This window comes from Lissotriton vulgaris, chromosome 7 (assembly GCF_964263255.1).
Source record: "Lissotriton vulgaris chromosome 7, aLisVul1.2, whole genome shotgun sequence".
Lineage (NCBI taxonomy): Eukaryota > Metazoa > Chordata > Amphibia > Caudata > Salamandridae > Lissotriton > Lissotriton vulgaris.
Genome location: NC_141695.1, coordinates 947,699,617 through 947,771,705, shown reverse-complemented (window position 1 = coordinate 947,771,705; position 72,089 = coordinate 947,699,617). Strand labels below are relative to the sequence as shown.

The 72,089-nt window shown below is 45.7% G+C and overlaps 1 protein-coding gene across 1 annotated transcript; it reads right to left on the bottom strand.

Annotated features, from left to right (window-relative positions):
* Window positions 1-25,829: 25,829 nt before the first annotated feature.
* Window positions 25,830-68,279, bottom strand: LOC147702797 (uncharacterized). Its single transcript, XM_086929449.1, has 6 exons — window positions 67,775-68,279; window positions 62,955-63,163; window positions 59,643-59,720; window positions 44,424-44,561; window positions 26,343-26,513; window positions 25,830-26,018 (listed from the first exon to the last, which is right to left on the bottom strand). Exons 1-6 carry the CDS (start codon window positions 68,277-68,279, stop codon window positions 25,830-25,832), a joined length of 1,290 nt encoding a protein of 429 aa, XP_086785575.1.
* Between the last annotated feature and the right edge of the window lie 3,810 nt (window positions 68,280-72,089).

Genomic DNA, 72,089 nt, shown 5'->3' with positions numbered 1-72,089 from the left:
TCGGACAGGGTGGCCATACAGCAACCCAAAGGGACTGAACCCTAAGGATTTCTGAGGCACCTCCCTGTAGGCAAACAACAGGCATGGCAACAAGACGTCCCATTTCCACCTCATGGGCTCTTCCAGGCCCATGATCATGCCCTTCAAGGTGCGGTTGAATCTCTCAACCAAACCATTTCCTTGAGGGTGGTAAGGAGTGGTGAATTTGTATGTCACCCCACACTCCGCCCACAGGGACTTCATATACCTAGAAATGAAGTTTGTCCCCCTGTCCGAGACCACCTCCCTGGGAAATCCCACCCGGGAAAAGATTCCCATCAGGGCACGGCCCACCACGGGGGCTGTGACCGTCCTGAGCGGGATGGCTTCCGGGTACCGAGTGGCATGGTCCACCAAGACCAGGATAAACCTGTTGCCTAAGGCTGTCTTGGGATCCAGGGGCCCCACAATGTCAATGCCCACCCGCTCAAAAGGGGTGCTCACCACGGGAAAGGGTTGGAGGGGTGCCACGCACTTCCCTCCACTCTTGCCACTGGCCTGACAAGTCTGACAAGACTTACAAAAGGCAGCGACGTGCTTCTTCATCTGGGGCCAGTAGAAATGGGTGACAAGCCTGTGATAGGTCTTGTCTTGCCCCAGATGTCCTGCGAGAGGCACGTCATGAGCCAGACCCAGTAGGAAGTTCCTGAAGCGCTCGGGCACTACCAGCACTCGGGCTGCACCGGGCTCAGCGAACTTAGGCTCACTATAAAGTAAGTCATCCTCCCAGTAGATCAAATGCTCCTTGGACCCCAGGCCTGCGGCCTGGTCGGCAGCCTGCTGCCGCACACCAACGAGAGAAGGGCACTCCTTCTGAGCCTGGCAGAATTCCTCCCTGGAGGGACCACCTTCTTGCTGCCACTGGGACAGCTCAGGCAATTCCCCTAGTTCGGCCACCTGCTCCCCTGTAGGTTCCAGGGCATCCCCCTCTGGGTCTGCCTCCTCCTGGACCGTGGGAACAGTGGGGGCCGGTTTCCCGCGCCTTCTACCCCTTCTTCTCTTGGTAGGTTCCTGGGCCTTTGTTCCAGGCTCCAGCTCTGCTAGACCGCCCTCTCTGGCTGTCATGGCCCGGGTGGACACACAGATCCACGCAGGCAAACCCAACATCTCCAAGTGAGTCCTGTGCTCTACATCTTTCCGTGGAGAGCTCTCCAGGTCATTACCTAATAGACAATCTACAGGCAAGGCATCACTTACAACAACTTCCAATGTACCGGAGACTCCTCCCCACTCAAATGGAACACATGCCAACTTGCAGTAGCGCACTGAACTGTCAGCTGCCACCACAGGACGGAGTACATTGGGAATGATCTGCTCTTCAGACACCCATTGACATCTGACAGATGTCACACTGGCCCCTGTGTCTCTCAGAGCTTCTATCTCCCTTCCATTGATGGTCACCTTCTGCCCATATTTCTTAGTGTTTAAGGGCAGCAAGGCTTCCTGGGCCATCTCTTGGTCTCCTAAAGAGACAAGGGTCATCACTGCTAACCCCTCCTCCCCACTAGAAATCAAATCCCCTCCCAAAGCTACACTGGCCAACGCCGGTGCTGGAGCACCAGAGGGTGCTGGAGGTTTCTTTGGACATTTGGGGGCAATGTGCCCCACCTCCCCACATGTAAAGCAGGTAGGCGGGGCCTGTTGTCCTGCTTGCCCTTACGGGGCCAGGACTTCTTAGACTTGGGGGGTTGAGACACCTTCTCCTGGGAACCAGTTTGGGGCCCTTTAGAAGACTCCTTTTGATTACCCGTGTCCCCCCCACTCTTCTGCTGGGGACCCTGTCCACCCTTGGCTGGGGTACTTACCACCCCCTTGTGGACCCTGGTGCTAGTCCACCGGTCCGCCTCTTTAGCAAGCTCACTGGGATCAGTTAACTTGCTATCCAAAAGATGCTGGCGCAGCTCTGGGACACATAAACTACTTAAGTGCTCCCTACTAATCAAGTGACACAACCCCACATAATCAGTAACTTTGCTGCCCTTCATCCAACCTTCCAGTGCACGCGTGTACATACTCACACACTCTACCCAAGTACTTGAATCAAGCTTCTTGAAGTTCCTAAACCGCTGGCGGTACTGTTCAGCAGTGAGCCCATACCTGAGGCATAAAGCCTCCTTCATGGCGGAGTAGGATAAAGCATCCTCTGCATCTAAGGGTGCCAAAACATCCCTCCCAGAGGCCTCAAAATGCTTCCACAATCCTGCTCCCCAATTCTTCTCAGGCACTTCATTCATCTTTAGGGCTAGTTCATACGCTCTAAACCACGCATAAATATCCTCACCCCGCTGATAATTCTGTACCAGATCCTTTGGTATGTATACCTTACCCGCCTGTACTGGTTGTGCGCTGCCACCATTAGAACTGGACACCCTCTCTTTATATTTGATGTCCAACTCCTTCATGCTCCTCTCATGAGCCAATTGGAGCTTTTTCTCCTCCAAAGCGAGAGCATGCCTTCTCTCCTGCGCCGCTCTCTCCTGCGCCTCTCTCTCAACTTCCAGGCGCAGTTTCTTCTCATCGGCGTCTGCTCTGAGTTTCAAAAGCTCAATCTCATGAGCCCTAGCTCTCTGATTATCCTCCAGCTCCTCTGGAGAAATAACCCTACTGGAATGGTTGCTGCCAGCCTTAGATGCTGACCGCGCTGGCAAATCACTGAGCAAAACAACATTCTCCTGTGTGCCGTTGTAGGAAGGTGGCTACCTGACTATGGTTACCCCAGATTTTTTGCCTTGTGTTTAGCTGGTTTTCAACTTAGTTGGCCTGGTTCCCTGCTAATCAGGGCCCCAGGCTATCTGCTCTCTCTGTAAAATGGATTCCATGTACCCTAGGTGCATAACTAGATTGGCTTGGGTCACCTTATCAGCCCCTGTACAGAGCACTATAGGTGCCCAGGGCATAGGTGCATCCAAGGCCTACCAGGGGCTACAGCATATCTTTTGCCACCCCTGGCTGGCTATCTAAATTGACACAACTGGCTGATCACTCAGCTGGGGCAAGTGGGTGTAATCACCCCTTGCTTAGATATAGTATACCTATATCTAAACCTATATCTGGACACATATAAACCTGTGAGCCTCTCCTATGGCAGGCCTTAACAATCCTGAAGGCAGAGTGCGTGGTTTAATGTGAGATGGTGCTCTAGCATGAGCTGAGCCTGTCTGCAGCTGTCGGGACCAATTCCCTTATCTGTTCCGGGATAATGCCAAACAAACCATATACTATTAAGTGCATTATAATCCTCGCGGTTATATGTCAACTTTGGTTTGGCTTTATCAAAACATGTCGTGTAAGGTGTCATACGATTTGGAATACTACCCCCTCGCCAGTCCTGGCGACGGGGGTAGCATTCCACCCCTCTAGAGGGGACGACATGTCACTTTTGCTAAAACGCGGTTGATTTTTAAAAGAGCCTCAGATCCACAAAATGGATGCTTCTGCCACAGACACATGTCTGACCTCCTGCTGCTGACCGAAACTCAGCAGAGGAGACCTGGACAAAGGATTTCCTGTCACAGGGAGGTGTGACACCACCCCAGACAGGAGATAGTGGATTGTAGCAGGGAGGTTTGAATGAAACCAGACAGTGCCTGGGGAGCACAAGGCTTCCCCTTGCATAATCCGGTCAAACCGGTTCTGGGGCAGCCCAGCCCCAGCTCCAGTGAGACCTGGACAAAGGAAAGGGGGTGTAACCACCCCCCTTCCTGGTCCCACCCATAGGGGAGGGACCTAGCAGGAGATCCACCCCTCAGATTTGAATAAGAGGGGGAGCAGTGCCAATGCAACTCAGATCATCCTGAAATCAACTTTAAACTAAGAAGACGACTGGACTTCGATCATCCTGAAGAAACATAAGAAACGAAATCTGGACCCTTCGACTTTCTACACGACGTTAGAAGACTGAAGAATCTCCCTTGTGGTCAAGGAGTGACCACCCTGTGCAAACAGGTACCATCCAGCCCTCGACCCTTGCTTTGTTGCAGTTCCCGCCGGAACTCGAGCGACAGAGATCGACGAGATCAAGCTTGCCTGCCTTCTACCTGCCCGATCCACAGTCCCTGCAGAGCTGAGACCAGTGGAGGCGACCGGAAGCGTGGGGCACGCCATCTTGAAAAGGCCACGAGACGCTGACCGTGCAGCCCACGAGTGATCCTCGAAGCTGTGCACCGGGGTTTGAGAAGCCCCAGCCCCGAGCTCCACTTGCACCAAAGCTCACCCCTCCACACTCGACGAGTGCTGCGTGGGGCCCTGTCATATGGATACTTCGTTACATATATTGCGTTAAGTTAGCATGAGTGCATTACATGTTTAAACAGCCTTTTTTCCTTCGGCTTCAGTTTTGCACACGACACATACTTGTTGTTGTCGCCTTCACCCTAGAAGCGGTGAGGTGGTTTATTTGAGAATAATATGTTATTTCTATGCTATCAGCTTTGCCTAGTACACTTGGTACAACTGTCTGCACACTGAGAGCTGCACACTCTGAAATTAACCTAACACAAGGTTGCTGGAAGGCTTGATCCTCGCACCACATTAGACATAACACAAATAATGTTGATGCCAACATTTTGGGCTCTACGCGGGTTTAAGATAGAGTTACACGGAATGAACGCACACACTTGGTGCTGCGCATGAAGAGAGCTGGTAGCTGTTGATGTGAACTGCTCCTACTGACATTGAGAGGTATGGGGCCGCCCTGCTAAAGCCCAAATGAGACCTTCTTAGATATAATATAATATGCTAGATAGGGTGCGCGAAATATAGGTGATATAGATTTCTATAGAAATTGCATTATAACATGCTAGCACCTTTTGCTTACTATGGATTAGTGACTATGCTGTTGACTCTGATTTTTATAATCTGCATTTTGGTATTATACAAGATACTGCGTTTGAGAACTTTGCATTGAATAATAAATATTTCAAACTTGCACTTGTGTTCTTTGACTCTCAGTTTTGGTTTGAAATGATTATATAACGAAAGAGTGTTCATGTGTTCCACGACTCCTGAGGTATTCTAAAGATCATGTTCTGGTTTGTCTAAGACATGGATCATTCCATAATGATCCATGAGACACTGTAGCTAGCTAGGTAAGGAGATTTCTGACACTGAGATGAGTTTTTGGATCATCCTAACTCACTGAGGTTCTAGATCTCTATGCACAGTTCTGTGGGAGAACGGAAACCCTGCTACATGGCGCCCAACGGATTGGTTGGCCGTATTTCATGACACTCGAGTAGTATATCATTCATACCTTGACACCTTCATTCCCGTTTCCGGTAAACGGTGGTGTCGGAAAACCTACCTGTTTTTGAAATAGGTCTTTTCAAGCTTGAATTCTTCTAAAAAAGGTTTCTTTGAATTACTACCCAGTTGTGCTACAAAGTGTTCTTTGTCTTTTTTCTCTTCCTGTGCTGACATGGCAGTGGAAATAGCGCAGCATAGCCGCGTCGCGGTTCGCGACCACTTGCGGGGTTATAATGTACCCGCGGAAGGCTTGGCTGTGGTTCTAGTGGTGAGTGCGGAACATGCGTACCCGTACGAATTGTTTTATTCCTGGGTAACATTTCCGGCTTTGGACGCTAATTCGGGTGTCTACCATTCATACACTGCCACGGATGTACCGGCGGCTTATGCTCCGTACAGGGCACTGGAAGTACCTATAGACGCTTGGCAGCACGGAGTTTGGTTTGGTGGCGCCCTACCCCATTCTTTAACGGCTCCGAGGTTAGGTCCTTTGTCCATTCCGGGCACAAATTGGCCCGCTTTGGGTGGATTTACTCCTCATCCTAATCGCGCCACTTGTAACGTGGGTGACCTGCGGCCTCTTCATGAGGTCGCGGTTGGAGTGATTAGAGCGCTTGTTCATTACATTGGTCGTAATATTCATGGCGCAGCCCCCGCAGGTGCGCAGCTTCGGGCAGAACAGGCTGGTTTGAAAATCAGTCCTGTCTTGGTGAATTCCGTTATGGGCAGAAAGCCAGACAATAAGGATGATTTTCCTTACTGGCTTGCCGAGAAATTCGACCAGCTGGAGGCTGTGTTTCCTAATACGACTCCGGGTGAAAAATACCGGATTCTTACGCTTAGTTTACCGAAAGATTTAGCCCCGGAACTTGCTGACTGTGAGACATGGGGTAAGACTTTTGCAGCGGTTTACTCGAGGTGCTTTGGCACACCGTCAGTATCGAACCTGTCTGCGATCCTCAAACGTGTTCAGGATGATCACGGACCTGAGTCGGCGGTTGAGTTGGGTATGCGCCTGAACGGTTCATTTGAGACAGTTTGCGGTATTATCCTTGCCAATGTAAAAGGGGATGCAGTGAACTTTCAGGTGGCCAATGGTCTGGCGTTAATTCCCGATGCCGAGAAACCCCGTCAGCTGGCAAGAATTATTGTGGCGGCTTATAAAACGGTTGGCCGCAATTCTAAGGGTGCAAAGGTTTTTCTTGAAAAAGAAAAGACGCAGCCCCAGGGACAGTCTTCGGAAACAGGTGGACAGCCCAAGTCCAAAAAACAAAATTGGCCTAAAAAGCAGAATCAGGGAAAGCAACAACAACAACAGACACAGGTTTCGAGTCCGGCGCCTTCACAACCTGCGCAGTCAGAGCGAGTTTATGAATTGCGCGATCGCGCTACGATTAAATCGCCTGACAGATATCAGGCATCTGACCAACGCTCTCCTCGTTCCTTTCAGGACTCATCGGCTCCGTCAACCGGTGGTGGAGGGGGCGGCAGGGGCAGGGGTGGTCAGCAAGGACGTGGCCAGCCCCGCACGCGAAGTGAAGGGGATCAGCGGGACGACTCTACGCCAAAGAGACCGCAGTTTGCCAAGAAGAAAGTCGCAGCCTTGACGGCGCATCGATATGCCCCAGATAGTGAGAACGCGGCTTCGGAATCTGACGTGGGCTCTGACCTTGCTGGACAGCGCGGCAGAGATTACCATAGTGAGAGAGGCCCTCCGTCCACTGTTGAAGGTGACAGAGACTGACACTTAAGTTGTAATCAAAACGGCTGATACACATGTTGCTCCCCCTGAAAGACTTTTTGAAATTGTCCTGTTAATTGAAGGTGACATGCAGCGAACTGTAAAAGGGGTATTTTGGGAGAATCTTTCGGATACGTATGACATTTTGCTTTCGGAGGCTGACTGGCCCCCACCTTTTGTTCTCGCAGCTCCGCGAGGGGAGGAGGTAATCCTCCCCAGTTTCGCGCACACTGTGCCGAGAGTGGAAGCGCTGCATTTTGCAGAAGAGTGGGCTCTGGCGCTTGCGCCGGCTGTGTACCGAAATCAGTGTGGCTGGGATAAATTGTCCCCTAGCCATGAGATTCCTTTACGGTCACAGCCGCAGCCACAACCCCAGTATCCCATACGACGTGAAGCTAAAGCTTCAGTCGCGGCTATCCTTGAACAATTGGAATATCAAGGTGTAATTGAAACGTGTGTGTCACCAATGAATAATCCCCTTTTTACTGTTAACAAGCCGGACGGCTCATATTGTCTAGTTTTGGATTACCGGCATTTGAACTCGCATTGCCGTAACTGTGCAGTACAGAATACTCACGGCTCTGCCCTAGTGAATAGTCTTGAGCGTAAAAGGTTCAAAACCACGCTTGACATTTCCAATGGTTTTTATGCACATAGATTAGATGGTCTTAGTTCCCAATGGACCAGTTTTACGTGCGGCGGCGTACAAAAAATGTTTAAACGACTCCCAATGGGATATAAGAATAGTCCTGGAGTGTTTTCCGCCCGCATAGTCTCTCTTTTGGAGCGTTTCGATCCAGTTGCATGTTCGTATGTGGATGACATTTATCTCACAGACGACGAACTTTGGGTGCATCTGTGTCGTGTAAACAGCATAATTTGTAACTTTGCAGACATGGGTTACAAGTTTAACTTTGCTAAATCACACATTGCGGAGTACACAGTGTTGTTTCTTGGTTATGAACTTAACCATGAAGGAAAGGGATTGGCTCCTCACTTCCTGGAGAAGTGTGCGCAGTTGCGCTCTCCAACAACGCTGAAAAAATTACAGTCTTTACTGGGTTTTTTAAATTTCGGAAGGACATACATTCCGGAATATGCCCAGCGTATCAAGCCTTTATATGCCTTGGTACAACCATCTTTTTCCAAATCATGCTGGCTGCCAGAGCATTCAGCCATTCTGCAGTCTTTGCAGGCTGATTTGCTCACTTCTGACTACTTACAGACCCGTGATAACCAGACCAACCTGGTGATAAAAATTATCCCTGGGACGGTGGGTTTCACGTACCTGACTTTTAATGAGGGGGATACTGTACCTATTGCTTACAAGTCACACTTGTACACTTCGGCTGAACTGCGTTTTTCCACTGTGGAGAAAGTTTTAACGGCTGTGCAGATGGCAATTCTTAAAGAACGTGCCCTGTCGCAGGGAAAGCGCATGTTGGTTGTTACCCCGTGTCCTGCCTTGGAGGCGGTCACGAAAGCCAGTGTACCAAATTCTAAAGCTTTGCACCCTCGGTGGATTCAGTGGGCTACATCCTTGACATCTCAGGATGTCACGTTTATTTTTGACGCCGCTTTACGGTCGCAGGAGTATTTACAGTATGAATTTGTTCATCCTGCTCCTTTAGCAATGCGGCCGTTGGAGGATTTCCATTGTATCATTTACACGGATGGTTCGGCGCAGGTTGCGCATGGCTCTAAACATGCCTACGTTTCCGCATGCGCCATTGTAGTCGGTGCCATGGTGAACGATGAGTTCAAGTCCAGTGTTGTGCACACGCAAACACTAGGGGACTGCACCGCACAATTAGCAGAGCTTCGTGCTCTTATGCTCGCATTGGAGTACGCTGATCCTTGTGTGACGACTTTAATCGTAAGTGATTCTTACTACTGTGTCCAGTCTTACAATGAGAACTTGTTCTTTTGGATTCAGAATGATTTTCGTGATTCCAAGGGTAGCACAATAAAACATAAAATGATCTGGGTCCGAGTGGCGGAACTTAAAGAAAAACTGCAGCTCGTGTTTGTGATTCATACTCTCGGCCACCAGCGCGTGGGAGTCCACGCTGTTGGCAACTCGCTTGCTGATGAAGCAGCGAAGTCAGCGGTATCAAAATACTTAGTTGCAGCAGTCACGAGGTCCAAAAGCAAAATAGATGATGACATCTTGGCGGCTGTTGCTGCCACGGAGAAGGGAGGTAAATATCCTGCGGGGTTCCCTTCGAAGTACACATACCACTTAAGTCCCGATAAGGTTCCTTATGTGAAAATTCCTGAAGTTGGAGAGCGTCTAGTTCCCAACTCGGATCGCAGAGCTTCTCTGATTACAGCGGCACATGAAGGTGTGGCGTCTGCGCATGCGGGCGTCTCAGCCACTGTATCTCAGCTACAACAGAGGTTCTGGTGGCGGGGACTGTACAAACAGACGCGCGATTATGTCCTTATGTGTGACATTTGTCAGCAGATCAAGCCTTCTACTGCTGCGCGTCCGCCTCAGACACAGTTGTACATCTCTAATAAACCACTTGGTTGTGTTTATTTGGATCACTGCGGTCCTTTTTCTTCTGATACTGCGTATAAATACATCTTAGTAGCAGTTGACTCATGCACACGCTTTGTATGGGTATGGCCGCATCGAAGCGCTGATTCGCGAACTGTCATTAAGGATTTGCGTGTCTTTGTGGGAATCTTTGCTTGTGGTACTTTCCATTCGGACCAGGGTCCGGCTTTCGCCTCTAAGGCGTATAAGGATGCTATGGTTTCGTTGGGAGTACAGGTGAAGTTTTCAAGTCCCTACAGGCCTGAGGGCAATTCTGTAGTAGAGAGAATGAACCGCGACTTAAAGCAATCTTTGACAGCCCGTGTTATAGGCACTGGTAGAAACTGGCTGACCCACCTCTATGGCGTGCAGCGTGCGCTTAATAATCTCCCTAGAAGGTCTCTGGGTGGGCGGACCCCATACGAAATGCTCTTTGGTATCAAGATGTACGTCCCTGACCTTGATGGTGCAGACTGCCAGGCCCAGGCCGCGGCCTTTGACGTAGATGAACATTGCAATGTTTTACAGGATCTACAAAAGACCAGAGACAGTCTTGCAAAGGAACACTTGCCCTCCACGTCGGATGATGCGTTGCAGATCCCGGTAGTTGGCTGGCTACCCCAAGTTGGAGAACTGGTTCGAGAGAAGATCGATAACAAGAAAGAGTTTGGTCCCTCATATCGAGCGCCGGTTCGAGTCCTTGGAGTGAAGGGCACAAGAACAGTCATTTTACCACCACTTCCAGGTCGTAAAGAAAACAGATTTATTTCTATTGACAATGTCAAGACACACAGGGTGGCCGATTCTTCATAGCATGACACCGGCTGTATCCTGTCCTTCCATGGTGAGGCACTCTGTGCTGGCTATAACATCTGGTGCAGATCAGGAGGTGTCCCTCGAGATGCCTGCCATATCCAGTCCTTTATTAAATACTATTCCTGTTACTAACATTGATGAAGTGACATATGCAGATCCTGCTGATTTATCTATGTCCGATTTACATGCTCGTTTGGCTAACCAGTCCAGATTCTCTTTTGACTCTGATTCGGAACTTTCAAAGAAACCATCGACTATTGCAAAATATGCCACGTTGTTTAAAAAACATTTTTTAATTCCACCTTGGACATACATTTGGCTGATACTATTTTCATTTTATCTTTTTATGTCAATTGGTTTTGTGTTTTATTTTTTCCGCCTGATCGATGGCCATTATGTAAAAGAAAGAACAGGAATTCGGTACCTTAATGGAACATTGGCCCCTCTCTCCTCCTCACATTCCGCACATAGACTAAAGAGAGACTTGAAAACTGTAAAAATTACTGCTTGGCCTGTCCTTGATGGGATTGTGTGGGATGCGGTTAGGTTTCAGATACATGGCCCCACAGAAGTTATTAATGTTCCTAATGTGCTTAGAGTAAACATGGGAGATGTGATTAAGCAAGATATTCGTTCTGATGATTGGGATCTTCAGGCTGTAGAAGCATTGTTCTCTGATTTGAAATATTATTCGGCCTTTGATGATGAGGATTTGTATTTAGATTCTGTCAATTATGGTGATTTGTTTTGTTACCAACATTATGGAAATCATTTCTTGCACAAGACAAGTTCCAGGCGGGTTCCTGTGAATTACACTCAGTGGGAACATTGCCCTACTCCTTTACAGGGGAGCTCAAGTACGTTACTGGGAAAATACTCTTACTTTACAGATTTTAATCAATCAAATCCTGAGTCGTTTTATTTTAAAGTGAACCAGAAATTCATGCCCAAAGTTAGGCTTACTGACACAAAATTGCTGTATTCAAAGTGCTTTCTAGAAAGGTTGTCTGTGGATGGCTATGAGTTATGGAAGGATGCTATTGACCTTAAATCGGTTTGGGGTACCAAAGATTGGCAGGTACGAGGCACTGAGGCTTTGCATCGTGCATGTCTCATCCCGAATCACATGTTGTTTTTAAATTCGACTGTATCCCAAACAACATGTTTTGGATTGGCTACATCTAAAAAATTAAATACCCCTACTATCCCTGATTTGGAAGAATATTCAGGTTGGAGTAATTTCACTACATTGTCCATAAGTGAGATACAAGCACTTTTGCAGAATTCCTCCTTTAATATTTCAAGTTTTGATCCAGATGGGTGGCTTTTATGGCAAAGAAGCTCTGATTCTTGCCAACGTCGTTTTTTGGGTTTGTCTGAAGGTTTTACACACATCAGGCCAGATCCCAGGTTTGACACAGATCACACTGTTACAACTTATTCAGTAGGCAAATTGTGTCAGAACTGGTTACAACATTCCACTTTAGCTGCAGTTAAACTGCATCTGTCCCAGTTGAATGAGAATATAGAGCTAAATGATTTTATAAAGGGCCCGACTATGGGTAGGTCTAAACGCTTTATTTATGCTGTTTACAATGAAATTTGGAAATTTTCACAAGTCGAAGCAGCTAAACGCCTGAGGGCTATTGATCAAGCCAATTTGGAAAAAGTGCTTGCAGTAGTCGATAACAGTATTAACATGCTTTCTTCCAGAATTTACACATTGGATAATATTGTTTCTTCTGTTGTTGATATTGTACATGATGAAGTGTCCACGTTATACCATGGTCAAAATCAATTGTGTTCTGTAATGCAGTTTGCCTGGACTCTACAGACAATTAAGGCTGGTCGAGTTCCCTGGACCTCATTGAACGTTTCATCCCTTTTCGCCCCTTTTAATCTCACTGAAAAACAGCGCATGCTTTCAATGCGTGATGCATCATTTTCTATGTTACATATTGAGAAGCTAGAATCCTTGCCTTTTTCTGTAGCTGAAACCACTACTGCCACGTGGCTTATTCATGGTTTAATTACATTACCATTTCCTTTATATAAATTTACTAACTGTATGCGGTATATTGCTATAGGACGATATGAACCACTAGGCAATGCATTCCTACATGAGGCATGGTCATTACCATACACATACAGATGTCTGAAGGATGGGAAAGAAGTGAATCTTAATGGTGAGGAATGCACACAGTCACCTGACCATTCATTAATATGCAGGCACATTCAGTTACACGGTTCTTGTAATCAGGACCGCCCAAATTTAGCATGTGTTTTAAAAGGCACGCCAGTTCCAGCAGTGGTTCCCACATTTACATTATTAGCTAATGGTAGTTATTTGCTTTTAAACAACGAATTATGTTGTGGTTTATTAATTGGTGTGGCTTATGTGGTAACTGTATCAGAGCGTGTAGTGTGCTGCAAGAATGTTCTATACCCACCCACGCATGGTTCTTCAGATGTCTCCATCTGGCCACGAATTCCAACCTTGGAAGCAAAATTCAATGGTTTAAGCAGAATAAGGGCCCTTTTGTCTCAAAAACAAGTGACCCTGAGTTCGGCCCGGGAAACTTATGTCCTTCACATAGCCAACACCCGCACAGAGGTGCAGGCGCTTTTAAATACTGATTTGCCGTTTCATTTCTGCGAGCTGGTACACCAGATATTTAATGCTTCTTCAACGACTGGACTGGCACATTTTTTCAAGTTAGTCAGCAGTGGCCTCGTGACTACATTTGAAAAGGTTTTTGGTATCATTCCCACGTTTTTCCACACTATTTTTTCGAGTTTGTTTGGTGGACTACCTGTGTTACTGGCTGTAGCCGCAGGCATTCTGTTGGTGTTTTTCTTCATAAAACATGGATGCCCATCCTGCGCAAGACGCCGTTCAACGCCTCCTGACACTGTGCCGTAATCGGATGCTCAATTACTATGGAACATTGCCGCTTGCAGCATTAAGCACGGCCTATAGATTGTCATTTCGGTTCACCGACTTCACGTGTGTCCAACCTGTGTTTCACTGCCTGAGCTGCGAGTTCGATTGGGCCATTGATTTGTGCCTATGCTTGAAGACTGCTCCTGACGTCGATTTTGATCAACTAATGCGTCCCGTGGTGGCTCATGAGCTGATCTGTTCTGGCGAAAGAGTTATGGCCTTGGCAGCGATAAATGGAGTTCTGGGCCAATGGGAGATCTCTGCAGCGGCGGACGCCTTTCTGACACACAGCGATCTGGTGAACCCACCGAGTTGTCCTCTGACGTTACAGGAGGATCCGATGCTGGAGGAGCACGTATGTTCTTTCCCATTGCTGAATTGGATTGCTGAACTATTTTCGGATGATGGCAGTGATTTCATACTGGAGGCTGTTGCAACTTTCTTTGCATATACTTTCCAATCATGACATGCCTGAAGGAGTGCTTTGTTGTGAAATATGACTTTCCCCTCGCTGAATTGGAGGGATGGACTGTGTTCAGCTGATGGAGAGTTCAATCACGTGATGTCGCTGAAGATTAAGTCAATGTGGCACATGACTTTGGAGATCGGATAAGTGCCTTATTTTTTCTATTTGCAAACATTTGACTTGATGCGACCTGGTCATACATATTCATACTTTTGAGACCTGGCGGATGACTTTTGGTTCAAAAGTTTTGTTTTTATTTTTAGACTTGAGGCCACTGTAGGCATTCATACATATTCATTCATACATATTTTTAGCTTATTTTAGCTCAAGATTATTGAACTTTGCTTTCAATTTTTGTATCTGATTTAGTATTGCCTTTTCCCTTATGTTTGACGGTGCTCGGACCAATGGGGGGGTGTCATATGGATACTTCGTTACATATATTGCGTTAAGTTAGCATGAGTGCATTACATGTTTAAACAGCCTTTTTTCCTTCGGCTTCAGTTTTGCACACGACACATACTTGTTGTTGTCGCCTTCACCCTAGAAGCGGTGAGGTGGTTTATTTGAGAATAATATGTTATTTCTATGCTATCAGCTTTGCCTAGTACACTTGGTACAACTGTCTGCACACTGAGAGCTGCACACTCTGAAATTAACCTAACACAAGGTTGCTGGAAGGCTTGATCCTCGCACCACATTAGACATAACACAAATAATGTTGATGCCAACATTTTGGGCTCTACGCGGGTTTAAGATAGAGTTACACGGAATGAACGCACACACTTGGTGCTGCGCATGAAGAGAGCTGGTAGCTGTTGATGTGAACTGCTCCTACTGACATTGAGAGGTATGGGGCCGCCCTGCTAAAGCCCAAATGAGACCTTCTTAGATATAATATAATATGCTAGATAGGGTGCGCGAAATATAGGTGATATAGATTTCTATAGAAATTGCATTATAACATGCTAGCACCTTTTGCTTACTATGGATTAGTGACTATGCTGTTGACTCTGATTTTTATAATCTGCATTTTGGTATTATACAAGATACTGCGTTTGAGAACTTTGCATTGAATAATAAATATTTCAAACTTGCACTTGTGTTCTTTGACTCTCAGTTTTGGTTTGAAATGATTATATAACGAAAGAGTGTTCATGTGTTCCACGACTCCTGAGGTATTCTAAAGATCATGTTCTGGTTTGTCTAAGACATGGATCATTCCATAATGATCCATGAGACACTGTAGCTAGCTAGGTAAGGAGATTTCTGACACTGAGATGAGTTTTTGGATCATCCTAACTCACTGAGGTTCTAGATCTCTATGCACAGTTCTGTGGGAGAACGGAAACCCTGCTACAGCCCTTCTGCTTGTGTGGGCTCGACGCGTTGGCCCGGTCACTTGCCAGCTGGCTTGTGGCCCCTGTGCCAACGAAACTTGAAATACGACTCGCTTTTCTGGTTGCTCCAGATCTGCACCAGCTCCTGTGAAAAGGAGCCCCCACTCTGACCCTCCTGGTTCGAGTGATAAGCAATCTCCCGGTTCCGCGTGGATTGCTTTTGCCAAGTGCTGTTTGCTGCAATCTTGAAGCCGACGGTGCTGACGGCGAGAGCCTACGTGGGACAGATCGTGACCTGCTCCTGGACGTCGCAGATGCCCCAGAGCCCACGTGACAGCGGAGAGAAGCCTATCGACAACCACCTGATTGCGCCCGACATTGCCTGGTTCCGTCCTGGTTCCACCCTGGTCACTGCTGAGTGACCCAGACTCTGTCCCCTCTGCTTTCAGGTACTTTTCTACTTCGATCCACCCTTGGATCGCACCGGACACTTCTGCTTCACATCGCCTGCAGCTGCAACAGCTTCAAGCACCAAGAACCTGCGTGTCAGAACCCGACGCCACTTCGACCCTGTGCACCCACGGCCTGTGGGTGAGGTAACCTTGCAACGCCGGTGTTCCCACACTGGTACACACCTCTAGGGTCTGTGTCTAAAGTTTTGTGTTCCTAGGTTCAGCGGAAGTATCTTTTAATTCACTTTAACTAACTTTTACGCACCATTGACATTGCATTGGTGCGCGCCGCACTTTCCGTGCTGCACCCGTCTCCTGTGGGCTACTCCCGACTTCATCATTGCTAGTCCTGACTGCTCCCAGCGAATCTCTAGGCCCTAGGCCTAACCATTGTTCGATAAGTGTTACTTATACCACTTTTTTAGTATATGGTCTGAGTGGCCACCCGCCCTCATCCATAATTGTGCAACTTTATATGTTTAACAGTGCTTTTGATTTAACGCTTGTGCCCCTTTCCTCATAAAGAGTACTGGGGAGTAATTTAGAAATAAATACATATATTTTTATAATATATACTTGTGTGGTGTCCTTTCATTTGATTACAGGATTGTATGTGGTAAAACAGCTCGCTTAACACGACCTCTTAAGTTAAGCCTTTAAGGCTGCTTAGTCCATGCTACCACTAGGATAGCTTGTCTAACAAGGTTGACTTACAACCTGACATCTTTGGGGTTTGTTTGGACTGATACCCAGTGGTTCCAGAATTGGAAACACTACATATCAGGCCAACTTCTCACATTGGTGTGCAGCGGTGCGGATTTGAGCTTGCTGTTTGTTTTACCATTGCAATCTTTATCAAATTGAAAGATCACATCAAGTACCTCTAGGTACATATAAATCAAAAGCTTAGCATATTAAGTTCTACTGAACTTAGTAGTTGTAGATTAAAGGGAGTAGCACACCCTGACTACAACTCACTAGCAAGGTACAGTAGGAAAACACTTAGTGTAGGTAAGTGCATCACTTACACCTCACTAGCAGTCATGTCTGATACAGGTAGAGCCTCGGGCTCTGCTCCTGTAATAGTTGATCCTATAGGGACAACATCCAGATATGACAACCTTAGCCACAAAGACCTGAGTGCCTTGTGCACAGCCAGGGGGCTAAAAAGGGGCAGAGGCCCTACCATTCCTTCCCTAATAGCTATCCTAGAAAAGGATGACTTAGATAAGGTGAGTCAGGCTCCCTTAGATTCAGGTGAAGGGATACACTCCCCTGAGAATGAGAATCTTCCAGAAGAAGAAGAGGAGGAGGAAGAGGAAGAGGAAGGCTCTGACTTAGAAGAGCCTGAAGATCAGGATCAGAGGGGAAACCAGGTACAGGTTGCCAGGCTTAACCAGGCCAACCTGGACCTACATGAGAATGGAGAGGGCCAGCACCACTCCAGATCTCATAACCAAATTCTCCCAGGTAACAGGAGGGTGAGATCTCAATCAAGGGACTCTCATCTTTCTAGTGCCTCAAGAGAATCTCAAAGAGGGATGACTCCCTCCCAGAGAAAAGAGCATAGGGCCAGGATGAGGGCTGTCCAACTCCAAATAGAAAGGGAAGAGGTAGCCTTGGCTCAAGCTAAACTTGCTTTAGCAAGAGAAAGAAAATTGTGTGGCTTAGATGCCACTGGTGGCAGCAAAATTCCTAAAGAGAAACCCAGGTCCTATGATAGTAGAAACCTGACAAAGATTGTGCCCCCCTACCAGGAAGGGGATGACATCCACAAATGGATGACTGCTCTGGAGAGAGCCTGCATGGTACAGCAGGTTCCTGAGGAACAGTGGGCAGCAATCTTATGGTACTCCTTTTCAGAGAAAGGGAGAGATAGGCTCCTCACTGTCAGACATGAGGATGCCAGCAATTACAAAGTCCTGAAGAGTGTTCTAATAGATGGGTTTGGCTTAACCACTGAACAGTACAGGTTAAAGTTCAGAGATACCCAGAAGACACAGACTCAGGACTGGACTGATTTTGTTGATTTTGCAACTAAGGCTCTGGAGGGTTGGCTAAATGGCAGCAAAGTACATGACTTCACAGGATTGTATAATTTGATTATGAGGGAGCAGATCCTAAGTAATTGTCAGAACCAGCTCTTACACCAGCACCTGGTGGACTCAGATTTGACCTCTCCCCAAGAATTGGGAAAGAGGGCAGATAAGTGGGTCAGAACCAGGATTAGGCCTAAGAATCAGGACAATAACCAGAAGAAGGAGTCTACCAAGCCTCAAGATAAGGGTGGGGATAAAAGTAAAGAAAACACTTCCCCAGGGCCCCAAAACTCCAAGAAGGGGGGTGGGTCCCAAGACACTTCATCAACTGACAAAAAGCCTTATTGTCATGCCTGTAAACAGGTTGGGCATTACAAAACAGACAGCTGTTGTCCCAAGAATGGCAATAAAGAAAACATACCTCCAAAGCCAGCTCCAACACCTCCTGTTACTGTCAGCAGTAATCCCCCAGGAAGTGGGAGCACACCCAGGAATCTGGGTGGGTTTACTTTTGGAGCCCAAGGGGACCCTGGCCTATCCAGGTCCCCATCCCCAAATGATCTTGTTTATGAGACTGGCATGGGGTTTGCCAACTTCTCAGTTTGCCCAAATACCTTGAGCAAATATAGACAAGAACCCATCATCAATGGTTTGAAAGTTGAAGCTTTTAGAGACACAGGGGCTAGCATCACCATGGTGGCTGACTGTATAGTCCCCTCTAAGCAACTTTTACCTGGTGCCACATACCAGGTAACAAACATTGATGGCATCCAAACAAATCATCCCATGGCAGTAGTAAGTCTCAGCTGGGGAGGTGTCATTGGCCCAAAGAGAGTGGCAGTGTCACCAAACTTGCCTGTAGACTGTCTACTGGGTAATGATTTGGAAATCTCAGCCTGAGCTGAGGTTGAACAGGAAATCCATTCTAGAATGGTAAATTCCAATGGAAAGGTTAGTGGGGCTGTACTGGCTATAGCCCCAATTCAAGATGTCCTTCCTGAAAGGGTTGGTAGGGCTGAGCAACTCTCTGCCCCATCTTTACCAGAAGCTCTTCCAAAACAGAATAGCAAAGCTGTTATGATAACAGCAGAAACCCAAACTGAGTCTCCTCCTGAAAAGGTTGGTGGGGCTGTGATGGCCACAGCCCAAACTCAAACAGATATGTGTGTTGTGAAGCCTGAAATGATGGATCACTCCACCCAAACTGAGAGCATGGAGGAGGAAGAGAAATCTCCCCCTCACCAGACAGTAGGACAGGATCAGCCTCCTCAGGGAACTGATCTTACCCCTGATGAAGGAACTGCCCCAGAGGTTGTTAGGCCTGGCCTGACAGAGCCTCTGATGGCAGTGGACCCTTCTCAGTTGGGATCCAGTCTGGAGCAGGTAACCTGCCCCTCTCTACCTTGCCTCAGTCAGCCCAGGGCTGCAGAGGACAAGAAGGACAGTGAGACCCAGAGGGCCCCCTGTCAAATAAAGCACCCCCATCAACAGATTTGGGGCACCAAAACTAGTAGGCCTAGTAAGGTGAAAACTTTAAAAACTCCTGAGGGAGCCCCCTTAAAAGTAATTAGGGACCTCCCACAGATGGATTCTGTTGGGCACAGCCAAACCTGGGACCCAAAGGGCCCAAACCTGAACTGTCCCTCCAGCAAGCCACACAGAGGGACCCAGCCTCCAGCTTTAGGTAGCCAGAGGTTGACCCTGAGAGCTCAGTGCAACTCAGTTGAAGAAAGAAAGGCACACATGGTGGAAGATAATTGGAGGAAGCTGAGCCCAAAATTAGTGGAGTCTCACCTCAATACTCCATATCCAAACCAGCCTTTAACTTTGCATAAACACACCCAAGGTAGTGATTCCCTATGGTGGAGACCCTCTAATACCCCTAGGGTGAGGGACTGCTTAGTGGACCATGAGACAGGGGGTACCCATGCTAGTGCAGGTACTTCCTTATATGGCCACTCAGGCAATAAAGGCTTACCTGGACAAGGATAGCCTTATCTCCTTTCGTTTGGGGGGGGGGGTTATGTAGGAAGGTGGCTACCTGACTATGGTTACCCCAGATTTTTTGCCTTGGTTTTAGCTGGTTTTCGACTTAGTTGGCCTGGTTCCCTGCTAATCAGGGCCCCAGGCTATCTGCTCTCTCTGTAAAATGGATTCCATGTACCCTAGGTGCATAACTAGATTGGCTTGGGTCACCTTATCAGCCCCTGTACAGAGCACTATAGGTGCCCAGGGCATAGGTGCATCCAAGGCCTACCAGGGGCTGCAGCATATCTTTTGCCACCCCTGGCTGGCTATCTAAATTGACACAACTGGCTGATCACTCAGCTGGGGCAAGTGGGTGTAATCACCCCTTGCTTAGATATAGTATACCTATATCTAAACCTATATCTGGACACATATAAACCTGTGAGCCACTCCTATGGCAGGCCTTAACAATCCTGAAGGCAGAGTGCGTGGTTTAATGTGAGATGGTGCTCTAGCATGAGCTGAGCCTGTCTGCAGCTGTCGGGACCAATTCCCTTAGCTGTTCCGGGATAATGCCAAACCATATACTATTAAGTGCATTATAATCCTCGCGGTTATATGTCAACTTTGGTTTGGCTTTATCAAAACATGTCGTGTAAGGTGTCATACGATTTGGAATACTACCCCCTCGCCAGTCCTGGCGACGGGGGTAGCATTCCACCCCTCTAGAGGGGACGACATGTCACTTTTGCTAAAACGCGGTTGATTTTTAAAGGAGCCTCAGATCCACAAAATGGATGCTTCTGCCACAGACACATGTCTGACCTCCTGCTGCTGACCGAAACTCAGCAGAGGAGACCTGGACAAAGGATTTCCTGTCACAGGGAGGTGTGACACCACCCCAGACAGGAGATAGTGGATTGTAGCAGGGAGGTTTGAATGAAACCAGACAGTGCCTGGGGAGCACAAGGCTTCCCCTTGCATAATCCGGTCAAACCGGTTCTGGGGCAGCCCAGCCCCAGCTCCAGTGAGACCTGGACAAAGGAAAGGGGGTGTAACCACCCCCCTTCCTGGTCCCACCCATAGGGGAGGGACCTAGCAGGAGATCCACCCCTCAGATTCGAATAAGAGGGGGAGCAGTGCCAATGCAACTCAGATCATCCTGAAATCAACTTTAAACTAAGAAGACGACTGGACTTCGATCATCCTGAAGAAACATAAGAAACAAAATCTGGACCCTTCGACTTTCTACACGACGTTAGAAGACTGAAGAATCTCCCTTGTGGTCAAGGAGTGACCACCCTGTGCAAACAGGTACCATCCAGCCCTCGACCCTTGCTTTGTTGCAGTTCCCGCCGGAACTCGAGCGACAGAGATCGACGAGATCAAGCTTGCCTGCCTTCTACCTGCCCGATCCACAGTCCCTGCAGAGCTGAGACCAGTGGAGGCGACCGGAAGCGTGGGGCACGCCATCTTGAAAAGGCCACGAGACGCTGACCGTGCAGCCCACGAGTGATCCTCGAAGCTGTACACCGGGGTTTGAGAAGCCCCAGCCCCGAGCTCCACTTGCACCAAAGCTCACCCCTCCACACTCGACGAGTGCTGCGTGGGGCCCTTCTGCTTGTGTGGGCTCGACGCGTTGGCCCGGTCACTTGCCAGCTGGCTTGTGGCCCCTGTGCCAACGAAACTTGAAATACGACTCGCTTTTCTGGTTGCTCCAGATTTGCACCAGCTCCTGTGAAAAGGAGCCCCCACTCTGACCCTCCTGGTTCGAGTGATAAGCAATCTCCCGGTTCCGCGTGGATTGCTTTTGCCAAGTGCTGTTTGCTGCAATCTTGAAGCCGACGGTGCTGACAGCGAGAGCCTACGTGGGACAGATCGTGACCTGCTCCTGGACGTCGCAGATGCCCCAGAGCCCACGTGACAGCGGAGAGAAGCCTATCGACAACCACCTGATTGCGCCCGACATTGCCTGGTTCCGTCCTGGTTCCACCCTGGTCACTGCTGAGTGACCCAGACTCTGTCCCCTCTGCTTTCAGGTACTTTTCTACTTCGATCCACCCTTGGATCGCACCGGACACTTCTGCTTCACATCGCCTGCAGCTGCAACAGCTTCAAGCACCAAGAACCTGCGTGTCAGAACCCGACGCCACTTCGACCCTGTGCACCCACGGCCTGTGGGTGAGGTAACCTTGCAACGCCGGTGTTCCCACACTGGTACACACCTCTAGGGTCTGTGTCTAAAGTTTTGTGTTCCTAGGTTCAGCGGAAGTATCTTTTAATTCACTTTAACTAACTTTTACGCACCATTGACATTGCATTGGTGCGCGCCGCACTTTCCGTGCTGCACCCGTCTCCTGTGGGCTACTCCCGACTTCATCATTGCTAGTCCTGACTGCTCCCAGCGAATCTCTAGGCCGTAGGCCTAACCATTGTTCGATAAGTGTTACTTATACCACTTTTTTAGTATATGGTCTGAGTGGCCACCCGCCCTCATCCATAATTGTGCAACTTTATATGTTTAACAGTGCTTTTGATTTAACGCTTGTGCCCCTTTCCTCATAAAGAGTACTGGGGAGTAATTTAGAAATAAATACATATATTTTTATAATATATACTTGTGTGGTGTCCTTTCATTTGATTACAGGATTGTATGTTGTAAAACAGCTCGCTTAACACGACCTCTTAAGTTAAGCCTTTAAGGCTGCTTAGTCCATGCTACCACTAGGATAGCTTGTCTAACAAGGTTGACTTACAACCTGACATCTTTGGGGTTTGTTTGGACTGATACCCAGTGGTTCCAGAATTGGAAACACTACATATCAGGCCAACTTCTCACAGCCGTCCACTTCAGTAGCTTCTTCTGAGACAACATGTTTGGCCTCCCACCAGGCCCTCAGAGCTTTCTGTAGCTCGTCCTTGTTTGCGCTGCCCTTCACTGGGCATCCAAGCTGTTTGCAGAATTGCTTCAGGAGATCCTTTCTGTAGTTGTACAACTCCTGAATTGCGAATTCCACTTCCAATTCTACTCTCACGCTTGCCGCGTTCAAAGACATGATGCTTCCTAACCTTTTCACCAAAAAGGTTTCACCAAAAAGAAAAAATCTTGCGCAACCTGTGCTGCTAAACTAGACTAGTGATGTACAAGGAATCACTGCAGGTCAAGTGCAATTATTAGTTCAAAATCCGCACCGCTGTCCAACAAATGTTAGAACCGGGGGTCTCTAGTTGGCAGAGGTAAGTACCTTAGACCAAGTAGGGACCCTTGCTTCTAGTCAGGGTGAAGGAAGAACCCTCTGAGATAACCCCCGCTCACCCTCAAGGTAGCATGGCGCGAGCAGTCTAGGCTAAACAGAGGCAACGTGGATAATATTTGCACTTAACACAACAATAATCCCCAATCCACCACAAACTGAGACCACACAGGTAAGTATATTTTATAAAAATATATAACTTTATCTAGTTTCAGCAAGGTAAATCAAGCAGTTGCACGATAATCACTTCATTATTAAAATGATGCACTTAATCTTAATGGTGGTACGTAGTTTCAGGAAGTTGTCATATAAAAACAAATGTCTCAAGTCTCTTCAAATCAGCACAAAGTTATGCCAATGATTGTGTGATCAAAACGCTCTCCAAATGAGCCCAGAAACAATGCCAGCATTTTGTAATGTAGGCGCTCTTAAAATGAGCAAAGAAACAATGCCAGCGTAAAAAAACTATGCCCCAATGGTCCCCTGGCTTCAGGGACCACAAGCGCTTCAAGCGCGTCTCACCCGGTATCCTGAGGGAGGGGGGACTTCTTTCCCCGTGCTCGCGGTGACGCGGGTCCCCCAGGGGCACCTCGCGGGGGAAGGCTCAGTGTTGCTCCCGCCCGGCCGGTCTCAGGACGCTCTCCGCCCGCTCTGGATCCTTCAAAGAGCAGCGGGGAGTAGAGACGGCAGGCCAGGGGCTGGAGCACCTGCGGAGATCCCTCGGCGAGGTCAGGTCACTTCTTCCCGGGCCCGGCGGTGAGCGCGGTGATTCTTCTCCTCTTCCAGCCGCCTCCGCCCAAGCCGCCAATCCCGTCGCGGCTCTCCAGGCGAGCCTCCACCAGCACCCGGGAGTCAGCCAATGGCAAGGCGGCTCCCGGGCAGTAAACAATGACGCTCCGCGACTCCGGCCAATCACGGCCAACCAATGCTGATGACGCTGCGCCGCACGGGCCAATCCCGTCGCGGCGTTAGTGAGGGGGCTCGGCTCCCTCCACCAATGGGAGCGCGGCGGCTTCGTTCTTCGCCGGTTCAGCGCCGATCAGGATGGCGCTTCCCTCAGAGGTTTTCTGGCCCCGGGCAGCGGCGGTGATACGGCCAGCAATTGTTTTTCAGCGCTCCTTGCGCTGCAGAGGCTCACAGGTCTCCGGTCTGCCCCACACACGTGTCGATGAACACGTCGACTTTGGCAATGCAGCAGGCTGGGTCAGCGCGGCGCTCTCAAGCAGTAGAGAGCAGCCAATGCGCTAAACAGGCAAACCACACGGTTTCACGATCTCCTCGCCACACAGCAGCTTCAGGGGGGGCACAGCAGATTCCTGTAGCCTTGGGCAACCTTTATGTTCCTGGGTTGCAGACAGGGAGCCAGCTCTTCTCAGGCCCTTGGAGATTCAAGCTGTAGACACAGCATACAGCAAAGTCTTTTTAGTTCAAGCAGGCAGGGTCACAGCACACTGCAAAGTCCCTTTTCTTCTCCTCTCCTTCAGTTGGACAGCAGGATAGGTCAGCCCTTAAAGCATACAGCAAGGCAATCTTCCATCAGCTCCTTCAGCAGTCCTTCTTCTGGCAGAGGTTCCTCTTGATTGTAGAATTTTCTAATCTAATCTTCTGTAGTAAGGGGTCCTTCCCTTATACCCCTGAACGCCTTTGAAGTCCTTTGTGCAAGGGGATCCTTGGCTCTGGAATGTTTCTGGTGTTCTTCTTCCTGACAGCCTCAGGGCCAGAGGTGACAGTGGGCCGGCAGGGGAGTTAGCCAGCACTGTGGTCAGGCAGGCACAGCCCAGCACTATCAGGCGCTTCTCTCTCCCCTTCCCCGGGCAACAGATGTCGCCTTTCACCCCTGGGCTGACTCCAACCCCCTCCGGGGCCCTGCAGCTCCTGTCACGCAGGCATTCCACACACACAGGCCCAAGCACACAGAAAGGTTTATACAAAAGAACAGCCACTTTCTAAAAGTGCTATTCTCAACCCCAGGATCCAAAAACAACCTTCACTAAAAGATGTGTCATTTAATTCTGAGTTCAGGGATATCTTTCATTGATGTTCCATCTTGTTCCTATAGGGAGATAGGCTGGGGTCCAATGGGACCAGCCTCCCCATGTTACCCTAGGGAGCCTTACAGCCCTACAGCAGTGAGCACACAAAGTGGCTGCTGCTCTCCACCAGAGCATGTTACCTGAACTAGTACATGTTCTATCCTATCCATACACTGCACCCTGCCCAGGGGGGTACCTGGAGCCTTCCATAGGGATGGCTGATGTGCACAGACAGGGGAGGGTTAAGCCCAGCCAGTGGGGACACTGGCCAGGCGGACATGGCAGTCCACTGACTGCACACAGGCCCTGCGCTGGCAGGCCTGAGACACCATTTTAGAGCTACTCATGTGGGTGGCGCAATCTGCGCTGCAGGCCCACTAGTAGCATCTGTCATCACCAGCCCTGGCACACACAGTGCACTTTACTAGGGACTTCATGGTGATACAGATATGCCAATCAGGTATACCCAATTAATATGACAATTTACAGAGGGAGCACTTACCCTCTGACACTGTTCAGCAGTGGCAGAGTGTCCAAAGCATCTAAATCAGCAAAAACGAAATCCAGCACAGCATCAAAAATACATGAGTCAGAGGCAAAAAGATGGGGAAAAACCACGCCAAGGATGTCAGGTCTAACAATGATGTTTCCTAAAGACAAAGGAATTGTTGAAAGTTAGGTGCACTGGAAGTGGAGTGATCAGACATCCCTTGCTTTAGCCCAATCAGACTATTCGAATTTTGTGTTTTGATACATCGGGGGCTGGACCTTTAGTGAAAAAGGATATAATTACTAGTGTTAGAATAATTAAGGGTCGTCGTGTTGCTGCTTCTTATGTGAGAGAAGAGGGCCGTGTTGCTGCTTTCCATACCTAACTGGCTGGCTGTTGTTCTGCTGATCCTAACTCTTTAACCTTGCTCCTCATACCCATGGAAAACTTAGCATAGTGAGCTAGCCTCTTCCTTGTGAACTCCTGTTTGTGGTCTCACCATCATTGAGCTGGCAGTTCTCGGCCTGCAGCTGCTGGTTGCGAGTTGACAGGTAGACGGCATCCTGGATGGAGTCTTTAAGAAGTTTTCTGTATCGTCTTTCTAACGCATCCATCTGTTCTTCCAACAACCCTCGATAAGCCTGGAAAACCTACCAAGAGAAAGCCTTTACAATGTAATCACAAAGCACACACTTTGCCTTGAAGAATAGCTATTTTCAACAGTTTTCGTTACTCGGTTATTGATTTATGATGGAACAGGCAGTTGGCTATTGGCCTGAAGCTGTTCTCCACAGAAGTAGGAATGGGGGAATGGGAGGGTCTTGTTTGAAATGAAGTTCATGATACATAATAGGACTTTCCTGTAGTATTCTCTTTGTTAGACTACATTTTTGATTGTGAAGTGTTCGCTTTTGACACATAAGAGATTGTGTAAAGTGGTTTACTCATTTGTAAGCTTTGCTTGCACGCTATACCTGCAAAACATGGCGCTTTTGAGATCCTGCCTCCTGTTTGTGGTGTTGGTATAGCGTCTCCACATCTCTTTCTGCCTCGGTGCGTTCCCTCCTCAAAGCTTCCAACTGGAGGACCATGACTGACCTTTCTCTCTGCAAGCGTATTACAGCCTCCTGCTCAGTGATCGGGATCTGCAAGGGATTGCACAGTGCATGGAGGGTTAGTCTTATCCACAGCGCGCTTTCAGCAATGACACAGTTGAAATTGCCAAAATGTCTTGGGCTTCATGAAGCTATTGACTACAAAACAGACATGGCCAATAGAGTTACCGCAGAATGTTTCTTAATGTTAAGGAAATATGTCTATACAGCATGCACATTTTTAGATAAACCAAGCTTATCATGTCTAATAATGAGGTCTGCATATTTAAGATAATCATGCAGGGTCATAACCAGCGCATAACACAGCTATGTTATTGAGCCTTACACATTGGGGGACTGACAGCTTACTTTGTTGTAGAGTCTCCAACAATCTGAATGCAAGGTCACTGCATGCCAACACAGCAGCTGAGCAGCCAACTTAGAAGGAGCTCTGGCCCATCAAGAGTATTTGATAACGAAGGCAGGGGAAAGGCGGGGGAGAGATCTCACCATATGGGCTGTCCTGGAAGTTGATCAGGATCAGTGCATACACGTGCCTCAGGAAAATGGCACTACATATGTGTGATATTGAGTGCAATTTAAAGTAACATGGCATAGACAGATCCTACTATCGGTAGCACAACTTTCCATACTTATCACTATTTCTAAATAAGCAAAACTTACCAGTTTTATCTATGAGTGTATTTCCTGATTCATAACCTAAAGTAAAGAGCATAGATATTTACACTGGGGTGGGGATGGTTGTAGTGTTGTATTTTTGTCTGTGAATGCGGGAACAAGGTTTTACATTTTTATTTTTTAATTGTTATGCTGTAATCTGAAAATGCTAAAAGAAGAAGTATGCTCAGGATCTTTCGTTTGAGTATGAGTGATGTCACTTACCCTAGTGGAACCCTGTGGTGACTATAGATTCGTAAAAGACGTCAAGTATTCCATCTTCTTCTTCGTGAAAGATATGCTGCAACCTGCAATAGGCTCCAATGATACCATCTCCTCCAACACCCAATGCAACTCCCTGGCAAAATTCTTTATTAATAAGGTGGACCTTATTTATAGTGCCTTAGACGTTAAGCAATGCCCGTCTAAACCCACGGCAATCCCCATTACCTGGGTAGCCTCTGACTCCTTAGAGACCTTGTCACCTGTGTCCACTGAAGACTTTGTTATTTTGACAGCGAAAGTTAAATCCGGCTCCCCTGACGACCGTGTAAAGCCTGAGACCTTTAAAAAACTCTACAACTGCTTGCTGTCGGAGGGTAGGACATTTATCAACAACTCCCTCCAATCAGCTGTGATTCCCAATTCCTGGAAGCATGCAAAAGTTGTACCGCTACTTAAAAAGCCCACTCTTGATTCATCCTTACCAGAGAACTTCAGACCTATAGCTCTGCTTCCATATTGGCCAGGATTATGGAATCCCATGTCAACACCATCCTGACTAACTATCTAGAGTCCAATTCTATTCTGGACAGCTCTCAGAACAGCTCCGGGCAGCACAAGACGAGGGTAGTACATCGGCACTGGTTTTACTCGATCTTAGTGCCGCCTTTGACATGGTCTCCCATAAAATTCTTCTCCAACGTTTGGAAGAGATCGGAGTCAAAGGCGGGGCCCTGGCCTGGTTCACGGCATTCCTGTTGGAACGCTCATTCCAGGTTCACGTCCCCCTTATTTTTCCAATATCTACTCTCTAAAGTGCAGTGTCCCCCAGGGCTCGGGTTTGAGCCCTACGCTGTTCAATGTGTACGTCCGCCCTTTAGCTTTATTAGCCAAAGAACGTAACATCAAAATGACATCTTATGCGGACGACACCCAGCTGGTGTTTACTTTTACTAACAACCCGGTTACTGACCAACTGAAATTCCGTGAGGATGTAATGGCCATCTCTGACTGGATGACTAATAACTACCTGCAGTTGAATTCTGCTAAAACAGAACTGCTCTTGGTAGGCCGCAACACCCATAAATGGGACTCCCAATGGTGGCCCACAGCATTAGGCTCCCCCCACAACCTAATAACACTGTCAAAGATATAGGGGTCTTGATGGATATTGCGCCTAGTTTTGAGCCTCATGCAAAGAAGGTGGCAGGCACTTGCTTCGGCCTCCTGCGAAGCCTCAAATCTATTCTAGGCTTCTTTGGCGCCTCTACCCGTCAACTGATATTGCAGTCGGTGGTGCTATCTCGTCTGGACTACTGTAATGGTCTACTGCTGGGCACTAATAAAACTGTCACGGCCAGACTCCAGCGTGTACAAAATGCAGCAGCACGCATTCTTTATGCTGTACCCAGGTTATTTCGCACCTCCAATCTTCTTCGCCGTCTTCATTGGCTGCCCATAAGGTAAAGAATTCAATTTAAGACCCTATGTATAGCTCATAAAATCATGCATAACCAGAGTCCCCTAATTTTGCAGGAGCTTTGCATAGCCTATGTTCCTAGGCGGGCACTGCGCTATGCCAATTTACATCTGCTGTACGCTCCACGAGTCCGCCGCTGTAGAGCTGGTGGTCGTTCCTTTAAAGCTCAGGCACCTGCACTCTGGAATTCCATCCCCCTGACTGTCGCAGCACCAGCAACTATTGGACATTTAGGAAGCTGATTAAAACCTGGCTTTTTACATCCATCTAGCTTCTTGCCTTCCTACCTTTCGCTCCGCTAGCGCTGGGACGCCCTATTGCTGGGGCAGCCATGCGCTTTACAAGTCTCTATAACATAACATAACATATTCAAGGAAGAAGAAAATGCATAAAGATGGAGGACAGCAGCACATCAGCTTTAGAGTCAAAGGTGTGATGGAAGCCAGGAAATTGTTTTTCTGTCACAAATAAGAGAACTATGGCCAAGAGAGGGTAAAAATGTAACGCATCTGTTCGGGCATGTGAAGTAGCTGTGACATTAGGCGTGAGTGGAGTTTAATGTAAGTAAAAAATAAACAGTGCTGGTGCAACCAGGAAGGATATTCTCGTTATTACGATAAGTGGTGTCCAACTCAGTCCTGTATGTGTTCTGTTGCCCATGCAAGGAGGAGCACTGGGAGTCATCAATCAAGTCAACTATCAAGTCCGATTGTGGGAGCACATACAGGAATACAGTTGATCTTTAACAATATAACTAGTACCTGTGTGGAGTGGCTGCTGCCAGCAATTGAAATGTACTTTTAACACTTTTTTTAACGTATTTTATTAGGGTTTTGAAAAGCATGAAATATTCATCACATTTTGGTTACATATTCAGGATCAACCTCGTACTATGCTCTTTCTACAACTTCTTGAGTCCATTCAACAGTTGTGAAGTCCATGCGACTGCAGTGATAGAACATTTCCCCCCTAGTTACTCAGATTCCCAACTCCCATCCTCCCTCCCCCTTTCGCAGACCTCCGCCAGTCCAGACTTCATCAATATACATAGATTTGCCATGAGTCCCGCCACCCTCTGTCTGTGCTCCCATGGATCCCACCCCTCAGCATCGGTCTAGAATTAAGGTTGGTTATAGGTACCTCAGTCATGTACTGCATCCTCCCCTCCCCTGACCTGATGTTCTGAGCTTCTTTGCAGGGATACCCCCTCTGGGGATGATTCCCCCGCAGCTGGTTCTGTCTCCTTTAAATTCTCAATCAACACCTCCCAGGCTCTAGCTTGCGCCAGTGAACCCTTTCGCCATTTCTGGGAAGTACTCTCCCCTCGCCCATTTCTCTAGTTCATTCTTCCATGCTAGGATTCTCGGCCCTACACTAGATTTACAGTGCTGCTTGATCTCATGCTTAGCTATCGTCAAGGCTAGGTCTTGGAACCTGCTGATAACCCTCAACTTGGAGTTAAATGGAAATAATCCCAGGAAACAATGTACTGGGGTGCATAGGACTGGTCGCTCTATTACTTCCCCTATGGTGGCAGAGACTGCATTCCAGTAATTCTTCAATTCTGGGCATGTCCATAACATGTGTACGTATTCCCCCTCCACCTCTCTGCATCTCGCCACTTCGCATCGTCTCTCCGGGAGAATTATTAATCCGCCCGGAGTGAGGTATGCCCTGTGCAATTTGAAAAAGTTAATGAGCTGGAATCTGGCATTTTTCGAGGTCATAGAAATCCCTATTAGTATATTCTCTTATGGTTTGCCTTCCGGCGGAACATTCACATCCTCTACCCATCTATTCCGTCGTGTAGTCAGCGGTTGGAAAAAGTCCCTACTCAGGGCCCCATATAGGCATGTAACTGCTTAAATTCTGCCTCCCCATGTGCCCATATAGCCTCAGGTTGCGTGATGCCGAGGTTCAGCTGTTCCCGGTCCCCAGTGTGAACAAATCCCTGCTACGATATAATAAGAAATGCCCCTAGAGCATTTCTCTCTCTAAAGTCTTCAAAGGGGATGAGATCCCCATCGCTGACAAGTTTTCTAGTCTTGTCGCCTCTGCTAGCTCCCAGTCTCCAAGGCTCTCCCAGTTGCTCGGCAGGGGGCGCCCTTAATATTGTTACGGGTAAGTCAGGTGAGTATGGAAATTGGGTATGTGTGTTTCGGAGACATCGTCTCCAACAGCACCGGGCCAATTGCACAGCATCGTATTCCCCAGCTGAGGCTCTGTCTATGCCTAGTAGCAGTTTCCATAGCGTTTGTAGGTCTGGCGTAAATGTTCTTCTTAACACTTTTGATTCAAAGAAACTTTTTTTGTATAAAATATTTCTAAATAAAAATGATAAATTAGGAAATGATATATGAAATGTAAAAAGCGTTCAAGAAATATAAAAAGTGAAGTACAAACTTTGTTGAAAGAAAAAGGACTGCGATCGTCCTACAGAGTTTAACTTGATTCTAGAGGTTTGATCAACATTCCTCCTCATCCTCCATGTTTTTGCAAAAAAAAAACTCTGCTCTCTTCTGTGTGACTCGGATTCAAAATCTGCCAAAATAAAGTTAAGTGCATTTCTTTGTGTCCAGAATTCTAGTGGATGCTAAAGTCCTAGCCGGTTGCCATTTGCTGGTTTTATATGCCGGACACAGAAGTAGAACATTTCTCAAAATATTGAGATCCACCAGTTTTGTCTCACAGTTAGTCAATTTAGCTCTAAGTTGGTGTTAGGACTGCATCATGCTGGAAGACATGGAGGAGGTTTACCTTGCAAGGTGGTGAGCCTGGATTCCCCTCTCGTATACAGAGGGGTATTGTGAGTCCAATCTGATGGATGCACTGTCAGTCTGGAGTCTCGCCGCACAGACAGGGGCAGCTGTGTTTTTTCTTCCCGGTGCACAACATCGTGGGGTTTTCGTCTGACATCTCTCGGCAAGGGGTCATTATGTATTCCATATCCTGCATGCACAAAGCATAACAGTTTCTTTCTTGTTGTCAGAGGTTTCTCTGATGATGCCCACAAGTGTCTCGAGCCTTGGCTGTGTGCCAAAGAGCCCTAAACACTCATCTTTAGGTGCTGGGCTCTCTTTTCCAATTAATATCGAAGATTCTGTTTAGTGTTCCAATATGACTTCTTCTTGTTCCTGCTACCTAAAATTTCCAATCCATCATGGCAGACACTTTTGCCGTCTGAACACGCATCTTATGTGGCTGCCCTGTGCGGCAAAGCAGTTGAAGATTTCGGCAGTTTTCCCCTTTTTGCATCGTTGATGCTAGTCCCCAGCTCTGTTCGTGAACTGTTGAATCGGTTTCTTCTTGAGCTAGGTGTCTGGAACCGCTGCATCAAGTATGCTTGCGTTCAGGAGGTTTGTTTGCCTCTGGTCTTCTCCTCCTCTATTCTGCGACCCGTCTCTGCAGGCTTTTGTTTCTTAAAAGTATATAGATTGTGTGGTAATGTTGAGGCAACAATTCCTTTGCAAGCTAGAAGAAAATCACATGAGATTTTCTTGCATCTGGCCTTTGACAGCTGGAGGCTGCAGCTCTGGTCATGGGGAACATCCTTCTTATATGGGTATCAGTGAGACTACCCTGATATTGGCTATTTTGAGACCTACGTGATAGATACCATCCCATGAGATGATAAACATTTTGTCTCGGCAAAACCAAAGGGGATGATGGACGGAGTGTTGAACCCCAGTTCAGACATGGCCATATGCAAATCAGTCTGACCCTGTGCCTCATGGGAACAGTCCAGCATGAACTGCCAAGCCAGGTCTTCCTGAACTGGGGTGGCAGAGTGAGCTAAAGAAAGATGATGGATTAAACCCAGATCAGTTGACTGGGGGTGAGTGCTTGCAATGTTCAACACTCCGTCCATCATCCGTCCATCATCCCCTTTGGTTTTGCTTTGTTCGCCCTAAGTTGGCAGGGTATGCCCAGACTTGGGTCCCTTGCTCACTTAGCCACTGGATTCAAGGTAGCCTGGCAGATGACGGTGGATTAGCCAGAAACCGGTCCCAGGATGCTTGTTTCCGGTCTAGGGAAGACATGGCTTGGCATTTCGGGCAGGACTGTTCCCATGAGGCACAGGGTCAGACTGATTTGCATATGACCGTGTCTGAACTGGGGGCAGAGTGAGCCAAAGAATGATGAAGGATTAAACCTAGATCAGTTGACTGGAGGTGAGTGCTTGCAATGTTTAGCACTCTGTCCATCTTCCCCTTAGGTTTTGCAAACATTTTGTCTCCTCAGCTTTCTGTAGCCACTTATGTTCTTAGCCCTTTTTTCTAGATGGCCGTGAACTTACACTGCCTTCTGCTTCTATTGAACTAGATAAGCCCATGGGTTCCAACCATTTCAGAATGTCTGCAACACCTTTCATTTGACATGACATCATCAAGTGCTCTTCTCAGGTACTGTCGAACAAATACTTGGTTGATGACATAGCTCTTTTTACGATGTGGCATAACACTGCTCTATATTATAATGATTTGTCGCAGATGGCACAAGCTAATGATGCAGAGGAATATCAACTGTAACAACAAGCATTGGAAATGCAATAGGTCTCGCAGCATTAGAGTTAGTGCTTTTAGAATTGTTTATGGGGTTTTTTTGTAAATCTTTAGCATTTTTGTTTCCTGTAGCCAATGCTAAAGAATTACAAATAAAAAAAGCCATAAACAATTCTAAAAGCTCTAACTCAAATGCTCCGAGACCTATTGCACTGTGTGAGGGTGAGGGGTTGAGGGTGGGTGAGGGTGAGTGAGGGTGAGTGAGTGTGAGTGAGTGTGAGTGAGGGGTTGAGGGTGAGTGAGGGGTTGAGGGTGAGTGAGAGTGAGGGTGAGTGAGAGTGAGGGTGAGTGAGGGTGAGGGTGAGTGAGGGTGAGTGTGAGTTAGGGTGAGGGGTTGAGGGTGGGTGAGGGTGAGGGGTTGAGGGTGAGTGAGGATGAGTGAGGGTGAGTGAGGGGTTGAGGGTGAGTGAGGGTGAGTGAGGGTGAGTGAGGGAGGGTGAGTGAGGGAGGGTGAGTGAGGGTGAGTGAGGGTGAGTGAGAGTGAGTGAGAGTGAGGGTGAGTGAGGGTGAGTGAGGGGTTGAGGGTGAGTGAGTGAGGGTGAGGGGTTGAGGGTGAGGGGTTGAGGGTGAGGGGTTGAGGGTGAGGGGTTGAGGGTGAGGGGTTGAGGGTGAGTGAGGGTGAGGGGTTGAGGGTGAGTGAGGGTGAGGGGTTGAGGGTGAGTGAGGGTGAGGGGTTGAGGGGGAGGGGTTGAGGGTGGGTGAGGGGTTGAGGGTGAGGGGTTGAGGGTGAGTGAGGGGTTGAGGGTGAGTGAGGGGTTGAGGGGGAGGGGTGGAGGGGGAGGGGTTGAGGGTGAGTGAGTGAGAGTGAGGGGTTGAGGGTGAGTGAGTGAGGGTGAGGGGTTGAGGGTGGGTGAGTGAGGGTGAGGGTTTGAGGGTGAGGGGTTGGCGATTCTAAGGTGGCCCCTTACTGCAAAACTGGTTGCGGAAATCCTGGTGCATGAGCTGGACTGCTGCTGGGGCGCATTGGTGCTGTTACAAGGGTGTAAGTGCAGCAAAATCACCCGATTGAGCGCTGGGCGCTGCGCATCTAAAATGACGGCAGCGCACTGAGGTTTTCCCCTTTATTTATATATGTTATAATAGAGACCGTCTCAGCTTGCACTTAAGGCTCAGCGGGAGGAAAAGAAATTGCTAACGCTGTGATATTCATTCTTTAATTCTAGCCTCGCGACAGTCCAAGTCTGCAGTTAATTGCAGCCAATGCAGCAAAGATGTGTGGGTGAGTTGAGGCTCGGCTTTCTGGCGCGCAATTTTCACTCAGCGCAGGAAATAACAAAAAAGGACAGGCGGATGAAAGTGACAGCTGCTGAGTTCGGCACGCAGATTTGTTTGCGCCAGTCACACTTTCATTGTGAACGTTCCCTTTGTGACAACGCTACCCTGTTAGCAAAGTCAGAACCCTACTGCTGGCAAAGCACTTACTGTAATGCGAATAAAATAGCACATACCAGCACCGAGCTGTCTTTTTTTTCCAAGACACGAGGTGTGAGTACCGCACTGTTATCTGTGCATACTGTTTACATGGATGGCAGACAACAGAAATGAGCTGTAAAGTCAATCAAACAGTGTCGGCTGTCACGTCATCAAACCTTTTTCGTTTACGAAATCCTGGCTCGGAAGCATGCCCATGTTTGGCGCGTCATGCGCTAACGTAAAACGTCGATGGCGTACCCTCCAAGCAGAACTGGCTAATGGGACGGACGTTTTAAAGCGAGGTCATGCCGTGTTAACTCTAACGGAAACATGACTGATTTACACCAAAGATGTAACAAAAATAAAAGTATTATTTGTCACCGTAAAAACGGCAAGCACGTTAGTTATGTTTGACTAGCATCTTATACATATCTAGTATGTGTATAAATAATACTAACGGTAGCAAAGTGGTTCCTCACAAAAATGTTTTTGCTTCTACGAAGAAATCTGTTAAATTTTCGATAAAATCACTGTCTAACTACTGATTGTTCGGGAATACTTATAAAGTACAATCTAGTAAGCCTCTAGTTAACATGGCGGCCACCAAAAACAGGTCGCGTCTCCTTGTATGGAAAGAACATAGCATGGCACTGACGCAATACGGGCGACATCCTGTCGAAGCAGCGCTGACGCACGGGTGAATCACGCGGATCGGGCAGGTTGGGAAATGGGGAGGAGGAGGCAGGATTTCGTCGCCCCCTCCCTCATCCCACGCCACGGTTCATAAACAGACCGCTGTCGGGTAGAGTTTTTATTAAAGAATGAGGTTGTTTTACGGCTATTTTGAACAATCTTCTTTTTTCTTACGCCTTAGCAAGTAGTGTTGGTATCACCGGTTCACAGTCTCTCTTGCAGAGATTATGTTTCCGCCATGGTTTATCTCCATCCTAAACTTCAAACCCACGTTCATAGCAAGTAGAAAAAGTTAAGTGTTGGGAATGTACTACATTAAGGTAAGGCAAAGATAGTAAAAACAAACTGTAATGGTTAACACGTTTCTATAAAACTCCCTATCCCTTTCAGGTGCGGCTTTTTAGGTTTTAAATCAGCGAGACCGAATATACCAAATTCGAAGTGTTTTGGTTCCCGGATACCACACCTAAGCTACGACTCGACTCCCTTGAAACAACATTTCTTAAAAGTGCTAGTGTCGCCACATTATAAAAATAAAACACGGTGTTGTCGAGTACAAGGTAGGTGTGGGTTACTATGTGCATACTGTTGCCGTGACTGGGTTATATTCCTGAAGAGGGGTGGGGTAGGACTCAAGAAATCACAGGACCTGGTGCAAACAGAATCGTTAGACAAAAGCAGACAGAAGATCGCAGAGAGGCACCTGAAACTATACACGCGTACACCCCAGAAACACTTACTCGACGACCTTAAGGAATCAAACCCTGCAATTGAAAATAGTCAGTTCGTTGAGGAACTGCACGTAGCACTACTGCTTTTGAAGCCTACTCACACAACACTCGACCATAAGGAAGGCGGCGATTCTCCGTTCCCACAGCCCTAAACAAACTACAACCGCAACCCCGAACCTGTTAAAATCAAACTCCCACAGGGAGCTAGTTGAACGAGACGGGAGGGGGAGGAGAAATGCGACACGGCGGGAGGGGGCGGAGCGGGTAAAATGACAAACAAGACGGAGGGAAGAGAGGGGAGGGGGGAGGAGAAATGCGACACGGCGGGATGGGGAGGGGGCGGAGCGGGTAAACAAAGACGGACGTGCACGCGCTTTTAAGCTCAATGCGCATGCGCATTGAGCTTAAAAGTCACGGGCACTGCAAGGAATCGCCACGATTCCTTGCAGTGTGGATAAAGAGTGGATAAGTCCCAATACTCTCGCTTGCTCGATGCGCATGCGCATCGACAGGCGAGACCTAAAAAGGAGGGCCTTCCAACGTTTGGTTTCCAAAACTGTTAGTGACAGTTTGGTCCAGTTTTCTGTGCTGTACAATAGTGCCTCGCACATTTTGTCTTGAAAGATTATATTGAGTTCAGATAATTTACTGCCATGGTACCTCGCTAATTTAACTAGAGAGTGGTGGGCCAGGTGACATCCTTGTTTAACGCCACATAAGGTATTGAAACAGCCCGCAATTTCCCATGCTGGTGTTTACTGCTAGTAGGGAGGCAGGAAGTAAAGGGAGTGATGTCAAAGGGGTGGGCCGGGAAAAGAGCCTCCTCTGCTCACATTCCTTGAATTGAAGGGTCCTAGGTCTGCTTCTGCTTCTGCAACATCTGCGGGATCCAAGTGCTATTTCTGGTTATACAGCCACTGGTTTTCATTGACACTTGTATACCAAATGTTGTTTTAAAAAATAGAAAATATATATGTAAATATACCTTCTTAAGAGGGAACTGATCCATAAGCTATGGTTAAATCATGAGTGAACAGTTTAGTGCCTACTTAACGGTAACATTTTTGTTCATGTAGAGCAATTATTGGATGGTAGGTAAAGCAAGGAATATTTTTCTTTACAATTGCCTGCAATGAAAGATTAAACATGTTGTGCAGAAAATAAATTAAAGTTGTTTGCTTAATTTTTGGTAATGCCAAGTCGACAGATTTATGGGCACACTCCTAAATTAGAAGTAGAAATGGAAATGCGTATTGTTACTTCGGATGCATTTTATTATCCTTACATCAGCGTATCCATCAACAGATTCCAGGCAGAAACGTAAGAGAGAATATTAATATGTTTTGTATTTCAACAAACATGGGAGCTAATTGTAGGTTTTGGAATTTAAGAAGAGTTGATAGGAGATCCGATTGTGGTGCATAATAATAGTTGAGAAGTTCAGGAGAGTCTGTGGTTGAAATAGGAAACTTGGTTGAAAGAGGCAGTTTAAATCGCTTTCTGTGAGATGTTTTGAAAGCTGTTAAAGCTCTGAAGGGAAAAAGAAGAGGGAGGCATGGAAGAATAGGTGGAAGTTTAGATTTTAGTCTGAAAAAAGTAAGAGTAAGACAACCAGTGAAAGTGATAAAGTGACTATAATATACATAACTTGTTAGCACTATTATAACAGCAGCAATGTGGTCAATATGAAGAAATGTCCAACTATTGGGCAAGAGTGCAAAAGGTATCAAAGGTAGGGATATCTAGAGAGAGTTTGCAGCACTTGCAATAGTAAACAAAACCAAGAAATACCAGGATATGTGGATGAAATCACGTCAGAGGAAAGTGATACCAAGACTTGACTGGGAATTGAATGGAGAGTAAGAACAAAGGACACAAGAGTGCAGATGGAGATATTATCAGTGTAGTGTATGCAAGGCGCTAGTTCCCCACTGAGCACACCTGTTGCTCTGCCCTGAATGCTTTCCTCCCCTCCTTACATTCCAATATTTTTTCAAAAGGTCAGTACCCTATACTAATGATTCTTCTTTTACCTCTAAAATATAATGGCGTGGACGTGTTACACAGTTCGAAGGTTATGGTTTTTTTTCTGCATTATGTTGATATTTCCAGATAATTATTCTGGCATATTATGGCATTACTTTCATGAATAGATATGTGTCATTGAAACTTTGTAAATGACTACGTATGTAAAACTACAAAAGTAACAAACAGATTTAAATGTAAAAAAATCAGTGTACTAAATGTAGGGCCACCATATGCCAAATTGCAGTGGGAGCTGTGGAAAGCACATTTTGCAGAGAAACATGGCGAGTGCGTACCCCAGCGGTTACAATGGACTTTGTTCAACTTGGCTGTGTATGAACTTTAATTCAAGGGGAGAAATAGTTTGGATAAGTTCTGTTTCAACATACAGCTCTGTCAGTTCCAGAAGTATTTTAATGTAAAATCAGAGACCTAAATGAGGTGTGGATAAGTTTGTTGTGGACAACTACACAGAACATAGAATACATGAAATTAGAGCGAATCCACTGTTAAATATTAGATGAAAAACGCTGAGAAATTGGGATATTATTGAGCCAGTAGAATCTTCTGTACAGATTCTCGCTTGTCATGCAAAAAATCCCAGTGGCAGTGATTAAGGTGCCAGGTACCACAAGTATTAGTTCTTTCTTGGGATTAGTTCAATTTTGCTCATAAAAGGTGTCTTTCACTCTCTCTCCCTCTCTCTCGCCCTCTCTCTCACACACACACACCCACGCACGCATGCACACTCACTCACCCACTGTATCTCTCTCTCTCTCTCGATAAAGACAAATGGGAAATATATTTGGAGTGAGCTGTCAAAAGGCTTTTGCCAAGCATAAATATGATATTTATTATGCTCTGCCATTGCTAAGATTGAATCTTACTATGAAACCTGTGATTATACAAGATCCAAGTAATAAAGTATTTTTTCTATGCCACAATTGGAAGAGGGGAAGTTTGGTATAGTCACAAATGCTGATCAAATATATTCTGTATGGGAGAAGGAGATTATAAAAAATTGTGCTGAGTGTGGAATGCAATGAATGATCCTGTATCCTGCTCTTCTAGTGGTGGAAGTAAGAGTGATCTCTTTCAGTCGCCACTTTTCTAGTCAGTGATAAAATATACATTGATCTAAGGAATGTTCCCAAAAATAATTGCAAATAATGGAAGGCAAAGCTAAAGGCATAAAATCATGTAAGGTATTATGTATGAACAAGTAGTTATAGACAAAGCGAACCAATCGCATAATAGAACTGCCAGTCTGAAGCCAGAACTAAAGACTAAACTACAGACAGCAGGATCCACCTAAGAACCTCAAAAAACATGTCAGGGACAATAGTGTAAAACGTGATTAATCAATGTCAAATTAGAGGAAACAGTAAAAATCACACAGTACCTTCTTTAAGGTCACATCCCTAACATGACATTGCAGCAGCTTCTCAAAAGTCGTCATATGGCGCTCATAGCGTTATTCCACTGTCTTACCTTTCTCTCACACAACTTCACTACCGCCCTTCTGAAGGCCATGTGAGAGGAGCAGTGATGACCCAGACCAACTACCTGCTGGAGCACCACTGTGTTCAGTCTGCTGCTTGAACCGAAAAAGCACAGGCTTCCTGTTGTCTCTGCCACTGGGAATGACTTGTTTCAGGGATTAAATGTGGGTAAAAATGTTATTCTGTGAAGTGATCACAGACTGTTGGTAACAATAGAGGGAATGCTGCAACCTTCACCTAGAGTGGAAAGGTCATCACTGCTGTAGCAAAAACACAGTTATCAGCACAAGTACATGATGAGTGTGAAGAATGTCAAGGATGATTTTATTGCAGATTTAAGAACAGGATGTGACCATCTTAAAATCCAGTCTGCAATGTGGCTGTACTGAGCTGCCATGAAAAAAAGTATTTTGAAAGATAAGAAGGATTAAGGCGTACATTATTGGGAAAATGAGGATGTGGGTTTTTGAAGCTTGGCCTAGACAACAAGGGCTTACAGTATAGGAAAGTGTGTTAAAGGGAGATATATTTAAGACATATCTGTGGAGGTAGTATTTCTGTTATGAAAAGATGAAATTATACCTCCAATTGGATTCATAAACAAGATAATGGATTTTCACAGGAGGAGCATTTAGGTATTTTAAACTCTAGGATTAGGCTTTATGGGCCCAATTCATATTGTTGGATGTATAGATAAATGCATTACATTCGAAGTGTATCACTTGAGTAAGTGCCCAGAAAAGGCTATAGTTGGCAGTGGGCACAATGGGGCATTCAAGTTTATGAGTGAAGTGTATAAAAGAGAATGAGTATTAGTAGTACTTAATTTCAAATGGCAATGGAGTACAATTTAAATCAGACCAAATGAATGACGTTTTGGGCAGTTAGAGCATTAAACATTTTCCTGAAAAGATGGAACACCCATCATGTCATGAAATCCCAAGTGGAATTCAGCTTATATTTTCAGGGAGTACGCGAGGTGATGGGTCCTTCGGGGAGAACTGAGAGGGGCGGCCTTAGGCATGTGCAAGCTGTGTACCTGCACAGGGCCACCAAACCCCAGGGGCCACCACGCCAATATATATCCTTAATATAATAATCCTCTGAGGATGGTAACATATTTGCCTGGCGGCCCCTGGCAGGGATTTGGTGGCCTCCGACTCTGTTCTACTTCCAAACACCCTGACCCCCCCTCTTCACTGGCCTCCGCACTCCGCCCCACCCGGACCCCCTCCTACGGGCCCCCTACCTAGGCTCCCTGCCCAGGGCCGTCATGAACCTAGAGCCGCCCCTGGAACTGAGCACCATTGCTCTATCTTTGTATGTGCCTTCTTGTTTGGAAATAGAGGACTGTGCAACAACCAACCACAGGACACCCCCTGGGCCTCTCCAGAACCGGCAGAATTGGACTCCCTAGTCCCACTGAGGGGAGCAGTGCTCTTTTTTTAGCTCCAACCCCTGACCACAGGCGGGGGGGGGAACAGCAGCAACAACTGGCTTCTCAGCCTGGCACAACAAGTAGAGTGCTGAAGTGGGCAGTAAGATGGCCTAGACCGCATCCCTGAGGAGCCACTTTGCAATCTCTGTAATGTGCCTCTTTACGGGGGCACCCGCAATTGAGATGCATGCACAGTGAGTGTATCAAGTTAAAATTAAAATATCAAGAATGAGATATTTCAGTGATCTGTCTGTACAGGTTCTCGCTTGTCATGCAGAAAATGAAATGAAATGAAATGAAATGAATGAAACTTATATAGCGCACGACTTACCCTGGGGCATCTCAGCGCTTGCTTAGGGAACCCGTCCTGGTATTCCCTTGTGAGATAACCCTGGCAGGGTATCCACAAGGTGAAAGCCAGGCATCCCACCGCGAGGGGCCGTTGTGGAGATTAAGCAAGCTATTGCCCAGAGTCGCAGAGTGTGAACCCGTGAGTCGAGGAGGCACCGGAGCGAGAATTAACGAGTCCATGGAATCCGTGGAATTTTGAGCCCAAGACCCGCCGAGGCGGGGAATTGAACCCTGGTCCAGGGCTGAACTCAGGCTCCAGGTCTGCCGCCTCTAACCCCTGAGCCACACTTCTCCACAAAATCCCAGTGGCAGTGATTATGGTGCCAAATACCACAAGTATTAGTTCTTTCTTGGGATTAGTTCAATTTTGCTCATAAAAGGTGTCTCTCACTCTTTCTCTCTCTCTCTCTCTCTCTCTCTCTCGCTCTCTCTCTTTCTCTCTCACACACACATGCATGCACACTCACTGGCTCGCTGTATCTCTCTCTCGCTCTCTCTCTCTCTCTCGATAAAGACAAATCGGAAATATATTTGGAGTGAGCTGTCAAAAGGCTTTTGCCAAGCATAAATATATTTATTATGCTCTGCCATTGCTAGGATCTAGTCTTACTACGAAACTTGTGATTATACAAGATCCAAGTAATAAAGTATTTTTTATATGCCACAATTGGAAGAGGGGAAGTTTGGTATATTCACAAATGCAGATCAGCCCTACCAAGGACATTGAAAAGAAAACTGCATCAGGAGAAAGTAGCACCGCATAAGGCCTTTGAGGCCTTAAAATGGGCATAATTGTCCTTGTTGTGCACCCAGAAAGGCAGGACTAGCACACATGGACTTCATTTAGCCATCACAAGGGGTTGCAGCTGCGACCCCAGGCTTGCCCCTTGCTATCCCAGCATTTGAGACCCCTGGCCTCATAGATAGCAAAGTCAGTGCTAGGAACACATGGGCAGCTAGTCAGTTAAGTGGTTAAGTGGTTCAAGTCTTTATTTCGATTTTGATAAATCATAAAAGACACATTATAGTACATTTATAAGAACAGTAAGTTAAAAAACTTTTTTCAAAGAATACAAGACATTAGTAAACAAGGGCTACATACATATAAAGCAGACCATGTAAACCACAAAACAATAAGCCTAAAATAAGTTAATTATGAAAAATTTAAGAAAAGGTATTAAACATCTAAGGTGAGGAACCTGATTAAAACATAAAGGTTAATAATTGCATAGCGCGCCATGACAATCAATGGGAAACCATTTCTTACTTAAAGTGCAAAAAGTGCAGAGAGTAGAATCGGATGTTTAAGCAGTAAACTGATTATGTCACCTTATGTAGCAATATTGGGGGGCTCTGACAACTTTGACATGTGTTTTGACCTGATGAGCCATGCCCACCCCAAGTATTTGGCTAGGCTCATTACAAAGACCTCAGAGGTGTTAGTCTTTAGCGCCCAGATGGCATCAGCAGATTTTCTAAATGGTAGACGCTGAAACTGTGGTTTTAACCATTTGTTTCGCGGCGCCAAATAGCTGGGGCAGCTAGTCATTAGGGACACCGGTTAAAGCTCCAATCTCTTTCATTAATAGTGAATAATAATATATTATTGTTTTATTTTATTTTATTATTGTTATTTTTTTTTGTCCTCATTTGCCTTACCCTCTTTCAAGAAAGGCCGACCACCTTACGTGTCCTACCTTGCGAGACAGAGATTTTGATTATCTCCCATACCAAGACACGATTGACATAATGGTGGAAGAAGAATCCAGAGAAACAAGAGGGGGGAAGGGGTATGGGCTAGCAATTACTCCATCAAGGTATTTTTCAACCTGTTGGACCGTTACAGTATCCGACCAACAACCCAAGGTCCATGGAGTGTTGTAGGCATAATCATAGGACCCGGGGAAAAGAAAAACAAACAAAAAAAAACCTGGAACCCTATCTCCACTGAACCAATAAATCCCAGAAAGCCAAGTTACGTTTACTACATTATAATAATATATTATTTATTATTAGTGTCAAATGTCAGTACAATTAGCTGGAATATGACCCTTCCTGGCGGCAAAGGTAAGTAAACAATGCTTTAAAATGTATGTTGTGTGCATGCATGCAGGTAAGTGTGTTTAAATGGGAGAGAGTGTGTATGTGTTATACTGTGTACATGTGTAAGCATCTGTGTGTGAGTGAATGTAAAGGTCAAATGGTGTATGATGTCACTTCTGCTACCTCATGCTTCTTTGTGAATTTAAGTTCATGGGAGCAGAGCATGTTCTATTACGCTCTGGGACCTGCCAGGAAGGGTCCTTCAAGTTCCCCACATGCACGGAGGAAGTGCTCTGTCTCTCAGGTCAAAAAATGACTGACCGAGGAGAATCTAAGGTTGAGTTTTTCTGTTGCCTGGTAGTGTTGTTAGACCCTTGGTAATAAGGGTATGCAGACGTTATTTAACAACCGGTTATAAGGTTGTATAATGCAGATATTTTCAAATGTCCATTTATAGTGTGATGTTTATTGTTTTATTTGCAGATTATGGAAAGTGTTATAAAGCCAATTCGATTTTTTTTAAATAATGCATGGCAAATATTGGTTGGTAAAAAGGGGATTGTTAAAGAGATGTAAATGTGGAAAACACTCATGTACACAGAATCAGTTTGGGTTGGGACACAGCAAACGATTAAGGTGATGGCCTGTTAAATGCATGAGTTAAAGAGACACAAGAGGCTTTGCACATTCTAAATCAGTTTAGGGGTGGATTTTGTGTAACTGGTAAAATCTGTCATGTAACAGGTGCAGAACCTTTTGAAGAGAAAATAATAATATTCGTATCTATAGCAGCCTAAAACTCGTCCTTCACTTCTGCTCTCACCTCGGCTCTGTGTGTCTCCTGCTCCAACTTGATTAGCTCTCTCTGGATTAAGGTTCGGTGCTGTTCCTTAAGCCAGTGCCTCCTTGCCTGGGCCAGTGAAAAAGCCAAGTCCATATCCAGGTGCTGGGAGCCGCCACTCTGAAATAACCACACAGATAATCCATCAGTTATAAACTCTATGTAGAGGAGCTTCGTTGTAACGTTTTGGTGGTGGCGACTTCCCTTCTTCGAGGAAGGAGAGCAGATGGTACTAGCAGATGGTACTGTGCTTCAGTACCTCTCTAGTCCTGCTCTGTTTAATGTAATCTTTTAAGACACAGCAAACCACACACTTGATATTCTGCAGGAAATAATATGCAATGACTCCCACTTACTTCCCACGTTATTTTACAAACCCCAAGAGAATGAAAGGCTGATTCAGATTCATCGATGTCGAAGTCAATAAATTGCACACACATCCTCTGTCGGATACTGGTCCCTGAGTGCAGAGATGATGTGAAGGCAGCGGGTTGGCAGAAGAGGTAGGTGACAGATGAGTGCATCCATTAGTAGATACTGGAGGCAAATACACAGACCTAGCCACAGTGAATTTACTTCTGAATTATATAGTTACTATGAAACACACTCTACATAGTTTCGGCAATCCTAAAAAAACTAGCCGAATAATATCATATTCTAAAATGCAACGTTGGTTGTCAAGGGCAGAAACATTTTCAAAGGTGTTCAACAAAGGTATCTGCAATGCCCAAAGACCAGTGTAAAAGATCTACTTTTAAAGTGTTGGGGTGTAAAATGCCACCCGGAAGTCCTATAGAATGATGCAAAGAACAATCGTCAAAAAATACTCATTGGCCCTTTTCACTGTCAATGGACCAGGACCATAAAATCTCAGACTTTCAGAAGGCCACCAGCCTAATCTGCCAATTCATTCTTGCCCATCCAACATTGACCCTTTTGTTGCTTCCCTCACCCCCGACCCCCCTGTTGATCAAAGTTTTTTCCATCACTTTCAAGACCTGCTGGCTAACTAACTTTTTCCCATTGGCGTTTGTAGAGAACGTGCCTGCTTCTTTACCACTCACTCTACCATACTCTTCTTTTATCCAATGAGGCACATCGCACCTGCCTTGAATTCTTCCGTTTTAGCGCCTCAGTGCTGTTGATCTGTCTTTCATTTTCTTACCCATCTATACAGTCCTCCCTGACTATGCACATATTCCACCTCAGCATCCTTGGTATTCTGTTGCTCCCGGCCATCACAAATTTTAGAAAACCTCAACAAAAACGTATTTGTAAATATGTATGTAGCTATGAGGCTATTCCCTCCCTTGTTACCATTATTTTCCAGCAATCATATTGGGGGGGGGGGGGGGGGGGGGGGTTCACAGCACACCTAGTATATATTTTGAAGGCTAGTGTTATATTTTTATATTTTCATTGTTAGCCACCACCCTAATATTACAAACGGATGTTATATTTTCCATTTGGCAAACCTCTTCGTCTCTGATCTTCGTGCACAAATACAATTTTAACAGATTCCCCTGCCAAGCTCACCTCTTTTATAGCAGAAACTTCATAATCCAATACATAGCAGCCTCTGTTTTTAAATTTGCACCCCTTTCCCTTCATTTTCCATGCCACTTTTGGCTACTTCCCTTACATGCTCTGATGTTTTTGTACTTCGTGGCGTTTCCCTGCCATCTACCTTTGGCTGTATGTGGAATACACCCTTCTAATCTGACCAAACCTTGCAGTTTACTGGTCTATGGCGCAGATGTGTATGTTTTCCTCTCCGAACCTCCTCAATTAATCAGCCGCCACATACCTTTTATCTTGCTCGCTTTGCCTCTTTTCTTCCTATTTGTGATCCCGATAGTTGTCCTTCGTACAGGGGGGAAGAGCTCAGTATTATAAAACCCAAACTCTTATAGCAGCAAGTTCATAGAAAACTATGAAGCCTTCCCAATCCAAAATGGCCACCATGTTCTTCCTATATGTTTTTTATTCATTGTCCTATTTTAATATTTGAGACATTGCGATGCAGGCTCTTTCTTTTTGGTGTTGGCATTTTTGCCCTTCACAATAGTACGTTCTTGTCATTGATTTTTGCTCCTTTATTCTCCTTGACACTTCTACTGTATGCTAGTTTCCACCTACCTTTGGATCCTTCCCTGTTTTTTGACGCATCTACTGTGTGCTAGGTACTTCTTAGCCTTCTACCATCTTGAGCTATCTCAAGTTTATATTTTCCAGAGATTTGTTTGCCCCTGGCTTTGTCCTCCTTTTCAGTTATCCTATTCTGGAGAAGCGCACTGGCTTTGTGTAATTTGATCTCTGGCACACACACCATAGCTTTCCGGTTTCCTCCTCTGTCCTTATCTTAATGAACAAATGGTTCTTCATTTTGTTTGCTCCCCTAGCGGGCTGAACGCTCCTTTCTGCCTGTCTCTGCCTGCTCCTCCTACTGCGGGCTGCACAGCCATCTTGGTTGCCCATATTCATAATGTTGCTTGGGGATTATCTAAGTTAAATTAAAATACTTTCATATAAATTCATGAATAACCGTAAAAAACGACATTGAATCACATTAAAGCCACAAATAAGTAGCTGTATTCGAACCCCTGTGATGACCAACACATAACTCTGACTCTTAAAAAGTATCACTTACACTAAATTTAAATTAATTAAGCATAGTGGTAATTTACACTTACCTTAAAATGTAAGTTGTGTTGTACTGATAGAAGTGGTGGAAGGTCTCAGTAATGGCAGTCATAGTTATGGTGGTGCCAAAGAGATTGTGGGAAGTAATAGTCATATGGATCAATGGGGTTGAAGTAATGACATCCTCCTACAGCTGCCCTTTCTGTCTCATCTTCCTTTGCTTATATTTCTGTCATCTGTTTGTCACCTTGAGACTTGCAAATGAGTGGTGGTGCACAGGCCTTCCCTTCACACACTTCCATCACCCGGAAAAGTGAACCAAGCCCTCCCAGTTTAACTCTGTGGCGGTGTACTGGCTGCCTCTTCTCCTCGGAGTCTTCATCACATCAATTACACTCCTACATATCTGCCACTGCTCCTAGTGGCATTGCCTCTCTCACCTCTTGTGTGCAGCCCCACCAACATCAACTCTTTTCTGTTCTGGTTCTCAGATGGCTGTCTAGGCCCTACAGCTGCAATTTCAACTTGTGTGAAATTGCAAAGTTTGAGAATTGTGTACAACTATGCCAGCAGGAATAGTTTTTCAACAAAAAAAGCTGTTTGCATTACATTCTCTCACCAGATGTAAGATGTGAGGTTTCAGGAAAAAGCACACCACTAATCTGGCACAGTCACACCCAAGACATAGTTTTCCATTGAAACTTGGTTGTTCTAGGTGTTCCTGCTGCTCTGTGCTTTCTCCCGTAGCGCCGAGAGATCCTCTTGGGGATGATTCGCCCGCGCTTAACAAATACACAAATACAAAGGCATGGAGAGGAAGAGAGAGAGAGACAGACAGAGCGAGAGGGAGAGAGAGAGAGATGTGTTGGAAGTACCGTAGAAGAGGGAGTTGGTGGGTTAGGGAGAATACTCAGAACGAGAGCACTTGCATCGATCACACATAAAGTACAGTTCCAGGTTATGCTTAACTTCTGGGGATATGCAGGCAGCTTCAGCACTAAAGATTGTTCAGTGCCTGGCAACATGTTGTTTGGTTGCACTGGCTTTCCCATAGATGATTCTAGCTGACATTTTGTCCCCATCACCTTTGTTTCCCCTTTTCCAGTCCCCTGATTCACGACTCCTCCGCAGCTGTTTCTGAACTCGCTATTGCTTTTTTTGGTGCAGTTATTTAAACAGTTTTGTTGTTCTCTGTCTGCTTCTGGTCAATCACGGTCTCAGGTGCTCGGAGATTCCTGGTATTTCTGACATTCGTTACAGGTGAGCTTTCTACAGAGACAGATAATCTCGGTGCTTACATGCGATGTGCATGCAATGTCTAACCCTGAGCATTAACCAGAGACGCCCTCCTGCAGTGTATTCTCCAGAGCAGAGGCAGCTGGGGAAATCTGATAGTATTTGGGCAGAAAGTCCCAACATGCTTTGCTCCGAGTGAGAAAGGGAGCTTGTTTCTTCAAAAGGAAATTCAAGGCGTTTAGTATTGCAGTCTGATTTACAACTGGCTGGGTATTGATGACAATAGGGGCAGATACTGTTATTAATCTGATTTTAAAAATTCTCAGTAAACAGGAAAAATCCGACAATGCGACTTTTCAGGCAGAGGATGAGTGAACTTCTGCAAAAGAGCAATGCTAAGGGAGAGTTTCACTCAGCATCCTACTTTGCCCGTTAGCAAGTAAAAATCTCTCTCTATTTTTTTTTCTTCTTAAGCTCACAAACCACGCACTCACCGTGCTAGACTTTGCCGCCTGATGACATATTTCTTTGAGCCTCACTTTCATTTGATTTGTGACATCTTCCCCTGCTTTCTGCTGATATATTTTACTGCAACCACAAGGGTAATCGTGGGACGGTTCCATCTCTAAATTTGGAGAAATCATTTAGAAGTTAATTGCTTAGCCAGAAAAAGTCATTCTTAACTGAAATCACACCCTGGAGCAGACCCATGTGATCATTAAGTATTTTTTCCTAATTTTTGACATAAGCAGGAGTGTACATTTTGAAACAATTGCCTTTAAAGATTTTTAAAATCTACTTTTAAAACTACACATAGCAAATGGCAAACATTTCAAAGTGTCTACACCATACAAGGTGAAAGGGGGCATTCGCAAAGGCTTGGCTTCACCTTGGGTGTTGAATTAGACAGTGTTACTTGTTGAAAACAGCTATATAACAGTATTAGAGTAATTCAAAAAGACAAGTCTGTACTGAGGTTCCCAGCCTTCAAGAAACGTATCATTTTAAATGGTTTAAAAAGGCATGTATTGTTGTGGATGACCCTTTCACTAGTCATGACTACCTTTGCCATTCACAGCATCGTTGTGGTAGAAGTCACCCGGAAGCCTTTGGTCGCCTTTCTTCTTGTCTGCCAATGGAAGTTGTTTATTTCCCCTCAGTACTCTCTCAGCCGCAGGAGCTGCCAGGCTCTGCACTGCTGTGGACTGCTGGTGCTCCTCAAAATATTATGAAAAGCACACAAGGATCATAAAAATAAACAACTTATCACCAAGAGCTCATTTCCAGTTTTCTCTCTCTTTGACATCTAATCACATTGCATGTGTTTTACCAGAATATGCCTAAAGGCTGTGCGAGTTGAATGCTCTGTTGTGCTGATCAGCTTTTGCTATTGATCCCTTCATGATTCAAATGAAATTGTTTCTGACGGGAGATTTTGTTAAAGTCTCCAAAGGAAAACACACGGGGGAGGAGGTTTACTAGGATTTCATGCCGTGTTTGCATCACAAAAGTGACGCAATTCGGTGCAAAATCTTTTTTTTCCGATTTACTTTCGAGCCCTGAACTTGTTTAGCACTGGAAATAACGTGAAATCAAAGCCGTGAATAGCGCTTCTTGCATTACTTAGCACCAAGGGGGAGTACCATGGGTGGAGCATGGGCTTTCCTTTTAAAACCCCCCAAGGGTTCTGACACTAAACCCACTTTACTAAATAAAGTAGACCGGGTTAAGCGTCCGAAAATAATGCTCTTTCAAAGTAGGCGCATCCAAGGAGAAATGCTTTCTTTCTCCTTCCTTTTCCGACTTTGTACGTGTGCTGCACTTTACAGCACACATACAAATAGGGAACAGAGTTAAAGTCAGTCTATGCAAAATATTTTGTACTGGAAGGGTACCCTTCTAGTACCAAACATATGCTAGACTCACGGAGACACCATTGCACTATGGTGCAATGGTGTCTCCGTGATGCACAGTGTAGGAGAGTAGGGTCTGCAATCCTATGATCACCCAGATTTTTTGCTTTTGTTTCACTGGTTTACGACTTTCTCTGGCTGTGGGCCTGCCAATCAGACCCACAGCCTAGCTGTTCTCTCACTAAATTGACATGTGTGCCTTAGGTGCATTATCCAATTGGTACTGGGCCACCTTATCAGACCCTGTAACTCAGGGCATAGGTGTACCCAGGGCCTACCAGGGGCTGCAGCATGTATTATGCCACCCCTGGATGGCCATCTAAATCTGACACAACTGGCTGCACGACAGCTGGGGCAAGGTGGTGTAATCACCCTTTGCTTTAGATATAGTATACCTATATCTAACCCTAAAATGGACACACAGATTCCTATCAGTCACTCCTTTGGCAGGCCTTGACAATCCTGAAGGCAGAGTGCTTGGAATCGTGTGAAATGGTGCTCTGGCATGAGCTGAGCCCGTTTGCAGCTTGCGGAACCAAGTCCTAATAGCTGTTCCATGATAACGCATACCATATACTCTTAAGTGCATTATAATCCTCGCGGTTAAATGCTATCTCTGGTATTGCTTTATCAAAACATGTCGAGTAAGGTGTCATACAAATTGGAATATTAACCCCTCGCCAATTCTGGCGACGGGGTTAGCATTCCACCCTTCTAGAGGGACACGACATGTATGTAACTGTGAACCCCGGTTAAAGTTAACTGAAGCCTCAGCTCCACTAAATGGATGCTGCCACCACAGACACGAGTCTGACCTCCTGCTGCTGGGAGTCCTTCCAGCAAGGAGAGCTTGGACAAAGGGTTTCCTGTCAGGGGCGGTGCTAGCACCATCCCAGACAGGGTTTTGTGTATCCTGGATAGGCAGGGCTTTACAGGAAGGTGACTGCAGAGTGGCACCCCGGTGCTCACTACGCATCTGCCGGCTAGAACCAGTTCCAGGGGCACACCAGCCCCTGGCCTGGGGAAAGTCCGGCATGGGAGAGGGGTGTAACCCCCCCCCCTTCCTGGTCCCACCCCTAGGGCAGGACCTAGTCGCGTACCCACCCCTTTCTTTAGGATAAAGGCAGGAGCGGGGACCCTTCCAAATTAGATCATCTTTGAATCCTGAAACTACTTCCTGCGAAAGGAACTCAAGACTTCTTCTCAAGATTTCTCCCTTGTGGCTAAGGAGTAGTCACCCTGCATCCGCAGGCACCATCTAAGAACTCTGCGGTTTGCTGCACGTCCTTCCTCAGGAATCCGACCGACCAGCATGACGAGACCCGGCTTTCCTGGCACCTCTGACCTCTACCTACCTCTACAGCTAAGCTGAGAACCTTAGGTGCGACGAGACCTCGAGGGACCGTCCATCATCAGAACTGCACGACTTCCATCCAGCACGACCGCCGAGGGATCCTCTGGTGAGCGCTTTGGGGTCCGAGAAGCCCCGACCCTGAGCAGCTCCAGCACCGAAGTCCAGCCTCCCAGCATCTCCACGATCTGCGTGGGGCCCTTCTGCTTTTTGCTGCTCACTGCGTTGTTTGGCTACTAGCCCGCTGGCTTGTGGCCTTCTTAACGACGCCCGACGACATCACTGCTGCTGGTCTGGTTGCTCCAGACTGGCCCTTGCTCCCTTCCAAAAGAGGAGCACCCCGGACCCTCCTGGTCCACTCCAAACGCCATTTTGAGTCCACCGCTTGGGCTTGAATTTGCCAAGACTTGTTGCCCCAATCCTGGGTCCAGCGACGTCGACAGCTTCATCCATCGTGGGACAGCTCGCACCTCCATCCTGGTCGCCGACAACGCCTCCTGGTCCGTGAGATCTGCAGAGCACGACGTCGCCCACTCACCTAGTCGAGGTTACTACCATCCGGTGCCCTCCTGGTACCACCTGACTACTGGCTAGTAGTCACGAACTTGGTCCCCTCTGCTTTCAGGTGTCATGCATCTTCGATCCAGGCTTGGATCACTCGAACTCTCTTCACTGGTCGCCTGCCAGCAACTTCTTTCTTCAGGCTCCTGGTTCGTCTACGAGGATTCCCGACGTCTTTTGAGACCTATGCAGCTGCAGCCCCTGGGCTAGGTAACTTCGGCATTTCGGTGCCCCAGCATAGCCTCACTATCCAAGGGTCAGGATCCAATGTCGTTTTCGATCTACCTTATCGGGTTCGCCCGAGAACACTAACTTTGCCTTTACTAGCTCCCATAGACTTTGTCCCGCATCCCGCGTGAGAGTGCACACTCTGCACCCGAGTCCCCCAGGCCTCCTACTAGTAATCTGAAGGTTCAGTAACGTAGTCCTAGCGATTCCAAAGCCTATTAGTACAGTACTTACCTGCTAGTAATTTCGCATTCCACTTTTGTAGTATATGGTTTTTCGTGCCCCTCGGGCATTTGTGTAAATTGTGCAACTTGAAGTATTTTCATAAGAGTTTTGTTGTGTGCTTAGTACCCTGTCCTCATAAAGAGTACAGGGCTGTTGTGATCTAAATAAATACACTGTTTATTTTCATAACACTTGTGTGGTGTCCTTTCACTTGGTGTTCAAGGGGTATATGTGATGGTATAACAGCTGGCTTAACACGCCCTCTAGAGTTTAGCCCGAAGACTGCTCGTATCCACGCTACTAGGATAGCTGGTCTATAAGGTTGACTTACAACCAATCATCAATAAGGGTTGTTGGACTGATACATAGTGATCACTAGAATAGTGAGCACTGCATATCAGGCCACCTTCTCACATTGGTGAGCAGCGGTTGGGATTTGAGCTTGCTGTTGTTTTACCACACGTATCCTAAGAATATCTTGTGAAAGATCACATAAGTACTCCAGGTACATATAACTTAGCTTAGAATACTCTGAGTTCTACTGAACCAGCTGTTGTAGCTCCTCAAGGCTTAGCACACCTTGGCTACAACTCTTAGCAAGGGATCAGTAGGCAAACATATAGTGTAGGTAGGTGCATCACTTACACCACACTAGAATCAGCATGTCAGACAAAGGAGGAAACTCTGAGTCTCCCCTTGTGTCAGTGGACCTTCCACAGGTCACTTCCAGATATGCTGCTCTTAGCTTCCAGGAGATGAGACAAGTGTGTACCTCCAGGAAGCTAAAACAGGGGTCTAACCCCACAATCCCATTCCTGATTGGTCTCTTAGAGACTTATGATGCTAGGAGGGCTGGTAACATAGAACCTTCTCATCCAGATGGGAACATGCCTCCCCTAGAGGGAACCTTGGGTGACCCTGACCTTATCCATCTCTCTGCAGAAGGTGAAGAGGAGGATGAGGATCTAGAGCCATCTGAGGATGAGGCAGACAAAAGTCCAGAAGTAGTTAGTCAGCTAACTAGGGACAACTTAAGCAGGCATGAGAATGGTACCAGGAGACCCCTGGGGCCCCTCTCAGGCCAGCTAAACATTGGGAATGGACGAGTTAGGTCTCTATCCAGAGGCTCTAACAGATCCATTCGAACCAATGGCTCTCAGGGCTCTTCTCAAAGAGGGATGACATCCCCTCAGAGGAGAGTGTATGAAGCCAAAGTGAGGGAAGTTAATCTGAGGATTGAAAGGGAAGAACTTGCCCTGGCCAAAGAGAGACTTGCCTTTGCTAGAGAGCAAAAGTTGAGTGGACAAGATTCCACTGGTGGCAGCATTCCCCCAAGGGAAAACAGGAGTTTAGACACTAGACACCTGAGTAAGATAGTGCCCCCCTTTAAACAAGGGGATGATATCCACAAATGGATTACTGCTTTGGAGAGGGCCTGCACTGTACAGTGTGTTCCCCAGAGTCAGTGGGCAGCTATCTTGTGGCTCTCCTTTGAAGGTAAAGGAAGAGACAAGCTCCTCACTACTAGAGCTGAGGATGCTAATGATTACCAAGTCCTGAAAAATACACTGATAGATGGGTTTGGCCTAACCACTGAGCAGTACAAGTTGCTGTTCAGGGATACCCAGAAAACTCAGTCTCAGGATTGGTCTGACTTTGTAGATTGTGCCACTAAGGCTTTGGAGGGCTGGTTGCTGGGCAGTAAGGTTACTGATTACACAGGATTGTATAATTTGATCATGAGAGAACAAATTTTAAACAATTGTCAGAACCAGTTGTTGCATCAGCATCTTGTTGACTCGGATCTGACCTCTCCCCAAGAATTGGGAAAGAAGGCAGACAGATGGGTCAGAACAAGAGTTAAGCAAAACCAGGGCCAGAACCAGGGTGGTCAGAAGGAAGCAGACCAGAAGGGTAAAGATTCTAAAGGTGAACAAAATGACCAGAAGTCTTCAACAGGTCCCCAACAACCCAAAGAGGGTGGGGGTCAGGCTTCCCAGAAAAAGAAGAATCAAGAAGGCCAGTCCAAAAGGTGGTGCCAAAACTGTAAAAGTAAAACTCACTGGTTTAGTGAGTGCACCAAGAAAGGAGGAGGGCAGACTCCTGCCACTGCAGCCCCTAAGGCACCTGTGCCCCCTAGTACAGTCAGCAGTGGTAGTGCACCTCCCAAGGGTTTAGTTGGGTTAACCTTGGGTTCTGAGGGGTATGACAACTTAGTTGGCACACTCACTCAGGCTTTCCTTGTCTGTACAGGGGATATGGATATATCCCCTGATGTCAGTCCCAATACTTTGGGCAAATACAGGCAGACACCTTTAATAAATGGAAGAATGGCTCAGGCCTATAGGGACACTTGTGCCAGTGTCACAATGGTGACACCTAACTTTGCGGACCCTGGACAAATCATGCCAGGTACAGATTTCCTGGTGACCAATGCAAGCAATGTCACTACCAGTCATAGTATGGCAATTGTTGCTTTCTCCTGGGGAGGGGTAAATGGCCAGAAGAAGGTTGTTGTTAGTTCAGACCTCCCAGTGGATTGTTTGTTGGGCAATGATTTGGAGTCATCACAATGGTCAGAAGTGGAGCAGAGGACTCACATGGAGATGTTAGGCTTGCCAACACATGTGCTTGCTGTGACTAGGTCACAGGCCAGAAAATGCCCCACTGAACAGGTGCTGGATCCTGGAACAATGGACCAGACACCTTCCAAGAAGAAGAGCAGTAGGGTTAAGGCATTGCCTTCCCCCTTGCCCCAGGTTGAGGATCAAGTCTCAGAGGAGGCTGACCTACAGGAATTGAGGGAAACTGAGCCTAAAGAATTTGAACTTGATCAAGTTGAATTTCTGGGCTCAGGGGGACCCTCAAGAGAAGACCTGGGGAAGGAACAATTAGACTGCCCTTCCCTTGAACCCCTCAGACAGCAGGCTGCTGCTGAGGCTGCTGGGAACGCCACAGGTACCCACAAGGTATACTGGGAGGATGGACTCCTGTACACTGAGGCAAGAGACCCCAAGCCTGGCATGACCAGGAGGCTGGTTGTACCCTTGACTCAGAGAGGTTTCCTTCTTACCTTGGCCCATGAGATTCCCTTAGCAGGTCACTTAGGCCAGACAAAGACTTGGGACAGACTTGTCTCACACTTTCACTGGCCTCATATGAATGAGGATACCAAGGAGTTTTGTCGCTCCTGTGTCACTTGCCAAGCCAGTGGTAAGTCAGGTGGCACAACAAAGGCCCCCCTTATACCAATGCCTGTGGTGGGGGTGCCCTTTGAAAGAGTGGGGATTGACATTGTTGGTCCAATGGAACCCCAGACAGCATCAGGGCACAAGTTTATACTGGTGGTAGTGGATCATGCCACCAGGTATCCTGAAGCTATTCCCCTTAGGACCACTACAGCACCTGTTGTGGCAAGAGCCCTAGTTGGAGTGTTCTCCAGAGTGGGCTTCCCTAAGGAGGTTGTCTCTGACAGAGGTGCAAACTTCATGTCAAGCTACTTAACCTCTATGTGGAAGGAATGTGGTGTCAACTACAAGTTCACTACACCCTATCATCCACAATGCAATGGGCTTGTTGAAAGGTTCAACAGGACCCTAAAAGGGATGATTCATGGACTATCTGACAAGCTCAGGCGTAGATGGGATGTCCTGATACCCTGCCTTCTGTTTGCTTACAGAGAGGTCCCACAAAAGGGGGTTGGCTACAGCCCTTTTGAACTTTTGTATGGGCATCCTGTAAGAGGCCCCCTGTGTTTGGTGAAGGAAGGATGGGAGAGACCTCTCAAAAAGCCTGCAACCAACATAGAGGACTATGTACTTGGTCTCCGCTCCAGGATGGCTGAGTATATGGAGAAGGCATCTGAAAACCTTAAGGCCAGCCAAGAACTCCAAAAAGCTTGGCATGACCAAAAGGCTGTCCTGACTGTGTATCAGCCTGGACAGAAGGTGTGGGTGTTGGAGCCAGTGGCCCCAGCAGCACTCAAAGACAAATGGTCTGGGCCCCACACAATTCTTGAGCAAAAGGGAGAGGTCACCTACCTGGTGGACCTTGGAACTCCCAGGAGCCCCCACAGGGTGCTCCATGTTAACAGGCTCAAAGCATATGTCGACAGGAAGGACATGAGCTTGCTCATGGCCATAGATGAGGGACAGGAGGAAGAGAGTGACCCTCTCCCAGACCTGCTCACTCAGAATCCTGATGATGGGTCAGCTTCATCCATCGTGGGACAGCTCGCACCTCCATCCTGGTCGCCGACAACGCCTCCTGGTCCGTGAGATCTGCAGAGCACGGCGTCGCCCACTCACCTAGTCGAGGTGACTACCATCCGGTGCCCTCCTGGTACCACCTGACTACTGGCTAGTAGTCACAAACTTGGTCCCCTCTGCTTTCAGGTGTCATCCATCTTCGATCCAGGCTTGGATCCAGGCTTGGATCACTCGAACTCTCTTCACTGGTCGCCTGCCAGCAACTTCTTTCTTCAGGCTCCTGGTTCGTCTACGAGGATCCCCGACGTCTTTTGAGACCTATGCAGCTGCAGCCCCTGGGCTAGGTAACTTCGGCATTTCGGTGCCCCAGCATAGCCTCACTATCCAAGGGTCAGGATCCACTGTCGTTTTCGATCTACCTTATCGGGTTCGCCCAAGAACACTAACTTTGCCTTTACTAGCTCCCATAGACTTTGTCCCGCATCCCGCGTGAGAGTGCACACTCTGCACCCGAGTCCCCTAGGCCTCCTACTAGTAATCTGAAGGTTCAGTAACGTAGTCCTAGCGATTAGTACAGTACTTACCTGCTAGTAATTTCGCATTCCACTTTTGTAGTATATGGTTTTTCGTGCCCCTCGGGCATTTGTGTAAATTGTGCAACTTGAAGTATTTTCATTTTGTTGTGTGCTTAGTACCCTGTCCTCATTAAGAGTACAGGGCTGTTGTGATCTAAATAAATACACTGTTTATTTTCATAACACTTGTGTGGTGTCCTTTCACTTGGTGTTCAAGGGGTATATGTGATGGTATAACAGCTGGCTTAACACGCCCTCTAGAGTTTAGCCCGAAGACTGCTCGTATCCACGCTACTAGGATAGCTGGTCTATAAGGTTGACTTACAACCAATCATCAATATGGGTTGTTGGACTGATACATAGTGATCACTAGAATAGTGAGCACTGCATATCAGGCCACCTTCTCACACACAGCACCTGATATCAGCACCGGTGCTGGGGAGAGGGTAGGAGAGTGCTATATTTCTGTAAATTATGTGCTCTCCTCCCTCCTTTTCAAGCAGCACAGCATTTGCGGCTGCTGCACTGTGTGCTGCATAAATGAGTGATAAATCTGGCCCACAGTGTTTAGAGGGTGTTCTAGCAAAGCTCCAAGAAAGATACTATGGAAATCCGAGAGGCATGTTTGAGAAGCGAAAAAGATAGGCTTAAACCTCACAAGTGGTCTAAACTGGAAGGAAGTGTTAAATATCTATCAGAGGAGCAAGTTGAATCTCTGCAAGTGAGCCTGGTGTCCATGAAATAACCCAAACCCCGATATATCATTGTGACGTTTGTTTTTAATTGTTCTGTGAACTCGCCTTCATTCTTTGATGTGTCTGATGTACTAATCAGCTGCTTCACAAAATATACATTCAATGAAGGTCAAAAAACACTCCTACCTCGTTAATATTTTTGAGGCAGGAGTACTTTTATATCTCACTGCAAATAGCTGCATAAGTATGGACACAATACTGCAATGGACCTTCATGGATGCAATGCAAAGCCCTCCAAACGCGCACTCACGTTTAAGAATTATGACTTTTTTTTAAGCTGCAACAACTCCTTATAGAGATATGGGTTGCTTTCAGAATTAAATGTTCATATTCAGCGATATAGGTTATATGATAGGTGAATAAATGGAATCGTTAGAATGGGTCTCAACTTGAGTGTCAACTTGAGTGGTGTCAATGAACACATGCATATTTTGTTGGATCAACATCTAAATATGAATTTTACTTTGGTGGACATGCTTTTTACATTCTGCACGTATGTGTGCGTGTGTGTGTGTGTGTGTGCGCAATTGTTGTTTGGAAGCAATGTTACCTGTACAGTGAAAGTTTGGGGTGTGCGGTGGAATCTTATGGGGTGGTTAGACAGACATTTTGTGCAGGTCATGGATGAGGAAATCTCTGTAAGCTTTCTGCATAAAACTGTAAAATGTGTATGCAGTGCCTCTCTAAATAAACTGTAACTGTCTGTGGTCTCATGCTACCTTTGCAAATACACTGATCAGAGTGCTTCCAGATAAGGCAAAAGTGACACAGTAACATTGGTTGCTTTGTTGGCATGGGGTGAACCCCTGCCACAGCCTTTATCCCTTCTACTTGCTGCTGATCGGCTAAGGGAAGGGCAAGCAGTCGAAATTATAGATCATAAGAAAACCCATTAGAGCCCTGTTTACCATCTGGTCCATTGGCTCCCTTTCATGGCACCAGACGCAAGGGTCAAAGTGTACCAAAGAGTGAGAAAAGGGTACCAGTAGCTTTCCATGGGGACTCCTAACTGATGTTCACTCACAAAAACTTATCAAAAGATTACTTAAGGAGAACAGCATTCAAAGGAAGCAAAAGTCACAAAGCGTTAGCTCCTCCGCAGACTCCTGTTTAGTTCTGATGGCTGAAGGAAAAACAGGCAAAGGGAATTATGGAATGTAAGCAAAATTCCCAGAGCCCTGCTTACTCTCTGTTCTTGACACTGCATTCATTACTCCTGGCAACAGCGGTAGCAACGGTTGTGGGGAGTTTCAAAAGTGTGAGTCAGGGCTACTCCTAATTGATATGCATTCACAATCAACGCACTATCTAACAATTCGCCCAATTTCGAAAGCAGCAAAGCCCCAACAGGTCAGTTGTGCATTTAGTGATGGTGTTAGTAGAGTCTGGAGCAGGCTTCTCTGAGATCAGTTTCTGTAGGTTGCATATCTACACCGCTTCCCCAGTATTTGTTCCAGTGTCTTGTATCCTCTGAAACAATCGAAACTGAGGTTTCCAAGTCCTCACCTGAAGCCGGCGAGTTATTTTTTCTCTCAGTAATACTGATGTTGTTTTCTTCTTTTCCCAACGTTGGTTTTTCACCACCTGCCAAATACAAAAGAAAATGGATGGTGCATCAGAGCACATACACTAGTCTATCTTTTGCTGCCATTTCAAAATAATGTCAATAACACTCATGCAGCACACACCACAAACTCATTTGACTTTTGGGGCAGTCTGCGGCTGAGTTAGGCCCAGCTACAGCCTCAGTCTATTTTAGGATGCAACGGTACCTCAGCGGGTCTTTGTGATTGGTTATTAATAATTCAATGTATGTGTTCCAGAAAGGCAGTGAAGTGCATCTGCTCAAATATGCCCCAATAGCCAATATAATCTTATGCCAATTTTTGTAACCGTCATTGAATGAAACACTTTTAGACACTAATTTACTCCTGCATATATTATTTATTTTTAACAGCAAGGGACTTGTATTCTATGTGTATGATATTGTTCGCATCAAACTGTTGGTAAAATAATATGGTTGCCCAACAATTGAACTTTCTTTTACGTATAAAGGCAAGCTCCTATCACTTTCTTCAGTTCCTATAGTTGTCAGTTTATGACTGTTTACCATAGGACAAATTCTCTATTGTGCTGAGAAGACATGTCATCGTGTTTCAACCATGCATGGATATTCCAAGCAAGGTCTTCAAGATGCATATTCGGTCCTTTGAAGGTTTGTCCATACCTGTGCCTGTTCTCATAGTGAACAGACCACTGTTCTCCCTTTCGACGATTACTTCACTTTTTACTACAGGATTACAATGCTGTGTCTGAGTCTTTTGTGAAATCTTACATCTTCTTTTTTGTAAGGTTAACACTGCATTGCGGCTGAATAACAGAATCAGTCTCTGAGAGTACATGTTAACTTTTGGCTTCTCAATGCCTTTACCAGGGGACAAAGTTTTTTTCCCTAGCGGAGTAATATGTTTTTATTTCTATTAACTTTAGCAGCAGAGTAATCCTGCCACTCCTTTATAGTCAATGCCTTTCAACTCTCCTATGAGCCACTGAAAGGCAACGTCGTGAGCCAGCACCGGAAGGCCCGCCCACCCGGATTACAATTTACAATCCTGCTGGCGGGGGCAGCGGAGTGTGGCGGTGTGGGAGCAAGGCCGTGATATGCCACCCTGCTGCAGCACTGCCAAACTCATAACCAGGCCCTTATTGTCTAAAATGTATGTAGGGTTTAACGTATAGAGCACAGACCTAGCTAGAGAGCCACTGAGCACTGAACAAGGTGTGAGGCTAAGACTACGCGTCAGGGTTAATTTACATGGAAAAATAGTTTTGGAAGGAGGGAGAGTCATATTGTTTAGAAACGTAGGGGCTTATTTATGAGAGGCTTGTACCGCTGGAGCATAACCTTTTCTCACACTCCGGCGGTGCAGACATCTCAACCATATCTATGAGGCCATGCAAAAGCCACGCTTTTCATGGCTTTGAATAACCTCATAGCTATGGATTAAGGCAAGGAAGCGTGAGTCACTACGTTGCCTTAATGTGCGCCATTGAGGCGCTCCATGGGTTTTCCCTTACAACATCCTTGGGTTTTGACGCTGCCCCAGATTTACTTAATCACATAAACCAGGGAAGCACCAACACTTTACACTTCCCCAGAGCAGGCATAACGAAGAGAAATATTTTTATTTCTCTTCATTTTCCCCTCTTTCCATGTGTGCTGCATCACAGACACGGCCACCAGCCCACATAGAAAGTGGAAAAAACCTCTTGGAATTGTTTTTGTGCAGGAAGGTGCCCCATCCTACACGAAAACAATCCTGCATGCAACACAGGCACACTTACACCATATACAAGGCTGCTTGCGTTGGCGGTAGGCAGGCCATTGTGTGCGAGCGCTGGGGGAAAGGACAGGAATGCACCATATTGCATAAATACGGTAGATTCCTGCCCTTTACCTTCTGCATAGGGCACTGCAGCAATAATGTTTGAGGCACTGCCCCACACCAATTTCCCATAAATGAGCCCTGTAGTGTTTTCTGATGCGACGAGTACTCAGATCATTTCTGAATTGCAGGAAGAATGGAAATTATGTTGATTGGGACTTTGACACGGACCCTGGGCGCATGAAGAGAGATAGTCTCTTTTTGTGCTTTTCTCTTTTTTGCAATTTTAGTTTCCAGTCGGGTGATGTCTTGGCTTTCAGTGTGGCACTGTCCAGTGGAGGTGGTTATTTCTCAGCCACTTGTGCTGTTTCTGGAGGCCTTTTTTGTGATGCATCTGACCTTGAATATGATGTTGGCCTTGGGGCAGAGATTGTGCAGTGACGTCAGGTTTGTTGTGATATAGTCAAACATCTGCAGCACTTCCTGAGACATGCGCCTGTGGGATACTTTTAATTGGGGTAGTGCTGTGGTGTCTGTGGAATAAAGGCATGGCGTTTCATCAGGGGCGCAATGACTAAGGGACATTTTTTAAAGTTTGGCAGATAGATTACTCCATCACAAACATGGTGGCTATCCCATTCGTTGTAATACTAGGGCCACAGGTGATAATGCGCCTGTAGTATGGCGTACTTGCAGAATGCGATAATCTCCACACCAGTGCTGGATTTCTAAAAAGATTAAGTGTGGGTCCAAAGTTTTGTTTAGAAGCCTGTGGCTGGTACAACAGAATGTCAGGGTGCAAAACACCAAAGCTGTTTAGTTTTGATTGCACCTTGCCTCTTTTATCCACCACCTGAACTCCCTGCCACTTTATCTCACTCTTACATGTTCTCTTTTCATCCCTGCATTCTCCCTTTGTCACTGCCACTGTTCTGTCTATCTCTTCCTCCTTCTTTCCCCCTTTGTCTTTTTCTTTGTCTTGCTCTGGGCCAAAGTCGGATGATGAAAAAAAGTGCCGGCCCCCAAAATTGAGTGCTGGTGGACCGCACCCAATACCACAGGATCACATTACAAAATGCTTCATATTTATGAAAGAGTATGCTTAAGTGTTTGTGCTGTTCTCATTTCCATTTCCAGGCGAGAGAGGTGGCAGTAAACCTTCTGGGTTGGTATTGAGTGAATTCCGGTGATTTTCTGCTGTGATTTTCTGGGGGTTAAGCCATCCAGGACCATTTCAGTTAGCCAGGCTAAAATAAAAATTAGTTTGAATCAATACTGTTTAGAATATATCTGGGAATTGTTAATATATGTCCATAATCTCTTCCTAATCCCAATTGTGCAGCTCGACTGTATTTCTTTCAATTCAAGCACAAAGCTCTCCAGGAGTTGCATTTATCCACTGTGCTATCTTACCTCTGCTTTTTTAGGTTACCTGGAGTTCCTTCAGTGCTTGCCCCAGTTGGCCTATAATGCCTTCGGACTGGCCGCTGCACAGGAGCTTTGACCTCATTTCTTTCACCTCGCCCCTCAGCTTCCGAGCAGACTCTTCGGGGTCCCAATGCGTTGGTGACACTGTATTGCTCATTTCCCGCAGGTGGCTGGCTACGGACAAGGCGGAAAATATCTCTTCTCCAGAGAGATCTAGAGTACAAAAAAATAAGTAGTAAATGTTGTCATTGCATAGGACTACATCATCATTATTATGTAGGGCCTGATTTACAAACTGCAGTTTGTATTCCTTTTGGTAGTACTACAGTAGTACCACAAAACATACTACAAAATGCTATTCACAAACTGCACTTCTAAAATTCTCCTGCAAAAAAACAGTAAAAAATTCTTAAAAATAGTTTGTATTTTTATTCAATTTTATAACATTTTATCATCGTTTTCTTAATTCAAACACAGTTTTTGTTTGAGTGTAATTAGATTACTTTTAATTAATTGTGTATACCACTTTTAATAATTATTGAAGCATAATAAAATATTATTTTCTTTAGTTGAGAATTTAATATTTAATTTAAACTTTAAAAAAAGTAATTTAATTTCATTTAATACTATTACTTTATTCAGCGATAATTTGAAATTAAGTTAATATTGATGTTACATTTTGTCTTTTGTTCTGCACTTAAAATAAATAATTTAAAATAGTTTACATGAATATTTAACGTAACATATATTTAATAATGTTTTCAAGATAAATAAACCTTTAAAATGTTCCATTCCGCACAGAGGTATCCTCCCCTACTATGTAGTCTCCCACTCATTAAGTAGAGGGAAAAAGGAAACTGTTTCTTGAATTCCATCTTGTAGGGCAATGGGTTGGGCCCTAGGCCAAAGGCCGTGTGCAGCGAGGGGTTGGCCACAAACATATTATAAAAAGATAATAATATTTACATTGCAAAAACCAGAGATATTCATAGAAAAAACAAAGGTTAATGTGGAGTTATATGTAAGTAAGGCACTAGGGTTTTAACATATGTTAATAAAAACGTAAAAATTCATTAACGTTTTATAACCAAAAAAGTACTGTAACTCGCCAATTATACATAACTGACATAAGATTAGCTTGCACCCCCATGATGCACTGCTTATGACCTCACTGATTACATCACTGAGCACATTTGAAATCTATGGCGGTCCAAATGATACTTATGTTGTGCCATGTCTGTGTATATGTGTGCACCTATATCGATGTATAATATAAATATATATATATGCTCCCAATCAGGCGGGGTCAGCTGATCTCCTAAAATTAGGAGCACCGGAGTATCTTCACGGAGGGAAACGGCACCATTTCGTTGTGAGCAAGCGTCCGAGGAAGGCAGTTAAGCCGAAATGCATCACACTGCGCAACTTTAAAGAATAAAGAGCTCCTTTCTTTACCCCCACTGTGTCCTTGAAGTCTCTTCTATCCATGGGCTGCCTCCAGGCATATTTTCCACGTAAGGCCAGAAACGCGGTACAAGGACCCGCCCTAGGAAGAGTCCTGGGAGTCACTGGCAACCAGCTCTGCTCCTTCTGTTCGAGGTATCGAATCACCCAGGACCGCCACGGGAACAGGTCAGAGATGGGGCTGCTGCCAGGCTGCAGTCTGTGAACTACACAGAGGAGAGGGTTAACCCAGCGCTCTCCACAGCTCTGCCTCTGTTCTCCCTGCAAACGTGGTTGGGGCGTTGGGGACCTAAGGGACTTCTGACTTTGTAATTGGGAATGCTGCCTGCCTCTACACAGCCCTCCTTGACTCAGTATACCAGCCACCAACCCCCCTCTGAGACCTACTATGATGTTGCATTCTAGGAACTGCAGTCTCGGATTTGACTACAGCTGCTCCCAATCAGGCGGGGTCAGCTGATCTCCTACAATTAGGAGCACCGGAGTATCTTCTCGGAGGGAAACAGCACCATTTCGTTGTGAGCAAGCGTCCGAGGACAGGCAGTTAAGCCGAAATGCATCACGCTGTGCAACTTTAAAGAATAAAGAGCTCCCTTCTTTACCCCCACTGTGTCCTTGAAGTCTCTTCTATCCATGGGCTTCCTCCAGGCATATATATATATATATATATTATATATATGCACCAAACAATTTCCACCACTTCCGACGTGCGGCGAGGAAGGAACACAGACCACCACAGCGAGTCAGGCAAGATGCAGATTTTTTTTGCGTTTCTTTTCCAGCCTGCAACGACGCGTTTCGGGCTTCAAGAGCCCTTGATCACATTCAGCAATTATCGCGACCGTTTAAAGTTTTATACGTTTTTTAAACACCAAATGTACACACCCCCTGCACTGCATGGTCAGTAGGTCACATGATTACTAAACATGGTAAAAAGACTATCACACGGATCTGTGTCTTTCCCAGGTTATTTTACAAAAATATATAATTTTTGATTAAAAGTAATGTTTTACTAACTGCTTAAATGCAAGTTTGAGCAATTATTATGGCATAGTGGTTTTTTGATGTGCCATTGTGAAGACCACTGATATATGACATCAGGCTTTGAATAATAGGTTAAATCCATTTATAAAGTTTTTACCCAATATGGGTCATTGACACTGTCTCGTCAAAGATTTCTTTCTTTATATTTGCTTAAACCACTAATATATGCCATATGTACATTACAGCCTCTGATCATGTGTTTAGAATAAAAAAAAAATGCAAATACTATTAACCCATGACAGATTTCCAACAAATTTAAACATAAAGTGCTTCCTGTGATAATAGTGCAAAAAGAAAAAATGATAAAAAATATGTGTGGCGTGTAAACAATGCTTTCTTAAACTGGTCAATTAAAAATTCTATAGTCATACATTACTATGTGTATATAGACATACAGTATTATATAATTCATTATTACAGTCAGTATTAATCAGTGTATGTGTTACATCTGAAATGAAGTTAGGTACCATATGCTATATTTTTACAAAAGTAAGTGTAGGCTATTCTGAGGACAGGAGGGATTCATGGGAGCTGACATGGCAGAGGGAATGAACATGATTTATGATTGGGCAGAAATTACAGTGTAACGATAGCTGCATCTTGAGCCAAAACAGATGGGCACTTTATTCCTCTATAGATATGTATACATATCCTCCGAATTATTGAGGCCCCTGGGCCACTTGCTGTGTAATTCCAATATGAACTTGGTCTCCAGCTGTCTGAGCTTTCTCTCTCTGTTTCCGCCGCGTTTAGATTTTGGAACTGCGGCGATAACAAAATAAGAAAGTCAATTGATGTCTTTATTATGGCATTTGGCAAAATGCCTGGCCACCGGATAGGTAACATCATTGTGGAGAATGGCCCTCAGATGCTGAAGGATCCTGACATGCACCTGTAGCTTTGTGCTTCCCACATAATTTAAACCACAGGTGCATGTCAGGATGTAGACAGCAAAGTCTGTTTTGCAATTTAAAGTTCCCTTGATGGACACAGGGGATGTATTAAAAGGGGTCTCATATGTCGATTTATTGCAGCCAAATTTACACGCCCGACACGTGGAACATTTTTTAAACCCCTTCGTGGGTTGAAGCCAAGTTGTCGGTTTTCTGGTTTCTGGTGAACTTTTGTCCAGATCATTGCCCATGGATCTTCCCTTCCTAAAAGTTACAGCAGGGGGAATAGATAATCTCTCGCCCAGAATGCTGTCAGTTAGGACAATCGGCCAATGTTTATGAATAATTGACCTGATTTTCCTTTCCTGATGTGAGTAGGTAAGGATTAATCTGGGATTATCACAGTCGGTAGTTTCAGTGGTGGTTTGAACCGAATCATCTTTGAACAAGCTGCTTCTAGGGCGTTCTTCTGCTCTTTCAATGGCTGTGTTAATAACTTTATTACTGTAGCCTCTTACCCTGAGTCTTGTGCGCATATCAACAACACACTGTTTGAAGTCATCTTCATCGCTGCAAATACGTTTAAGTCGTAAGACTTCTCCGTATGGTATGCTTGCGATGAGGTGTTTCGGATGTGAGCTATTTGCATGCAATGTAATATTGCCAGCCGTGCTCTTCCGATGTAAGGTGCTCTGTATGGAGTTGTTAACAATTCTTAGCTTCACATCCAGAAATTCTATTTCCGAGGTGTGAATATGGGAAGTGAAAGTTAGGTTGAGATCATTTTTGTTGATGCTGTCGACAAAACATTGAGCGGATGCTGCATCTCCGCGCCATACGACGAAAACATCGTCGATGTATCTAAGATACAACAACACATGTTGGTCTACCACCTGCTTATATTCATGCTTAAGGACCTGCTCCTCCCACCAGCCTACGTGTAAACACGCATAGCTGGGGGAAAAGCAGGCCCCCATAGCAACTCCCCTGCTCTGTTTATATAAGATGTTATTAAACAGGAAAAAATTGTTATGTAGGCACCAATTAATGAGCTCTACAATCACCTTGTTGTGCGCATACATTTCAATGGGTCTAGTGGCTAAGAAATGTTTTACTGCAGCTAGTCCTTGCGTGTGATTAATACTGGTGTATAAGGATTCTATGTCTAAGGTCATTAGACATAGATCCTCAGACCAATTCACATGTTTGATTTTTGTAAGGAAATCACCAGTATCTTTCACATAACTTGGGAGCAATTTCACCAAATCCTGTAAGAAATGGTCGATGTATTGACCAATATTCTCGCTAGCACTATTAATGGCGGAAATGATAGGTCTGCCTGGTACAGGTATTACCTGTTTATGTATCTTAGGAATAAGATACAAAACAGGCAAGACCGGATGTTCTTTATATAGAAATTTACTCTCCTCATTGGAAAGCAAACCTTCCCTTCTCCATTGAGCTATCATTTTTTGTACCAATAGTCTAGCATTGTCATATTCTTTGGAGGTGGTTTTTTGGTAACATAGTGTGTTGCCCAGTTGTTTTTCAGCTTCCTCTATGTACAGTTTTTTAGGCCATAACACAAGGTTGCCTCCTTTATCGGACTTTTTTATCACGATGTTACAATTGTCACCAAGTTTTTTAACCAATTTGTTATATGCAATTCTCCTGAACATAGCACCTCGATGATATTTGTTGTTTTTAGTGCTGATATTTAGCTGTTTAAGATCTCTTATGACCATATCATGATAGGTGTCAATGGAGTCTTTTGGCATTAGGGGTACAAATTTAGATTTATTTCTAAAAGGACTCAAACCCGCCCCCTGTTGAACAAAGTCAATTTTTCGCAGTCTGTCTTGGGTAGATATATCAATAGGGTCAAGAATTTGGCTGTTAGACTCCTCTTCCTCTAGAAGATCGTGCATAGTTAGTACCCCCCCAACATCTGCAGCCTGTAAGAATGGAGTTTCCCCACTTGCTTGCACACTATTATCAGACACATGATTTTGATTTTTGTCTGCTTTTAATGCAAAGTGTTTCATAAGTTTGAGTTTTCGTATAAAACAGAAAACATCAATTCTAGTGCGTGCATAGTCAAAATTCTCTCCAGGACAAAAGTTCAAACCCAATGACAAAAGTTGTTGTTCAGCCTTGGTTAGAACTACGTCAGTTAGGTTAATGACAGTGTTGTCTAGTTGCGTTTGTTCTTTTTCCAGAATGTTTTCTTTTTTGTTGCGTTTTTTGAGCCTTTTACGCTGTTCTCTCCTGCGTTTGTTTCTGAACCTGCGTCTTGCTTTTTTTGTATCCTGGGACGCAGTGTTTTCAGTCTCTCCTCGACTAAAAAATCGAGCTCCTCACTCACGTTAAGGATTGGACGATTTTGAGAGATTATTTCCCCAGATGCACTTGAGATACTTGAGCCGCTGGTCACTGACACCGTGTCATTAGATATGTCTTCATTAGTACCATCCACTTGTTCTACAATCCTGGTGGTCGAGGTTTTGTCACAGTATTGTTTCCGTTTGGCAAGATCATATTTTCTGGAAAACGTAAAAATCTGACCGTTTTCATAGTCCGCCAGATCCCTAGCGAACTTATGGGCTTTTCTTGCCTTGATTTTATCCTCGTGCTTTTTAAGTCTTTCTGCAATGTCCAATTTGGTTTTATTAATGAACTCTGTTGGGGGTAACTTTTCAATTTTGGCAGTGATTTCTTCCAATTCCTTTAAGATCTCCAAGCGGTCTATTTTAGCATATTTGCACAAAATACGAACTAAGTTCATCGAGGCTTGTAAATTGCTCTCTCCCCACTCACGGAGCATTTCAGGGTTTGGTCTGTCAAAGCTCGGGGCCAACAGAATCCTCAGCCCACGAGGCACACGTCCCACCTCACTGTATGCAGAAAGAGATTTGTTTTCCCACCATTTTGTAATTTCAAGTTTGGATTTTGTTTCAAAGAGCTTTAGGAGATACTTTGCATCTTTATCTTTATCAGGTTCTGGGACCGGCTGCTGGTTGGATAGAGAACATGCTCTCTGCCGCCAACTCCCTTTCTCTCTCCTGTTCTGCCGTCGCTGACATGGCAGGCTGTGTTACGAAACGCTTTTAAGTGTTCGTATAAAGTGACACCAGTCAATTTTATTCCTTGTCTTCACCCGCAAGCTGTAACTCCCTTCCTGACAATTTCCAAATAATGCCCACACTCACCGGCGTACGTAAAAAAGAAACCGAATACATCATAGAACTAGACAGCAAATATCCTAATGGACTGAACACCACTGAAGACTTACATCATTTGTTGTAATCTTACCTATCCGAGATTTCTCAATGGGTTCTTTTTGTATTTTTCTTCTCAAGGTCTTTCTGAATATAACAACTAATACCAGATGGCGCCGGGCTGGCACCACATGAGAGTCCACAATGGATTCGTGTATCACCTGGACCTTGATTTATGTTGCCTTCTAATCTTTAGTATCTCTTTATCCACTTTGAATAAATTGGGGACTAATGATTCTTTGTCCACCAATATTGTGTTTTTATCTTCACTAGGGTGCACTTTTGTAATATTTGTATGATAGATCACTACATGTAATTTTCACCAGTGGGTTATTTAATTTCAGCGTTGATAAACCATTAGCACATGTAACTATATAGTTTAGGGAACTAGATACAGATTTGTATCCTTTTGTATCCTTTTGTCCAATAGCAGGCCATGAGAGTTGGATAAGATATAGATAGTGTAAATAGATTGTAAATGTTTATATTTGTATGATATTAGTGTGTATATATATGTATAGGACTATGGAATATGTATATTTTTTTACATACATATATTTTTGTACAATGTAATAGTAAGGTATAGTGTATATAGATAAAATATATTTATATTTTTCTAGAGATGAAGCTATAAATTACATGGATACAACTGTATATAAAATTAGAATTGATTTGTACATATTTAGTATGTTTTATACATGGCTATGGTTTGATTGACATTGTAAATGCATTCATGCAGATATAATTTGTTTAAACATGTTATTATCAACTCTGATTTATAGTTGAGAGGTGTTCACGTATATGTATAATGTGATACGTGTTTTTTCTATGTTTACACCTTTGGAACTCACGTGATTGGGTGGAGCATCACGAACAAAGGAAAAAAAGGTGTGTAAATTTGCTGCTGACCAGGTGCGCGGTGTGTGACCAAGAGCACAAGTTGCTCGAAACGCGTAACCGGAGAGGTTTGAAATAAAATCTCCTTGCCTGCATCCATTGGGTCCGTGTCTTCATGTCCACTGGAGTGTGGTGTTTTTTGAAGATTGGTTTGTTCATATATATATATATATATATATCCATCCAACTTCAAAGTTGCCTGTATAAGGAGAGACCACACAAACAGGTAAGTTCTCAGCCAGCAATTCTTTATTGCCGGCAGAGCGAGGGCAATGTCGAACGTCACAGCAATCTGTCCAGCTTATCCCTGACGCGTTTCATGTACTTGACACGTTTTCAAAGGTACTGGAATCCCGCACAATCAGGCATGTTGTGGCACCGCTTTATGATGAACCAAGTCCCACCCATCTGGGTGTGGCCAACTCCATGGCATCTTGGACCTTGTAGTGCCTATAATTGCTACAGTGAGCTGCCTGAATGTGGAGAAATCTTCAAACGTTTTACCCCAGTGGGTTTGTGAGGTGCGGCTTGAATCCTCACTCGTGCTTACACTCTGCAAAAAACAGGCTCCTGTTCCCATTAGTAGTGGCGTAGATTGACGTCATTACTGGAGCGTTGCAAACGCCGGGGCCTCCTCCGCAGCTCAGGCAAGCCGCTGCACATCCAACTTCAAAGTTGCCTGTCTAAGGAGAGACCACACAAACAGGTAAGTTCTCAGCCAGCAATTCTTTATTGCCGGCACAGCGAGGGCAATGTTGAACGTCACAGTAATCTGTCCAGCTTATCCCTGACGCGTTTCGTGTCCTTGACACTTTTTCAAAGGTACTGGAATCCCGCATATTCAGGCATGTTGTGGCACCGCTTTATGATGAACCAAGTCCCGCCCATCTGGGTGTGGCCAACTCCGTGGCATCTTGGAGCTTGTAGTGCCTTTAATTACTACAGTGAGCTGCCTGAATGTGGAGAAATCTTCAAACATTTTACCCTAGTGGGTTTGTGAGGTGCGGCTTGAATCCTCACTCGTGCTTACACTCGGCAAAAAACAGGCTCCTGTTCCCATTAGTAGTGGAGTAGATTGACGTCATTACTGGAGCGTTGCAAATGCCGGGGCCTCCTCCGCAGCTCAGGCAAGCCGCTGCACATCCAACTTCAAAGTTGCCTGTCTAAGAAGAGACCACACAAACAGGTAAGTTGTCTGCCACCAATTCTTTATTGCCGGCACAGCGAGGGCAATGTCGAACGTCACAGCAATCTGTCCAGCTTATCCCTGACGCGTTTCGTGTCCTTGACACTTTTTCAAAGGTACTGGAATCCCGCACAATCAGGCATGTTGTGGCACCACTTTATGATGAACCAAGTCCCACCCATCTGGGTGTGGCCAACTCCGTGGCATCTTGGACCTTGTAGTGCAAATGCAAATGCAAGACCCCACAATTGAAGATGCCATTCACGTTGTGTCTTCATTTATTTATTTGCATGGCAGCTGATAACAAACAGCTCCATTTGCACAGATGAATAAGGACAATGTTCCATCGCGCAATAAACAGACCACGCAGTTTTAAG

What these genes read in the sequence shown, in the direction of transcription:
- LOC147702797 (XM_086929449.1), bottom strand. Translation starts at nt 68,279, where the DNA reads ATGCACGATCTTCTAGAGGAAGAGGAGTCTAACAGCCAAATTCTTGAC. An exon ending in AAGCACTGAAGGAACTCCAG is followed by an intron (nt 59,721 to 62,954) that starts GTAACCTAAAAA and finishes TGTATTTGGCAG; the next exon opens with GTGGTGAAAAACCAACGTTG. An exon ending in AAATAACTCGCCGGCTTCAG is followed by an intron (nt 44,562 to 59,642) that starts GTGAGGACTTGG and finishes TGGTTATTTCAG; the next exon opens with AGTGGCGGCTCCCAGCACCT.